We start from the raw sequence: 70,669 nt of genomic DNA, 5'->3' as shown, positions 1-70,669 counted from the left end.
AGTTTACCCCAGTGGTTTTGGCCAAAACTTCCTCTCCCCACCACTCTGATGCAATAGGCAATGATGAGCCAGTTGGCTGCCACCTTCCATCCCAAGGTGGCTGAATTTCAGCAGCAAGGTGCCTGTACATAGTTGACAAAATGCTTTGGAATGAAAGATGCTACATAGGTTTAAACTATTACTAAATTTCAAACTGGCACAGTTGCCCCATATCAGGTTATTTTTGCAGAGTTCTCATCTCCATAATGGGGCTTCAAGGAGGCAATACGATCTTCTGATTAGCACAGGGGCTAGGAGTTTGGGGTTCTCTTTCTGACTTACTCACTTTGCAGCCTTGGACAAGTTACTTGACACTCCCCCTCCTGCATCTTCCCTCCTCCCCCGCATCCTTTCTTTCCCCATCTGGAAAAAGGGAGTAACACTTATGTTTACTTAGTAAATTGCTTTGAGGTTGGAGGGAAGATGTTCGATGAATGCAAAGTATTATTAGCTCAGAACTTCAGATGGCCTGTTTCTAACTTCTCAGGAAATGAGTGCAGTCCTTGTAATGTCTGTTTGAACTACAATTGTGACAGCAATGAAATAGTCGGAGTGTATCTGCTAGACCCTGTTAGATGAAATTGAGAGGAGGCAAAAACCCAGAATAAAAAATACATGTTCTTTCATCTTTCAGTCTCATCTCAAGGAGATTCAAAGTGCATTTGTTTCAGTTCTGTCTGATAATGACGGTAAGTAGTACCATATCTATGTGCTTTGTCTTTGAACAAACAGTTTCTTAACAGAGGGGAGAGAATCTTTTTGCTATTCAGTGCAGTTACATAAAACCATCTAAACCTTTATTGTTCAGCACTGAAAGATGTTTGTAGAAATATTAATTTTCACTGGAAAATGGACACATTTGCATGCTGTTGTTGGCAGAAATGTCAAGTGAAACATTTCTCTCCCCCTTAACCAATTTGTGTCAAAATTTCCATGGGAAGGCATGCTTTCCCCATCTCCTGGGACTATAGTAGAGTGGAGACCAATGGGGCTCCCCTGTTTGGTTTGTGTACCAGGGCTCCAATCCTGCCGTTGGATCCACATGGGCAAGACCTTTGGCTGTGCTCCATTTAAATCAGCACAGGGGTCCACCTGCATAGATCCAGTTGAAGAAATGGTGCCTAGGGGTCTAATCTAAAGCCTACGGAAATCAGTTGGAGTCTTTCTATTGATTTTGCTGGGTTTTGGATTAAGCCCCAGCACCTTCGATGTCATTTAACCATGTCATAGATCCCATTCTTTAGCTCCTATTTTAATTGTCTCTCTTCATTGGTATTTTTCTTACTACTTACACACTTGGCTTTTATGGTATGAAATCTGTTGCAGAACTTAGCCAAGACGTTGCTTCAAAAGGCCTTGGGCTAGTGTATGAACTAGGTAGTGAACAAGATCAACAGGAGCTGGTCACCACGCTTGTTGATACGCTTATGACTGGCAAAAGGTACGGTGAGCACAGAACTTCCAGTGTGTGTAACCACTTCCTGTGTGTGTGTGTGTGTGTGTGTATGACAGGTCTGTGGAGAGAGGTTCCTTAGGATCAGAATGGTGGAAATCAACTTTCACCTACTCCCCACATGTCTGACAGTGTGTGATAACTAAGTACAATGAACTGTAGCCTATTGAGCTGTGCTGAATGGTTGAAAAGTTAAAAAGGTGTTTTGGGGTTTGCCTTGTGGGTCAAATGTAATCTTGTGCTGATCAAGTTTTAATGAAGAACTATTTCTTTTCTGTGCAAGAGAGTCCAATGTCCTTTCTGCTTTGGATTATTTACAGTCCCAGCAGCTCTCTGCAGGGGAGTACCGTTGCTTGCCTGTTGCTAGGAATAATGGCTGGAAATTAAATTTTGCTGTTATTTCTAATATTTTTGATATTTAAAAAATGTTTGATCATAGCTAAAATGACCACATAGCAAGTATTGATGGTTCTACGGTAGAGTGGATAGCTCTCCTGCTGAGAGGAGGAAGCAGTTAGGTTAGACAAAGGCTAGAAAAACTCCCACAGAAATCAATAGGAGTGTTGCCACTAACTTCAGAGGACCATAAACGGAGGGTGGGGCAATATAGGGAAAATTCCAGTGGTAGCTGGGACTAAGAGGCAGATGGAAATTGTATTTTGTTCTTTGGAATGGAATAGAGACCTTGTCTAAATATGGGTTTGGATCCTTTCCCCAGTGATTGGGAACAGATATAGGTAGAAGTAAAAAGCAGTTGTTTATATACGCTGCATTTTTTAATGTAGAATTGAACAGCAAGACCCTGTCCTTTCAAAGACTTAAACACATAGGTAATGCTCCGCCTCGCTGGAGTCAGCGGGACGCCTCGCAGTGTGTCAGGTTAAGCATGCACATAAGTCGACAGGATCAGGTCGCAACTAACAAGAATTTACCAGGCAAATACAGTGAAACAAATTCATGGGTATTCGAATGTACAGCGTGTGAATGACAGCCTGTTCCCGGACAGTCACTAAAAGCTAATGCCTGTTTTATCACCAGGGTCAAACATGAAGTGACTGGAGAAACAGTGGTGTTCCAGGGAGCCCTTGGCAAAACCCCAGATGGGTACGTTAAGTGATGACTTTCCATGAGACAGGTGCAATTCTGCACTGAACTGCTGTTCTAGAGCTACATGCTCTTCTTGTAAATCCTTCCTCAGTTTTTACTTGTCTAGAATTTTGATTGCGTTACTCTTGTTACCTCTCTAATAGTTACTATAGCTCTTTCTCTGTAGTACTGATTGGACACATGTTTATATCTTAGCTGAATTACTTACTGAATTCTGCTCCGGGGTATGACTTGACTCTGTGGAGTTATAGGTATGATGGCGCTGTCTGTGACTGAAAAGCGACGCTAATTTTTCCTTCTTGCCTTCCCAAGTCAGGGTCTCTCTACCTACAAGGAGCTTTGTTCACTGGCTAGTGACCTCAGCCAGCCAGACCTGGTGTACAAATTCATGAATCTGGCCAACCACCATGCCATGTGGAACTCGCGCAAGGTAACTTGATACAACAATGCAGATACCTATGTGAGCTGTAAAAAAAACAAAAAACAAAACAAAACAAAAAAAACCAACAAACAACCACCCAATAATTGCATCATTCCTCTTATAACAATTGGGGTGCAATTTCTGGCCATAGATACTGTGTTCTAGTGTGAATCTACCAGCATGTGAAATGGTGAATTACAGATTTCTTCAATTATTCCAACAAATCATGAATATTATTTGCATTGCTTGAATCCACACTCCACATTCCACTCTGTAATTAATTATAGTTAATATTATTATTGATTATTTGTACTGTCCTAACAAATAGGTGCTAAGGGCCCAGTGTGGTAGCTGCTGTACAAATATTTTTAAAAAGAGTTTAAATCCTAAATTTAAGGCAAAAAACAGGTGGCTTTGACAAAAAGGATGGTGGAGCACGAGGTAGCAGTGAGACGATTGTGATAAGCAGTGGTCACAGCACACCAGCTGTTTTAATCACGGTCCTTGAAATATTGCTCTTAATTTTATTTACCAAAAGATCAACTACTCACGTTCTTTAGCCATTATACCCTTTATCAAAGCCACAATGTGACTTGTCACATTCCTGAAGTCAAATAACCATCATTCCTATTCATTCGAACTCATTTTTAAAAAATGTTTTTGTTTATTTTAACTTTTTTTAATTAAGATTTGATTAATGTGACATCCTTTTTCATTAGCCCATTTGAAATACAAAATAAGTTGTTTTAACAACCGAGCAGGCAGTGCTGCTGCGTGCTTCAAATAACCTGTCCGCTCTGCACAAGTTCGTCACGTGCCCCCTTGCTGGGATTTGGCTTTACTGGAATCTCCACTTTAAGCAGAACGTAAGCCTCTGCCAAAGCTTTCTTCCAAAGCTTGACTATTCAGTGTTTCCTGCAGGACCTCCCTATCTCTGCCCTTTGATTCCTATAACCGGAGGTTCACACCTTTCTCTTATAGCCTGGGGGAGTTAACAAGCTGCACCTGCTGTCATGAGTCAGCAGAATGTACACAGCAACTTTATGCTGGATTCTAATGTCTGCTAGCAGAAGAGCATTCCTTCCTCAGCGGGGTCATAGATTCTGCCCCCCGTTCCAGTAGCCTTATGGTTTGTCACTGATCTTAGATCACTGCCCCAGCAGGGGAAATGAAGAGGGAGCTTCTTTGTATTTACTTGCCATGCTTTTCAAAAATTTGTGACACAATATTCTACCTGAAGCAAAATGGCAGCTGTGATGCAATACTGAGTGTAGCAGTGCAAACTGTCATCACTATGGGCTAGACTCTGAACCTCCGACTTCCACGGCTGAGAAGTTATTTTGCTCAGTTACACTGATGTTAATGGGACTACTTGGGTGAGTAGCTACATATCAGCATGAGGGTTGACAGTCCCCCTTTCTGACTACAGAAGGGCTGATGAAGGAGTGCCATTTGAGTTCCTCTAAACCGTGATAAATACAAAGCAGTAATCCCAAGCATTTTAAAGAAATGCAGAGAAGCGCTCGCGCGCGCGCTCTCTCTCTCTCTCTCTCTCTCTCCTTTTAACCTTAGATTTTTATTTGTTTTAAAAAGTCCTTTTGTAAACGCAACATAGTTTGTGTGCAGGGAAAACTCCTACGTGGCTGATTCCTTTTGGGAACACATTTTCTTTGGAAAATCTGCTGCTTACTGTAATGCTCACTGCTGCACAGATTTATACCCCCCTCACTCACCATCTCTAGATAGGAGGGCTGAGGAGATGCCTCAAAATGAAAAGGAGTGAGGGAGAGAGAATATGTGCTACATTATTAAGTTATCCTCCCTTCCCTGCAAATTCGCTGCATCACCTGTTGGGAGGCTGATTGTGTGACTCAAAGCTGTGGGATTGGTCCTTAAGGTCAATATTTGGCTTCACTTTAATACTAATCAGATGACATAGGGAATGTAACTAAGCGATGACAAATCAGGGGTGTGACAGGGATCTGATCCTACATTGCTTACTTCTGTGGAAGCTTTGCCATTGACGTCAGTGGGCCCAGAATTGGGCCCTAAACGAGTAAAATAGATGCATTTGTCTGCTGAAGCGAATCAAATACATCCATTCTTCCTCATTTTAGGGAGCAGCGTTTGGTTTCAACGTGATCGCTACAAAGGCTGGAGAGCAACTGGCTCCGTTTTTGCCCCAGCTGGTTCCCCGTCTCTATCGTTACCAGTTTGACCCCAACATGGGCATTCGACAGGCTATGACCAGCATTTGGAACGCGCTTGTCACCGACAAATCTGCAGTGAGTGAGCATGAGTTCTCATGTCCCATTTGGGTCTGTAGGGTGTTGGAGTGAAAAGCCACATGCTTGAGCATCTCAGCAGGATTCTCGGCAAGAAATAACTGAGGAGCATCTTGTGAAAGGCATTGATGATCTGTGCTGTATGAGAAGGAGGAAACCTCTTACTATGTAGAATAGGTTCTAACCTAGCCAAGTAGAACAGGGGATGTGGAATTTATTGGGAGAAATAGAAGATGCACAGATGTCTCCACACTGCCTGTTATGCATGGAAGAATCTTCCTGAGCTCATCTGCCAGGGCCACGTTCAAGTTCTGCTGCCCCATAAAGGAGGGGTTGCAGCACTTCCTGCCTTTTTTATGAGAAGCCCCTAGGGGGCCCTGCTGCTTTGTGAGGGTACGGTTCACCCGTCAGTGGCTGAAGAGGGCTCTGGGGTTGTGGCAGCCAAAGATCAGCTGATCCGCTTCCCTGAAGTGGCGAGGAGGTTGCTCATTGGAAGAAGCAGATGCTGACTCAGTGGAAGAAGCTGTCCCCAAGCTACAGGAGGTAGGAGAGTTCAGTGGTAGGCCCTCTCTTCCCTGGGCTCCTGAAACTCTGGAATGGATGAGTGAGTTTTCTTCTTAGCAGCCCCAATCCTTCCTCTTCCCATAAAAAACTGCATAAGTCGATTTCGGAGGCTCTCAAGCATGTGGAAATATCCTGCTTCTGCTCTTTCTAGAGACCTATTTGCTTCTGCTTCCAAACCTCTCCATAACAAAAGAGTTGGAGGGCTCTAGCTTTCCCTTCTCCACATGGCTAATGTGGCTCCCCGCAGCCTTGGACTCTGAACCAGCAGAGGGGAAGTCTCTTCCAAACTGGAGCAAGAGAGCCAGCCCAAGCAGAACAGGTTCATGCAAGGTCAGCTCTGACCTTTCACAGTCGATCAGGATTTGCTGTACTTTGGCTGGTATCTCTGGGGGCGTTGTGTCTCGTCCACAAAGACCTTCCTTAGCAAGGTGGAAAATCTTGGCAGGTACTAGCTAAAGACCAGGACTTTTGCTTGCTACGGTCCCAGTCATGCAGTCAGACCCGTGTATGTGGATCCAGTTGCAAGGCCAGAGCCTTGATGGGGAGCTGCAGGCTGCTCCTGATCTATGATTTTTTTTTTCTTTTCTTCCACCAGATCGATAAATACATGAAGGAGATTCTGGATGATCTGCTCAACAACCTGACCAGCAACATGTGGAGGATCAGAGAATCCAGGTATAGTTGAACAGTGATGTCTTCCTCTTTAAACAAAACTGCCAACACGTCGCTAGAAATTCTAGTGGATTTAGAAAGGAAAAGGGCCGAGGGATGGGGCGGGGTGTGTGGACAGAATGGAAACCACCACTAGAATAGAGTCGTGCTGAAGTAGGATATACCGCAACGCCTTGTGTTTCAGTGTTGGATCCCATTCAGCCCTGCTGTGATACTGGGCTAAAAGCTCTGAAGAAAAGTGTCTTCTGATTGCAACGTTCTTGGGGGGATCCCAGAGCCTGAAAAGTTTTAGGGAATGTCTATACTGCAAACTAAAACCAGTGAGGCTCAGAACCGGGCTTGTGCTGCAGGGCTTAAAACAGCCATGTAGATGCTCGGGCTGGAGCCCAGGCTCTGAAACCTGGCGAGCGGGGCAGGACTAAGAGCCCAGGCTCCAGCCCAAGCAAAAATGTCCGCACTGCTTTTTTTTAAGCTCCGTAGCATTGGCCTGCGCTCTGAGACCCGCTCTGTGTGTGGTGTGTTTGGTTGGGTTTTTGGAGGGGTTCTGAAGTGTGGACGTATCCTGTGTCATGGTCTGAGTCTATGGACAGTCCATTTATCAGCGTGTAGTATAAGGACTTGGTGATAGGAGGGTGCAGTTAGATACAGCTCTGATAATGAGCTGCTGTTAGTTAAACATTTTTTGATCTAGCTCATCAGCAAACCAGCATAAACATCTAATCTGTGCTCCAAACCTGATCCATCGAATGTCTCCGTTCCACCTCCCCACCCAGAGTTAGATGGATTCATTAGAATATCATGCACTGGAAAGCAGCGGTGAATCAGGGCTGGGAAATATAATGAAGGTATCTGTTGAAGGAGATGGGGTGTCATGAGCTATTGCTTTATTCTGGAGTTGGGGAGCCTGATTCTCATCTACACAAAGTCACTTTGCCTCTCTCTGGCAGTGTAAAGGGGCTTTTTAGTAGGTGTGTGTTACGTTTTCATTGACTCTCAGGCCCCTTTCCACTGCCAAAATGATGCAAAGTGGCTTTAATGTAAATGAGAGTCAGGCCCAGAGGTCTTTCCTGCCAAGGACGGCCTGCCCTTGCAAGTAAGTTTAGGTGACAGTAATGTGTGGTGGGGTTTTTTGGGTTGTTTTGGTTTTTAGCATTTTATTTCTGTATTGTATCCCTGTCTGAAACAAAACTGTGTTTGCAGCTGTCTAGCACTGAATGACTTATTAAGAGGCCGACCACTGGATGACATTATTGATAAACTTCCAGAAATCTGGGAAACCCTGTTCCGAGTGCAAGATGATATTAAGGTAATACAGCTTCCTGTTAAATTGTCAGCTCTTACAAAAAGTATAATTATCAAATCTGGAGGGAATATCTCATCTGCTGCAAGTTTAGAAAAGTATCTCTGTGAAGAATCAGTTGTTAGCTAGGGTCTGGTCCTGAGAACATCTCCAGCTCCCGCTGAAGCCAATGGAAGTTGCAGGTGCTCACCACTGTTCAGGTCCCAGTGAGTAAAATGCTTGGGAAATTCTTCATATGGGTTCCTCATAGTGTTGTGATTCCTTCTGAGACCTTCTCCACTCGGTTTATCCAGAGCATCTTGTGCGGTTCTGGGAGAGCAAGTAGGTTTGAGGGGGGCGTATACAGCACACACAGTTTTCTATTCTGCTCAATCTTACAAAGTGCTGAACAGTCTGGCCCTGACCCAGCACAACACTTAAGTGAATGCTTAACTTCAAGCGCATGAGTAGTCCAACTGGGCTCACTCACGTGTTAAAGTGAAGCACACGCTTAAGTGTTCTGCAGGCCAGAGTGTTCAGCATCCTACAGGATCAAGCCTTATGTTTCCTAACATCCAGCCCTGCCTGTTCAAGCAGGCCTAAAGCTTCTTTGCATCTGAAATTGTGCTGTGATCGGAGGGGCAGAGGTTAGGCCTTGTTGCTTTCACAAACTCAGCTGGAATTGCATCATTTTCGCTGTGTGTGGTGAAAGGCAAAATAAAACCAGTCCTAAATATGATGTTGGTAGAAACAGTATAACCGAATTCTTCAAAAATGCTTCTGAGTAGAGAATAAAACATACAGGAGAGATTTTGTTTCCTTTTGGAAAAGGACAGATCCTCCAACATTAGTGGCATGGAAGAACAAAGCATGGGAACTCCTTTAAATGGAAAAATGACAGCTAGTCGTAAATCAGGATCAAATTGGTTTCATAGCACACGGTTCCCATTTTTTGGAATCTGAACAAAATAAATACACACATAGTGATAAGAGGTTGACCATACACAAACAGCTCACAGATTATGAATCAGATTTGTCAATACTTGTCTGGAAAGTCCAGGTAGGTCAGTAATGATGAAACAAAGTTTAAATGAAATCTTAATGGAATTTTAACTTCTTCTGCAGGAGTCTGTGCGAAAAGCAGCAGAACTAGCCCTGAAAACGTTAAGTAAGGTAAAATTGAACTTCTTCATTGCAGACTGTGTATGTGGAGGGTGTGTTGTATGTGGTGGTGTATAATAGTTAATTTCCACCTGTCCAAGAATGACCTTTGATTACAAATTACTCTCATATAAACTACCCTGGTACTAAGGTGCAGTGCTACGTTATAGCCCAGTGGAGATAAATATAAGTGTGATCCTGCATCCCGTACACACTGATAACCCCTGTTGAAATCAATGTGACCTGTTGGAGGAAAACATCTGAAATCTGCTTCCGTGTGCCCTTCTTTTTCTAGAGGGCTAAAGAGCGATGTTATGTACAGTATACAGCGCGTGCACATGTGCATAGAAATGGAGCTGACGAGACAGGGTTTAGCTGCCCTTCCTGGGGTTTGCGACTCTCCTACTTTGGGACCTGCTGTTATGGCCATTCACCATTGGGGCCAATCTGGCTGAAATAACCTGCACAGCAGCTGTGTTTCCATTACTAGATCCAATTGTTGAGGGCCAGGGCGATGCCATGCCTGGATTTGGAAGGCAGCACGGTTCCTGTCTCCACGTCCCCATTCAGAGCGAATATCGATATAGCACTGAGCTGGAATTTGGCTGAGCGTTTAATCCCCCATACAAAAGTAATGGTGCTCTAACGGGCAAACCCAGACCTGACATGACCAGGCACAACTGCGTTGACTTCCGTGGGCTGCACCCACGTACACGAAGTCTGAATGTGACCCAGTCTCTTGGCTCTGGTTCCTCCGTAACTTTTCCCATCGCATGCGGGAAGGTGCTGGGTTTAATCTGAGGAAAGATTTAGCCGTGTGTGACGTCGCCTCTCCTATTTATCCTTAGGTGTGTGTGAAAATGTGCGACCCTGCCAAAGGCGCAGCGGGCCAGAGAACTATAGCGGTGTTGCTGCCCTGCCTGCTGGACAAAGGAATGATGAGCACAGTGACTGAAGTTCGGGCTCTGAGGTTTGTTTTACAGCCTGTACATTCCCTTGGGTTTGGGTGTGTGTTTGTTCAAGGGGATTTGGTTTATTCACCTGAACTGCAGCGTGTCCGTTAATCACTTGCCGTTTTAATCCCCTCTCCCCATCCCCAGAAAAAACAGCCCCCTCGCTTCCCCCTGATTTCGTCCAGTTAAAACAGCAGCTCAGAGAATTCTAGTGGTTTCCTAGAGTGCGATTTCTTTAACTAAACAGGGCTGGTGCAATAGTGTAAGGGCATGTCTTCACTACCCGCCGGATCGGCAGGTAGCGATCAATCTATCTGGGATTGATTTATCGCGTCTAGTGTAGACGCGATAAAATTGATCCCTGATCGCTCTGCCATCGACTCTGGAACTCCACCGCAGCGAGAGGCGGAAGCGGAGTCGACAGGGGAGCGGCAGCGGTCGACTCGCCACCATCCTCACAGCTAGGTAAGTTGACCTAAAATACGCAACTTCAGCTATGCTATTTGCGTAGCTAAAGTTGCGTATCTTAGGTCGACCCCCCCGTAGTGTAGCTAGCCTAAGTCTCCTATTCAGAATATCCAGCCTCTCTGCACCTATTGAGTTCCTGGGGGCATCCAAAGGCCCCTCCCCAGCCTAAGGACAGGTGCTACTGAGCCCAGGGCTTAAGTCAAGTAGGGGGACAACAAATGAAAGACACTGCAGTTGCACAGGTCACAGCAGGAGTCAATCCAGCCATCCATCTTTCTTCAGCAAGTAAACTGACCCCCAGGCAGTGTGTAGTATGTGAGACTCTTCTGTAGGGCCTCACAAGCTGATGGTGTGTACATGTAAAATGCTCATGAAAAGGGATTTACCCTTGTGTCTCCTTGGCCAACATTTCTTCACTGCTCCTCCCTCTGCATCGCTCTTTTTCAGCATTCTTTGGGCTGGTTGCGCACACTACAGAGGTGGCTGCATTTCCGTGGTCCTGAATGCTTGTATTTTAGTTTCTGAATCCCTTTAGGGTCCTTTGAGATGAAAGAATGGCACTTTGCCATTGATTATTATTTTGTAATCTTTCTGCGTGGAATAAATGAAGCAGTAACTAAGGTTCTGAAGTTAGCTAAAAGCTGAAGTGAAGCTGTCTTTTGCAGGAATAAACTGATCTCATTAACATTATTATCCAGCAAGATTAAAAAAAAACAACAAACCGTAACAAATCTCTCATGAATTGTTTTCTTCCTTGTGAGAGTTTGAAAGTACTTTGTTGCCTTCCTGATTTTCAAGTGACAGTCCATTAGCACACGTCTTGGGCCACTAACTGTTTGAGGGAGGGTCTAACACATGGAATGTGTTTGAGAGCAGCAGCCTGTGTGGAATGGAGTGATGCGTTGAACATATTGTTTTAAAGCGTGGGGGGTTCACTTGTGCAGAGATGACTGAAGTTTCTGAGCTGATTTGGCGTAGTGTCTCCTAACCTAATAATCCAGCTGCTTCCTGTTTCTGTGTTCAAATGTGTCTAAATAATATTCTCTTTGCAACACACTGGATACGCTAGGCAATCGGGGCAAGAGGATAAAATAGCTTGAACAATGTAAGTATCAGTAGAGTCTCTAGGCAAGATTCTGGTCTCAGTTAAGTTGAAAAGACACAGAAAAATTCCCTTCGCAGACATACTCCAGATTTGTACGGATGCAGCAGATCTGAATCTGGTGGTGTGTCAGCACAGAGTTGCCACGGATGCCAGCTACACTTGGGGAAAGGGCTTTTGTAAATAATTAGAGTTGTAAAGGCTGTGGAATGACATGAGCTTCAATTCTTTTCCAGCATTAACACTCTTGTGAAGATCAGTAAAAGTGCTGGTGTTATGCTGAAGCCTCACGCGCCAAAGCTCATCCCAGCTTTGCTGGAGTCCTTAAGCGTGTTGGAACCCCAGGTTCTCAATTATTTGAGTCTCCGCGCTACGGATCAGGAGAAAGTAAGTGTAACAACCAGGGGGTATGTTTTCACAGCCGTTTCACAAGGATTGATAGCGTCAAGGCTCCCACAGACATGAACAGAATAAATCAGCAAATCTTAGCGAGAGGCACCCCAAGGTGTTAAGTGAATTAGCTAATGTATCTACTGAACTGTTATCTGTTATTTTTATATGACACAGAGAACCCTGGAATTACTGGAGGATTTTTTTAAATGCATTGTGTGCCCCCAGTCTTTTCATAAAGGGGGAAAAAAGCAATCTTGACAATAACTGTTAGTAAATCTGACTTCAGCACTGAGTAAAATTATGGAACAACCAGAGACCTCTTGTAAATATGCAGGCTGCATCTACCCTAACAAACCTGGCACCTATTTCCTGGAAATGCAACATCTGAAGCACCATTGCTAGTTATAATGTAAGCTCCAGTAATCAGATTGGGGGTGTTTTCAGCACCGTCATTAAACCTGGGCTTTCCTAATAGAGAGGGGTACTAGACTGCGGTGATCTCCCAACGCCCCATTGCTGATATCTGCTTCTTGCCTGTAGTTATCTGAAAATGTGCACTAGTCAGAGTTTGTGGGGAAACACATTGCATTTGATGTTGAGATGTGGTGGCTTTTTCTACTGGCTTCAGATTACATCTGTTTTGTTTGTTCTGTTTCCTTTAGGCTGCAATGGATAGTGCCAGACTTAGTGCTGCTAAATCATCTCCCATGATGGAAACAATTAATATGGTAGGTGTTGGATTTAGGAAAGGTCCTAAAGTAGACATGTGGGAGGGTGGATAATGACCAAAGTGGTAACATGATGGGGAACTTCCCTTCAGGCTTTTATCAGACAACCATTCATTTGATTGTCAGAGTTCCTCAGGTATGGGCTCTTGTCCACCTCTTCGTTTAGATTATACCTTCTATCCCTCCCCCAATACTTCACACAGGTAGCTACTGGCCTTCCTTCTCCTTCATAGCAACTGCCGTGCGGCCAGATGGGGAGATCCTCATCTAGTGTCCATTGAGGTCAGTAGAGTTGTGACAATTGGCACCAGCTGAGGAGCTGCCCATGATGTGGTGAAGAGCATAGGAGTGTTTTGTTCTTAAGGGTGACAACTAATGCTCTTCCGTGGGTGACCCAACAATTTCAGGGGATGCTGAATGCTAGCATGGAGGGACTCCTCCACTTCTTTAAGAGTGCAAATACTTCTCCTCTGTAGTCTTATCTCCACTTGCTCTAGGATCTGCACTCCTAATTTGTTCCCAGCTTGGGTCCCCAGGAGGCAGTGTGAGGGAATTGCTCCTGGACACTGGCTCATAGCTCTGTTATTTTTCCCTTTCTCCTGTCCTACCAGTGGTTTTTAGTGCTTTAGACATTTAGATCTGGGCCAGGACAGTACTTCAGTGGGAAACCTTTGGGGAAAATCCAGCTGCTGTTGGAAATGGTGTAGGTTATTCAGTATTCCACACCTGTTTTTCCTGAGTTCAGCCTTCCATGGTGCCCAGGCACCCCGTCACGGGCTGGCACTCTGCTGGAGGAGCTGCCTTCTGAGTGAAAAGTACAGCTGTGGCCTCTTCTTCAGTTTGAACTCTATGGCCGTCTTCAGAAGGGATGGGGCTGTGACCGCCACTCTTTACCCAGCCTGTGACATGAAGGCAGACAGGAATATAAACACGGACGCTGTCAGCTGTCCCAGTTGTTCTTAATAAAACCTCCATTGTGTGAGGTGCTGGGGCCATTCCATGCCATTGTGGTCTCGGTGATGTGGTCTCTGAAGCACCTCACTGAGACCCCAGTGCTCCCTGAAGTAGTCAGGCACAGGCCCCATTCCGCTCACAGCGAAGCCATCCAGTGTAAAGGGAATCAAAACCATCTTGTTTTCTGTGCATCCCCTGCTCATGTGGACACAATTTCACGTGGCTTGGAGAAGCAGACACCCTTATAAAGGGCAATAGCAAATTACTCACAGGATGTATTGGCCTTGGAGGGCTCTCCTTGAGACATAAGGCCTCCAGTTTATGCACCATGCCTTGGGCTCCACCTAATGGCTCAGTTTTACCCTTGGTGACAATGTTGCCAAACGTCCTAATAATCTGAGTGAGGGCTTCTGTATTGTCAGCACAACTCCATGAGCAATATAACTTGGAATGGGAATGCTTCTTTTTTTATTACTGAGTTAAATTTATAGAAACCCTAGGAAGGAAATGGAGAAAAGTGCAATGCTTTTGATAGGATTTCTGGTGTTAGAGACATGATCATTTAAAAAATCATGGTTTTTTAGAAGAGAAATTTCCTTCCATTTGCTATCAACATCGTAGACGATTGAGATGGGAAATAATCTCAGCATTGTCTGGTTCTGATGCGTTAGCGCTGCGGTGTTGAGGTTTCACATGGTTGCTGGGGAATGTTTACATCCCTGCCAAAATTTACACCCACAAATTTATTTACTTGATAGTGGTTTTATTTTATATCTTCTTAAAAATACAAAGGGGCCAAATCAGCACTCTGATGCACCAGCTCTACAACGGGGCAAGCCTTGATTTCAGTGAGGTCGCCCCAGTGTAACGGCGTGATGCATCAGGCTGCTAATCTATATTTGGGGCCTGACCGTGTCCCTTTAAAATGAGTGCTACACAATACAATAAGCTCCCAAGTGCAGTGAAGTAAAAGCAAATAGCATCTTTTCTGTTTATGGTACAGGCCTGGCTCCAGTGTCTTCTCAAGATTTACTCTTTCATCCCTTCCCTTTCCATAGTGCTTGCAGTATCTGGATGTGTCTGTCCTTGGTGAGCTGGTTCCTAGGCTGTGTGAGCTGATCAAAAGTGGAATAGGCCTGGGCACTAAGGTACGTCTGCAGCTTTACTAAGGCTTGGGCAGCGGGGGAGGCAAAATGCTGCAATGCCAACCCTATTATGGTGTTTTTGACTCTGAAGCAGCAGCTGTAATAGCTGAAAACGGCTCATTTCCGATCAGGATTCTTGTCCACCCACATGACTTGCTTTTCGACATGTGTACGAATAACCTCACCTTTGTTGTGCAGCTGGTGGATTCGGTAGAATACGCTCATAACATCGATTTTTCTCTTGCAACCTTTCAGGGAGGCTGTGCCAGCGTCATTGTGTCACTAACCACTCAGTGTCCCCAGGACTTAACGCCGTACTCAGGTAAGGTTTCCTTTCAGAGAGGGGTTTGGTTTAAGTTGCTTTTAGAGTCTCTCCTGAATAGCCTGGTTTCCATTGTCTGCCAGCACACAGTGCTCTTCGTGTTCTCCGGCCCTCCCTTGGAGCTGCTTCACGCAGAAAAGGGTGGTAGGAATAAGCCCTAAAAGGGGTTATGGGAGTGGATCTGGAATGGGCCTAGGGCCTCTCCCTGCCACGTCCGAAGCAGACGAGCGATAGCTGTGTTTTAACCGCGGTTGCGAGCACGTTTTCCTTTGCCAGCATGACCAGGGATTAAGGGTATAACAGGGCTGTCCCCCGACACGGCTAGAGCACGTTTCCTCTCTGGAATGGGGCTTCAGCAGTGCTGCCCCACTGTGTGGAAACCTTCTTTAATGCCCTGGCCAGCTGTGTCTTTGTTCCGCTGTAGGGACTCGCTCACAGTACGAGTCTGCTGCTGCTTCAGCTCAGGCAGTCGTGGCTCACGCTGTTAGACCTGTAAGTCTTGTGTTCAGTCCCTACTGGCAACCTAATCAGGGTCACCGCTACTGTTGGAACGTCCAAGGCTTTATTGCGATTTGGGAGGCTTGGGCAGGTCTCGTCTACGTTACCAGAAGGAAATATAGTTTAATGGGTTGGGGGACAATGGGGCTGAAACCAGATGCCCTTGTAGACCAGCTATGGCTATGCGTGTCACTAGCTGCAAAACAGCAGAATTGTCCTCCTGGCTGCGCTCCAGTGACAGCTATTCTAACAGGTTTCGGTTTTGCGTGTGTACATGGGGCCAGATGAAGTTTTATCATCCTGTTAAAGGACACTTTCATGCATAATTAACAAACTAAAGAAAGCGACTGGTGCGGAAACAGAAATGATGTAATAAAATTCAGGCGCTGTAACCCATAGCGGTCCAAGTCCAAGTTTGCGTTACCAGAATCAATCCTGTCTCTTTTCAAACAGGCAAACTCATGAGTGCTTTACTCAGTGGGCTGACTGATCGCAACAGCGTGGTGCAGAAGTCTTTTGCATTTGCTATGGGGCATCTAGTTCGGGTGAGCTGGTGTCTTTTAATTGTGTTTATGATATTGTTTTTTTGGGAGGGGGATGGTTACGTGTATTTAAATGATTTGAATCTCTCTCTGACTTTTTTTAAAGACCTCCCGGGATAGTAGCACTGAGAAACTACTGCAGAAGCTCAACAGCTGGTACATGGAGAAGGAAGGTATGTGGTTTTTGGTGGATTTCAGGCTTACTGTATGAGGCAGGGAACCAGCTCCTGGGGTGGCGGGGGGAGATGCTGGGGAAGGCATGTTCTAGTATTTTCATCCCCATTCATGCAGAGCACTAATGTGTACATTAATGGAAAACACACAGTGCTACTCCTCTCCTATACACCCGTGTGACTCCCTCCCCTGCTTCCGCGGAGTGACTCTGGATTCTCACCAGCAAGGGAGACAAGTCACTGGCTCCAAATGACCAAACTGTGTAATTGTTTTCTCCCCTTGTCCTTCAGAACCGGTCTATAGGATAGGCTGTGCTTTAACTGTTCATGCCATCGGGCGCTACAGCCCGGACGTGTTGAAGAACCATGCCAAACAGGTCTTGCCTCTGGCATTTCTGGGCATGCACGAGGTCCCAGATGAAGAGAAAGGAGAGAAAGATGATTCTAATCTGTGGACCGAAGTGTGGCAGGAAAATGTACCTGGTAAGTTGATCTGGAGATCAGTAGATGCTTGCTTATTGCTGGGGCTGCTGAGAATCTAGAGGAAACATCATCCTCAAAGTTTGCGAAAAATTTAACCTTTAATTCTTCTTGGAGTGCTTGCTCACGTCCATTCCATAGTAGATGTGTGTGTTCGCCACATGCACCGGTGCTGGAAGTTTTTCCCTCAGTGGTATCCATAGTGGACCCACTCTGGCGCCCCCTGGAGTGGCACACACATGCACATAAAGGGTGCTGCCAGCTCCCCCCCATCCTCCGTTCCTTCGTGCCTCCAGTGATGGTGCTGGAACGTCTGCTGCTTTGGCTAGCTTTTCACTTCGTTCAGTGTGTCTCACAAACTTTTTTTCCTGTAAAATAGTTGTATATAGTTACCCTTAGTGTGTGTTCCAGTTAGTTGGTTCCAGACGGGACTCAGCCTAGAGACTGGGCATGCCCTGGTCCCCAGGCTTTCAGCCATGCGATCATTGTAAGTGGCCTGTGCCCATCAGCGACCCGCATGATAGTTGTTTAAGGTGTCTAGGCAAAAGACACACAAGCGACAAGTGTCACATCTCTAAATCATTTAAACCCCAAACAAAAAAAGGAGAGACACATCCATCCCAGGGCGCTCCTGAGGGAATCGGTGCTGACCCCGGCACCAGAGCAGAGGGCCGACTCGGCCCCGAGCACTGCAGCATCGGTGCGGAATGCCCTGCTGGCACCTTCTACAAGCCGGCACCAATCCCCCTCCCCGGCTCCAGCCAACAAGCCCAAGAGGACCGTGAGGGGAAGATCTCTCACTTCCCATAAAGAGAGGGCTGGAGGAGAGCCAAGACCCATGCTGGGCAGCTCAACACCTCCGTCAGGGAGTCGAGCCCCAGCTCAAGTCGAGTGGTCTAGCCCATCCTGTACCAGGGGCGGCTCCAGGCACCAGCGCAGCAAGCGTGTGCCTGGGGCGGCAAGCCGCGGGGCGCGTCCTGCCGGTCCCTGTGAGGGCGGCAGTTAGGCTGCCTTTGGTGGCATGCCTGTGGGAGGTCTGCTGGTCCTGCGGATTCAGTGGCAATTCTGCGGCAGGGACGCCGAAGGTGCGGCACCTGCGGACCTCCCGCAGGCATGCCACCGAATCGGCGTGACCAGCGGACCACCCGCAGGCGCGCCGCCGAAAGCCTCCTGACTGCTGTGCTTGGGGTGGCAAAACACATAGAGCCGCCCCTGCCCCGTACCATGCCTGCCACACCGGATGTTGACGAGGGCCTCTGTCAACTCGAAGTCCCGTCGACACCCGAGGCACTGCAGGCAGTGATACCCAAGCCCAAGGGTAAACCCGCCTTGGGACCGTTCCGCGTGTCCCCACCTCAGTGGCACCGTTCCCCATCGTGGGGGACGTCCCGCCAGCACTCACCCACATGGAGCTGTCATGCCTTGGAAGTAGGGAGACAGGTTCAAAGAACCCCTCTTCCGTCTCCGGACCCTGGGCACCGACAGGGGGATTCAAGGCGCGGCTCACTGGTGACCTGGTACAGACCTGTGTTGGCATGCGCCCTGAGACCAACCCTTCATGTCTCCAACACCTCGGCACTGATCAGTTGAGCGGGGCGGCCTGATCCCGGCAGGGCGGCCCGAACCTGCCAGGACTGGGGAGAAGTGCCTCTCTCCCCTTCCCCTTCCCCTTCCCCTTCCCCTCCCCCTCCCAGGAGGAAGTCCTCTCTCCGCACCAGAGCACCCTCCTGCACCCCACATTCCTCATCCCTGGCCCCACCCCACAGCCTGCACCCCCAGCCAGAGCTCTCATGCCCCCCATCCCCATCCTGTGTCCCAGCCCTGAGCCCCTCATCCCCAGCCCCACCCTAGAGCCCACACTCCCAGCTGGAGTGCCCCTTACCCCCCGCGAGGTGCTGGATACTATTGCAATGGGGGATATCTACTTTTCTTTTTTAATCTCGGCCCAGCATTCAAAAGCTTTATGGAATGAAGTTTGCTCTCTCTGCAGGTGCTGACGTGGGGAGGGGTATTAAGGCTGATGGCCCAGGGCCTGGGCTAGCCTGATGGAAATTGAAGATCTCGTTTGATTTGGGATCCACTAGGTGGTGCTCATAGTATTAACTCCAGAGAGTGGGTGCTCCCCAATAGGAGGGCTCTAGATACCAATTTCAACACCTTTATGTCCTGGGATGAAGGAAGATGCAGCTGTGTAATTTGCCCCTTTGCGAGTGACATGCTAGCTCTTTCTTTGCTGTTTAGTGACCTGGTTTCAAAATTCCCAGCCAGTCAGTAGGTTACTGTTGCAGACCTCTTCCCCAGGACCTGAGGAGCTGCTGCCATCAAATTAGCAAGGGATGTGGTTTTTTAAGAAAAATAAAATTTCCCTGGAAATCGACAAGAGAAATACCCTAATCCCCACGAGATCAAGGGATGGAGATTGGCTCACCTGTTCAATTGTGTATTGAAGACCCTCTTAAATCAGCTCTGAAGGATCTAGCAAACAAAACCGTTTCGATGAGGAGGAGCTGGAATGACTGTTGTTTGGCCACACGATGAGTCACCTGGAGGTTATCTGGTGACTCAGCTCACAGCCAGAAGAGAAGAATCCTTTTACTGCTTGAGGATCAGCTTTTTGTTCCTTTGATGTCATACAATTACAGCTTTTCTTTGTGTTTGATACACAGGCACTTACGGTGGCATTAGATTGTATATGCAGGAGTTGATCGCCATTACCCAGAAGGCTCTGCAGTCCCAGTCTTGGAAGATGAAAGCCCAGGGAGCGGCTGCCATGGCCTCTATTGCCAAACAAACTGGTTCCCTGGTACCACCCCATCTGGGAATGGTGGTTGGTGCATTGTTGCAAGGTCTGTCTGGAAGAACGTGGGCAGGAAAGGTAAAGAAACAATTGGGGCCAAGTGGCTTGAGAGAGGCTCAGGTGTTCAGTCCCTTAGCCCAGAAACAGAACATAGAGAGCCATAAACATTCCCGTTCCTGCAGGGAGTGGGATTCCAAATGTATCTTGCTTTGGTTGATGGACTCTTCCTGACCTGTGTGTTCCTGATACACAAAGAGGGGCACTGAGGTGGTCTGGCCCAGACATGCAGCTGTTCAGTGGCTCAGATACCCAAACTGCTTTGTTCCTATTCGATTTAGAGCGAGTTTTTAAATGACATGTTTTTGTGTGCATGTTTTTAAACGACAAGGCATGGAACCACAGTAACTAAAGGTGGTGGAAATGGGGAAACTCTGGCTATGCCCAGCCGGTAATGGAAATAAGTGCACCAAGTAGCATACTGTGGAGTTTAAAAAAACTCAAAAACCTTAATGTAAATGAGAATCTGGTTCTTCAGACTACTTTCTATCCCTCTGGCAGCGCACGTTTAGACACGTTGAGGCCCAGCTATGCAGCAGGACAGTGTGAGTGAGAACCCGTCCGGGTCGTGTTTTTGGAATGTAGGCATCTAGTGAGCTAGTTTACCACGGGAAGAATGAGTGATGGGAGAGGATGAGATTAAAACAGTGCAGTTTACCGTGGAGTGATGGAAAGAATGTGCCCCTTGTAGAGGTGAGTGGCATTTGGATGCTTCTGCAGCATCTGCCTGAGCCACAGAGTTAGGGATACCAGTGACAACTGCAGGAGGAAAGCACTGTCTCGCGGTGAAGTTGTTCTCATGAACACGTCTCACTTTTTTGTTTTAATGCTCACAGGAGGAGCTGCTGAAAGCTATCGCCAGCGTCGTTTCTGCATGCAGGTAACTGTCCCTATAGGGAAACATTGTTTAATCAAATGGGTTCCCTGTGCCTATTTATGCATGGCCACTGCCTTTTCCTGTGCTGAGGGAGAATTCATTGCCACCTGCTCTTTCCAGGGAGGAGTAGGAGGTCATAGGAACTGTTGCCTCCCTAATCTCCCCCTGGGACATAGACGCTTTTTCTCCTCTCCCTGCTGATCTGAGGCTGGGGGCTGTGGGGCAGAAGCCAGAGTTGGCAGCAGAGCTGCTCAGTGGATGTAGGGACAGGATGGGAGGAGTGGGATGGTGAAGATGGTGAATGGATGGGCGAGTGGACTATGGGAGTGGGAAAGCCAGAGGGATGGGATTGAGAGAGAGGATGAGGGACAGAGGAGGAAGTGATGGGGGGGTTGTGTTGAAAGTGTGTGAGAGGAGGTAGGGGAAGAACACAGGAAGTGGGGAAAATGTGAGGAAGAAGAAAGGAAGAGGGAATAACAGTTACTGCAAGACTGAGGAAGAGCTCAGGTTCAGAAATGTACTTACAGGGAAGGAAGGGAGAACGAATGGAGCCACAAAGAGTGAAACGTTGCCCTTAGAACGGAGGGTGCGTGTATGTACGCTGGTTAATGCTGGGAGAAGGAATTCCTTGCCTCTGGTGGAGATTCGCACACTCTGGAGCTAATGGGTTAACTTTTGTTCTTAGAGATTTGTTCTCCTGAATAGCATTTTTCCCATTTGCGAATGCCCCAGACTCCACCAAATGACAAGGAACCCCTCCTTCTTCCGAGAAAAACTTTCCAGAGGAGAGTGCCATTAGGACGCAGCTCCAAGGGCTGCATCTTCTCCTTGCAAATTACTGGATATTTTGGGGGATGGCCAGAAGATCTTGTCTAGAGCACTTTGAACCAGCCATACCAGGCCTAGAAAAGGGCCCAGTCCGGCTCTGAGCTCTTCACTGACACCTGTGTGTGTGTGTGTGTGTGTGTGTGTGTGTGTAATAACACATTTTATTTAACCTATATTAAAATAAAAAGGATGGAAAGTCTGAATTGTGGCAGTAATTGTGAGACGTCCTGGGTTCAAGGTGTCGGAGCTGCTTACTTAACTAACAGCCTCGTGGGGGTGTAACTTGTGTTTGACCTTCCATGTACTTCTGGTGTTTCAGTGCAGAGTTGCAGAAGTCTGTGCCCAATCAGCCCAGCGTCAATGATGTTGTCCAGGCTGTCCTGAAAGAGTGTCGCAAAGAGAACCTCAAGTACAAGATGGTAGCGCTCCGATGTACGGCAGACGTGCTGAAGGCGACAAAGGAAGACCGTTTCCAAGAGCTGGCGGACATCATCTTTCCGATGATAAAGAAGGTGACGCATCAGCTTTTTGATTTACTTTTTTTTGAAAACCAGCTGGTGGTGGTAGGCCTGCCTGGGTGAAGTCTTGTTCATGGGTTTTTTTCTCCTCAGAGCTGATGCTTTGAAAAGCTCTCCCCATTCAGACTGGTCCAGTACAAGTATGAACGTCTCCCACTTGTAATCTCACAAGGTTTTTCCCAATCCCCACTTTTTTGTTTGTTTGTCTAGTCTTAGCCCCTCACCTTTTCCGTGAAGCTAAACCAGAGTTCCATGTGGTTTCCGGCATGCGGTGCTTCTCCAGAAAGACATTAAAACCCAAGTCCCTGGCTGCTCTGGTGGAAATGAAAGATCCCATGACACTGTCTCAAACCACAGGGTTTTCATAGCATTTCTCCTCCAAACCCACCGTTGTGCAATGTGATGTCTACCGGGTCCAGCCCCCCATCTGAATCTTGAAGAGTGTGACTTGGGCTGAAGCCAATGGGAACTACAAGTGTGCTGCACCTCTGAAAACTCGGCCCTGTGTTGTTAAAGCGCTTTGGGGTCCTTCTGGATGAAAGACAGCATAGAAATTAATAACATTTCTGTAGCTTTTCCTGATGGCAACAGAACTTCAATGAATTGAGGTTCTCTAACTGTGTGTGTGTGTGTGTGTGTGTGTGTGTGTGTATTATATGATGACTAGATACAGAGGCTGGTTGTTAGCAAAGCGTAATGTCCTGTCTTTCCCCCCCATTCCTGGTACCTCTCCAGAATTCTCATGAGAGCATAGGAGCTGGTTCACCAAAGAATGATGATGACGAGAATGAAAAAGAAAAGGAGCTTCAAATGGAATCTCTGCTCTGTGCCTTTGAGAGTTTGGGCAAGGCCTGGCCTAGGAATCTGGAGACACAGCGTAAGTTGGATCAGACAAATAATGAGCAAAGCTGGCAGAGTGTGGATCAAAGAGCGTTTGCTTAAAAAAGGGACTCCACCAGAAAGCATGTTAAGGGATACGGAGGAATGTCCAGGGCTTTCAAGAGCCATTTGCTTGAGCAGCGGGGTCAGTTGGTGCAATCTGCTGGATATGCCATCTTGGCAGTAATTTACAGTAACTGGGGAAGATGCTGTCTTTTGCACTCCAACAAACATACACTGCATATCCTGTCTTTCCCCAGGCTCACCCCTGAAGAGTCCTTACAAGTGCACTAAATGCCATGCCCCAAGCTGTTTCGAAGGCGAAGAGTGATGTGATGGGACATGTAGGCCAATGTTTTCTAACTGGGGGTGCCTGAAGCAAGACCCCTAAATAAGTGGCCTGGTTTTCCCAGGTGCTGAGCACCCACTGTTTCCACTAATGTCAATAGGAATTTCAGGGGCTCAGCACCTCTGAATGATCAGGCCCCTTTTTATTGAGATGACAGAATGTGGATTTAGTTGCCTGTGATTTGGCCCCCATGTATGGAAGTGTTGCCCCATCAGGATTAACCAGGGTTTCAGGGCCCTGTGTGGGAGGAGGATGTTTTGATCTCCTTGCAGTGACTGAAGCCAGATCTAATTTGGAGCATGAACATAGACAGCGATATTTGTGTGAAGTAGGGAACGTTCACATCTTCCTTCCCCTTATTAATGTAACGACACCCTAATTTGTTGTTTTCAGGCTGCTATTGGCAAGAGCTGTGCAAATTAATGTGTGAGCGTCTGAAACTCAGTACGTGGAAAGTGCAGCTTGGAGTGCTACAGGCCATGAACGCCTATTTTCAAGGGTAATTTTCCTGCTTGTGCTTCACTTTTATTTCCTGCCTTCACTCAGGCATTTCAATCCTTTTCATGAAATTGTGACAAATGCGCTGTTATGTTGGCTGTAATGATTCCTCAGAGTAAGCCAAGCAGATCCGTAGAGTGGCTTGTTTCCTTCGGCACGAGTCTCACACTGCTTTTACATTTGCTAGGTTAATGCTTTTTGAAGAGGTGCACTCAGACCCTGGGGCTTTGACAGAAATCCTGTTGGAAACCTGCTCGTCTATCACACACTCTTTAGGTAAATGTATTTTCCCAGCAGGCGGCTGGTGATGAACAGCTCGTGTAAATGCTTGTCTTCTGGGAGCTGGCTGGTGGATATATTTGAATCTCTCTCTCTTTCTCGGGACATGTTCACTGAAGTGTAATCTGTAACGTTAGAGCCCGTAACTTTGAGTTCCCTTTAAGCTCCCTCCCTTGGAATGGCTGCTGACGACTATTGCCCGTGATGGCTTTGACCAGAAGTGTCTTACTGTTCTAGAGCAGGAACACCTCTTCCTCTCCAATAGTAAATACCTTGATTTTGGAGGTGGTAGATTGCTGTGTGGGCTCCTGTACTTTCTACATATCCATAACTTCACCTTTTTTAAGTGTCCTCCTTGCAGAAGATGAGTCACGTAGGATTGGAGAACTGAATGAAACATAATTTTCCCAGTCTCTTCATTCAGACTTTTTATAGCTAGGCCAAGTTCACACCTGAAACAATATCCCATCTTTATCTCTGGTGTAGTTCCCTCAAAGTCAGTGGAGTTACACCAGAGACTATTTTGGCCCTGTATATCCATGATCATTGTCTAGGATGGAAAATTTCTTACCCAAGAATTTCCTTTCTGCTGGCAGCATCTCCCATCATTCTAATATATCTGGGTTGCTCCCCTGCACTCTGCGGTTCCTGGAGGCAGTTCAGAGCTGCAATGCAGCGTGCGCTGGCCATGCCTCCTCTTGCTGCTTGCCATCAGATGAGTCATTTCAGAGCTGTATAAAAACTCATATGCAGTGTTGTTGTAGCCACCTTGGTCCCAGATATTAGAGAGACATGGTGGGTGAGGTAATATCTTTTATTGGACCAACTTCTGTTGGAGAGAGACAAACTTTTGAGCTTACACAGCGCTCTTTTTCGGGTCTGGGAAATGTCACAGCTAAATACAAGGCGCAACGGATTATTTAGCATAAGGAGTTAATACATATTTCAAGGGACCATTCGAGGAAAAGTGGCCCATTAACATAGTTCACCAGTCGTAAGGGGGCGAGGAGGAAGCTGGGGGTGGGGTAGGTTAGTGAGTTAGAGATTGTTGTAATAAGCCATAAATCCACTGTGTCTATTCAGTCTGGGATTTTTCATGTCTAGCAAAGTTACGAAGTTAAGCTTAAAAATCAAGCACTAAAAATCATGGCTTCCACTCTCCTGTCCGTTAGGTCTTAAGGAATAACCATTTCCCTAGCTAGGGAGGTTATTGTGGCCCTGGGCTTCAGCGAGAGCATTCTCTGGTTCTTGCAGTTAATAGAACCGGAAGTCTTGATTGCTGATACGTTTAACCTGTGTCAGACTTGTCCCTGATTATGTCTTTGAAGGAGGAGCGCAGGGGACTTGCTGCCTCGGGGGAGGATTTGGAGGGAAGGTATTTGCTTTGAGGCTTACCCTCAGGAGCCTTCTCAGGTTCGATCTGGACTGTGGCCACAACCTTTTTGCACATGGCCTCAAACTTCTCAGGGGAAAAAAAATTGTTGCATTTTTTTCCAAGTCTTGCATGGGGTTGGAGACCTAAAGCTTTCCTTCCTCGGCAGAGGGGGAGGAGTCTGACTCAGAGGATGTCTCTCTTCTGGAATATTTTGTTCTTTTTTCCTCCCCCTTTTTATTCGTTGTGGACTTTTTTGGCGAGCTTTGCTGGAGACAGTGACCAGACGTGACTTGCTTTGTGCAGAGCCCGGAGAAGTTTCTCCCTGGCAGTGTGCTCCTTCAGGATCCCATGCTTCTTGAGCAGGAGACGGGATCTCATTATCACGGTTCTCTGACTCAAACTGGGGGGGGGCTGGATATAACCCTGAGGGTGCTCAAGGCCCATTCCCAGATGTACCCCTGGGTCGTCTGGATGAAGTCCTCCTTAGAGCCTGTTCTGCCCGAGGTCTCCTGGTCAGGCTTTTCTGGGTGGAGTTGTGGGGAGGGGTCCCAACATGCCTGTCTGACTCAGAGCCTCACTCCCAGGCGGGCGCTAGGGTTGGCTGCCTGGGAGGAGGCTGGCCATAATTCGCCCTCTGCTGATCTTGGGAAGGCTCTGTCACGTGCAGAGCACAATTCGGGTCTAGCCTGGCGTTTGTGCCAGGCCAGTAAGGGGGCAAAGGGGCTCAGCAGGAAGGCGTTGCAGTGGAGGCTCCAGGGGCTGGAGCTGCACAGACCCTCACCCAGGAAGAAGGAAGGAGAAAAGGCTCACTACTGCCTGAAAAGGGCAATAAACAATAAAGGGACGGGAGTAAATGAACTGTCACTTTGCGGCTGCAGAGGCAGGAGATCTGGCAGCAAGTGGGAGGAGGGGGCATGACCAGCACATGCTGCATCCCAGCTGTGAGGCGCTTCCGGGACCTGTGGGGTGAAGGGAAGCAGCCCCACTCCAGACCTCTCAGGATGGTGGGAGATGATGGGCTGCAAAAAGAAACCAGAGATAAAAGGTGCACCACAGACTCTCAAGAGAGGCCATGTTTGTGCCCTCCCAGTCCTGCTATGCTCCAAACATGCCCCTCCTGCACCCTACCCCATGGCCAAGGAAGGAGCCCTAAGGCTGTCGGCAGTTCCCGTGTTGGGGGAATTGTCCCCTGGGCAGATATAGGGCTCTTAGGGCCCCTTTATGCCACTTCCATCCTTTTATGTGGCTTAAAGGGGCCAGTGGGATAAGGATATCACCCCAGGGGCTGAGGACCGTGGAAACTTTTGTGCAAGTTATGGTCACAGGAAAACAACTTGGTCTCTGGTGACTTTGGCTGCATGCTTTGGGTAAAAGCCCATATAACATAACCTAATATCCTATTTGTTTAGGAAATACCTGGATGATTATTTTAAGCATTGCCAAGCCACAAGTTGATTGAAAGGCGATTCCTCTACATAAAGCGTTTTCTCAAGGGCTCCGATGTAGGAATATGACTGTACTGCAATTTCACCAGCTTTGTTAGCCTCCAATTCCTCTTTAACCCATGGAAGGGTTGCATTGTGGATCCTGTACCAGAAGGCAATGCATGATGCTTTTCTAACATGGTGGGGGAGTCTGTGTATTTGCAGACTCCATACTGCTAATACACCTGACTGTCCGGGGGGGTTTCTGAGCTGGCCATATGATGGACAGAAGTGTTTGGAGCTACAAAAGCTTAAGTACTTTGTGGAAAGAAATGGCTAAAGCTGTATTTGTGCCACTGATGTATACTCCGCTTTGAAAGTTGGAATGCATTCTTTCTCCATAGAAAATAGGAGCTACACCTCCATCAGAACAGAAGCGCTGTCTGTGATAGAACTGCTGCTTACCAGACTTAAAGGTGAGGTTCTTTGTTTGCTTTGAGACTCCAGCTCAGCGTGTGGCCCCGAGGCCTGGAAGGGCGGAGAGACGATGCCTTCTGTTGCTCTGCATTTACTCTGCTGGGTGATTTAGGAGCAACGTTGACCAGCTGCATGTAGCCCTTCGCACCTGGCAGGACAGCGCAGCACTGACATGGGGTGGAGGCGGGAAAAGTGGGAGGGAGAAATTCTGAGTTAGGCGTGGAGAAGCTGTGGATGAATCTAAGGTCGGGAATACAAGGTCTGCCCCCTTTGGCGTGAGAACCCTTCAGGAGAGTTAGGTGGAGACAGCACATTGCTGGGAGGCAGGATATCGAGGTTCATTCTCCAGCTCTGTCTCAGACTCACGGTGCCAGATTCTGCATTGTGCTCTGGCCCTTCTATGCTGCTCCATGGCTGGCATTGGTGGAAATGCTGCCTGCCCCCTGGAGGGCTGGAGGAGGTTTTGCTGATGCAGGAAGTGCTTCTCTTCTTGTAACACCTGTGCTGAATTTAGCCCCTCAGTTTGGGGTTCCATCCCCTTTAAGGCCTAAACAGGTGTGTTCCTTCAAGTGTCCTACGTGGCTGCAGTTGCTCTTTATTTAGTGAACTTTCTCCTGTGAGCCTTTAGGTTCCTGCTCTAGCTCCGTGCGTCTCCTTTAGTGGAAGAGGGCTGTGTAAAGTCCTTTTTCCTGCTGCTTTTCTGGTTGCTCCATGATTCACTTGGCGCAATCATGAAGTGAGAAAGAAATGCCCCCAAACCCCTCTTTCCCTCATGCTGAGCACTGTGAAGCACATTTAGCCAGGCCTTGGTGGGCACATCTCCTGTGCCAGTCCGTGGGACTTGCATCTGTGTAAGGCCGGCTGAATTTCTCCACATGGTTGATAATCCTGCAGGATCTCCTCCCTGAATAGCGATTTGGATCAAGCGTAGAACTCGAAGCAGTGCCTGTTTCATGATGTCCGGGGGCCTAGTTACTTTGCATCATTCTGGTATTCATTTGAAAATGCAGCTGTTTATCTCTTTTTATCCACGCAGAGTCTAAACAATGGGACAGCCTGCCACTGGAAAGCAGAGCGCTCCTCATTGGCTCACTTACTACCATGGTATTGGACAGCAGACCTGAGCTGCAAGAGAAAGCATCTTTATTGAAGAAAACACTTGAAAACCTTGACTAAATTGTAAAACACCAACAGCAAAGTGCCATGTAAAACAAAAACAAGTGCAGTGTGATCCGAAAACCAAGTGGGGAAATGAAGATTTAATCTGTAGCATGCATCATTCCTTGGCCAAAATAAAAAATGCCTTAAATTCTGTTCCCCATTAACTGTATTTTTACTGTTTTAAGCAGCTGGTTAGTAAACAACTTTGAAGTTGTGGAAAAAATAGTTGTATCAGTAAATACCTCTAAAGATCGCCCTAAAAGACTTATAGGTGTGTGATCTAAAAGAAGTATTAAGGGCAAGAAGCATCTGATTCTTAAAATAGGCAAAGGATGTAACTTAATTTACCCTAGATCCCAAATGCCCCGTAAAGAATTGTTGAAGGTGGCTGAAGAACCAACAGCTCTGGAAAGTTTAAATGCTTGTTTTCATTTCACTGAACCTTGCCTGTGGCGGTTTAATACTTGGTGCCCAACTAGTGATTCTTTAAGTCTCTCCAGGAGATCGGGGGCAACTAATATTTATATTAACGAGGGTTGAAATCCTGCCTCCGTTTAAATCAATGGCAGAATTCCCATTGACTTCACTGGGGGCAAGATTTCATCCCAGAACTCCCAGCTCACTGCTAGCCCAGTCTGGTCCTCCCTGGCACACACTCCCAGTGTTTGTGAAATATGAAAGGCAGAATATTGTTGACTTATTTCCTCCGTCTCTGACTTGAGTGGATTTAGCAAATCCATGCCCCCTTCACAGCTAATGGATCCGTGCCTCCCACATTTTAAACAACAATGATTTTCTCCAAAAGTATGCACCTGAAAGAGCACTTTAATGAGCTGCCTGGGGCTGAGGTGGTTTGGATCTGTAAGAAATGACAGGTGGGGAACACTGCTCTTCTCCAAGTTGTTTTGCATGACACTCCTTAACTGCAGCAAAAAATGACACCCCCCCCCCCCCAACTTTTTCTAGAAAATGTTTTTCCAGAGTGTTCAGTTTGCCATGATGGAAATTTTTATAGTAGTAGTCTTTTTTTCATGTTTGTAACTCTGTTCTTGCTTTGGAAAGCGGTAACAATTTAGACTTCTCAATGTTTGTAACAAACTGAATAATGGATATCATCTATCAGTCGCCAGCTCACACTGGTTTCTAGAAAATACTTTTAATTTGCACTTAATAAGAAAGACCATATCTGCATTAACATGGAGTAAAAATTCTATTTGATTAAATGGCCACGCTCCCCTATCCCCCCTCTTTTTTAGACAAAAGGCGTAAACCTGGATGCTGTGACGACAGGCTTTAGAAATGTAAAATGACTACTGTAACCTTAGCGTGGGTAGTTCATCGCTTTGCTGAGTATGAATAAAATCATGAGCGTTGGCAACCTCACAGCCATGGATTTCAGCAGAGAAAGACTTGTTGTTTTCTTAAAGACTCCCTCCAGTCCCTTTCTGACTTTCTCTCCCCCAGTAGATTATCAAATAACCTTGCCAACCATCATTGCTCTGTGTTGCTGGCATATTCAGGATTGAGTATTCAGTACCTACCTTTCCCTCAGGTGTGTGCTATTTCACGTACATTGGAAAAGCATTAAACTAGCTTACTAGTCTGATGTTGTACCTAGGGGGAGGGGCAGTGCAGTCCATACCCATCTCATCAGAAAATTTCAGCCAATGTTGGGGTAAGACTCTTCATTTTATGGCACTTCTGTATCAAGCTCTAATGCATCTTGTATTAGCACACATTAGGCAATCCCTTGGTGCTGAGAGCTGGTGCTAAAACATTTGATCTATGACTTAGTGGCTGGGAGCTGCTGTTTGTTTACATTGTTTGGATTACCAAGCACATTTGTAAATTTTAAAAGCTTATTGGGCAAACACTTGCATAAGAGGGTACCATTTGAACAAATTGCCTTCCCTGAAACCTTTCCACAGGAGCTCATTTTTGTATGAATGAGAATTCCCCGTGTTGCTTTGCTGTCGCTGTTGTTCGTCTGACTTATTCTTTTTCATATAGTTCAAAGCAACAGACAGTTACAGGAAACCAAGCGCTCCCAGTCGCTGAGCCCTTGATTTCAGCAGGGATGTGCGTATTGGGAGGCAGTACCTAAGATTATGTAGCCCTAGCTAGAGCAACTGGGCTAGCTGCCGTAACAAATGTTTTTCTGCTAGGGGTTTATAGTACATAGAAGAAGAGGTTCTAGAAATTCTACTGGTATCTGGATTGACAACTGTGGCCAGGATTACTGGGAAGCTGGAGATGGTGTATTAAAATCTGACTCATAAAGCAATATGTTTTTAATGATTAAAAGTATGGATTCAGAATTCTTCTACAGCATGTGCCTATACACCGAACCTACCTGCACAGAAGTTGATATGAATTTAAACCAAGGTCTGATTTCTACCCCCCTTTTCATTTGTAAACTTGACAGGAAAAAAAAAATAGATGTGGCCTTCCTAGAGTTTTTCCTCTGAAAGTGATTGCACTATGTAAAACACACTGTACTTTGCCCAAGATGGGCATTTCTTGTGCTGCTGCTTTGTAGACCAAGAGTGAGGCGTGCAAGTCTGACACTAGCACTCATTCTAACCTGCAAGCTGTTGCTTAAATGGATGTATATTAAGAAAAGTTTTCTAATGTTGCAAGGTCTCCATCAAATTCATTGTGATCTGTACTTGGATGTTGAAGTATGTAAATGGACTGATTGAAAGAAAACCCTCCCGTTTACCAAAAAGGTAACATTAAATAAAGGTGCATGACCTGTTCTTGGAAGCAACTGGTAATTTTTTCCCTATTAATGTGTCAAAATTTAACCTACCCAGCACTTTCTAACATTCAAAGCTGGCATTAATATTATGAACTAGTCATACATGACTGGTAACTTCCCCCCTCCCACCTTAGGAGCAGTTCAAGCTGCTGTCTCATCTCTCAGCTACTCCCAAAGTCTAAAAAATATAAAATGGTTTTATTTCAAATAGTGGCTTTGCGCCAAGCCATGGCCCCTCGAGCTGGGTTACTGCCAGTTAGAATAGACTGCATTTCTGGCCTGTGGAGGTCAGTAGGGTTGCATAGATGTCAGCAAAGGCAGGACTGGGCTGTGATGTTGAATGTTGCATAATAAGCAATGTTTAAAAAAAAAAAAAACCCTCCCCTTTTGAACTATTTATCAAAGCTACCAAAATACACAGGAACCCCTCACTGAAAAATACAGTGTAGAATGTTGGATGTTTTTCTACATTTTCATATACAACATCGGTGTTGTAATTAAAATCAGTGTAGATTTTTGCTTACAAATATTTGCACTGTAAAAAATGATAAAAGAAATACTATTTCTTTTATTTACCTGCTACAAGTACTGTGGTGCCATCTTTTTATCATGAAAGTGTAACTTACAAGTGTAGATTTTTTTGTTACATGACTGCACTCAAAAACAATATAAAACTTCAGAGCCTACAAGTCCACTCAGTCCTACTTCTTGTTCAGTGAATTGCTTACATTTATGAGAGATAATGCTGCCTACTTCTTATTTACAATGTCACCTGAAAGTGAGAAGAGGCGTTCATATGACACTTGTGTAGCCAGCATTGCAAGGTATTTACATGCCAGCCATGCTAAACATTTGTATGCCCCTTCATGCTTCAGCCACCATTCTAGAGGGCATGGTTCCATGCTCATGACACTCATTAAAAAAATAAGCATTAATTGACTTTCTCACTGAACTCCTTGGGGGAGAATTGTACATCCCCTGCTCTGTTTTACCCACATTCTGCCATACATTTCTTGTTTTAGCATTTTAAGAACACTTTCACTGCAGATTTGACAAAACACAAAGCAGGTACCAATGTGAGATTTCTAAAGATAGCTACAACACTCAACTCAAGGTTTAAGAACCTGAAGTGCATTCCAAAATCTGAGAGGGATGAGGTGTGGAGCATGCTTTCAGAAGGCTTAAAAGAGCAACACTGCAATGCAGAACCCAAACCACCAAAAAATAAAATCTGCCTTCTGCTGGTGGCATCTGACTCCGATCATGAAAACGAACATGCGTCAGTCCATATTGCTTTGGATCATTATCAAGCAGAACCCGTCATCAGCATGGACGCATGTCTTCTGGAATGGTGGTTGAAGCATGAAGGGACATATGAATCTTTAGCGAATCTGGAACATAAATATCTTGTGATGCCAACTACAACAGTGCCATGAGAACGCCTGTTCTCACTTTCAGGTGACATTGTAAACAAGAAGCAGGTAGCATGATCTCCTGCAAATGTAAACAAACTTGTTTTCCTACTCTAAACGATTAGCTGAACAAGCAGTAGGACTGAGTAGACTTGCAGGCTCTAAAATTTTACATTGTATTTTTAAATGCACGTTTTTTGGTACATAATTCTACATTTGTAAGTTCAACTTTCACAATAAAGAGCTGGCACTACAGTATGTGAATGAGATGAATTGGAAAATACTTGTTTTTTTTACAGTACAAATACTTGTAATCAAAATATAAAGTGAGCACTGAACACTTTGTATTCTGTCTTGTAATTGAAATCAATATTTGAAAATGTAGAAAACATATTTGAATAAATTGTATTCTATTACTGTTTAACAGGGCAATGAATTGCAATTATTTTTTTAATTGCTTGACAGCCTTAGTAATTATATCACTCATTACTGTAAGATACAATTTGTGTATGACAAGTTCTAAAGAGCTATCCTGCTTGAGAAACCAACATGACAAACTGAAGTGGTATTTAGTTCAGTCGGTCTTAAAAAGGGACCGAGAATGGGTTAGCCAGAATGAAACTGCTTCCACAGGAGAGGGTGAGGGAGCCCTACATCAGATCATCCCATAGCTCAGTGGTTGGCCCACACTGCTGTAAGGTGAGAGTCACCTCTTCAAATACTTTCTCCCCGTCTGGCAGAGAAGGGGGAATTGAACCCTGGTCTCCCATATCTCCAGCAAGTGCCAACAGCAGCATCACCTCATCTACCTGATTTTAGGTGGTGGGTTCCCAGTTGTGGCTCACTAAACAGAGCTAGACAGCTTCCTACAAGCTGGATTGATTTAAGGGCAGGATTTAGGACACACCACTGTCATCAGCATCTCACATGAGCTAGCTTTGGCAGCTCCCTGGTTAGTCTGCTGGCTTTTGTGGATTGCATTCTAAGGCACCTATCTGTCCTAGTTCACTGGATAGGGAACCTTGTCCGTTAACTCAGCTTTGTGGATCACAGCATTGTTCCTGTGTTTTCCTAGGTACCTAAAACGTTAGGTGTTGCAATGTGAAGTATCACAGCACCTAAATCACTGCTTGGTAGCTGGTTCTCAGATTTCTAACTTTCAAAGAAACAAGAGGACAGGTCTTTTTACTGTGCCAGCTAGTGCAGAATTACTCCTTACTCGCTCCAGGGGCTGCTTCTTGTCTTCAATGATCCAAGCAATGAGACATCTCCTGCTTCCTTTGCCATGCTAGTAGACGGTGACTTTGTTCAATGTCAATCAACTTCTAGTTCTAGGTTTTTAAGCATTACAAACAATTCCTTTCCTATTCCTTTCAGTGAGAACTCTGTATGCCTTACGTGTTACCCTCCACACTGCACTGAACACCAAAAACGAGTGGGGGAAATCTGTATTGTGGCAAATGAAGGATTAGTTTAAGGGAGATGAGGTAGCTGAGGCTAGTAATGGTTTGTACCATGCAAAAAAAAAAAAAAAAAAAAAAATTAAGCAGCCCCTGCTGTAGATCTGAGCTGGTGCACATCGCCCTGGCCGGAAACAGGCCTAGTAGATGCAGGTGAGGGTCCTTTTCTACATGCATGTAACTGGGAGCTACTCATTTTATTTCTGAGGAGCAGCTCATGGTCAGATCATAATACCAGATGACTAAGCTCCATCAGTAACTTGGTAGAAGCAGAGCCAAATTACCATTGGAAGTACCCTTTGGCCACAGGTGCTCCAGACAGTCAACTAGGACACATTGTTATGAGCCTAGAAAGCTGCTATGACAAGGAAGCAACTCATAGGCAGACTTCGATTGTAGCTCGTGTGGGGAAAAACAATGCATTTCTAAAACTCCACTGACTAAATAAAACAGTGATCAGTAAAATGGAACTATTGGAAAACCAGATTAGTGGCCAACAAGAGGTGGACTGGGATTTCAGGAAGAGCAAATGAAAAAAAAACAAAAAACAAACAAAAAAAAAAACAGTTCAAAACTTGGTCCTGCCCTGCTGAAGATGCACTGCATATTGACAGCATATCCAGTTAAAAGGAATCACCGCTGGGATTGATACAATGGAGCATCTGGTTTTTCGCTGTTTTGTTTTTGATATAACAAGAGAATGTGTCCACTGCAGGGGAACAAATCTACTGATCTCCTTTCCAGATCTAGCATCTACACACACAGCTGAAAGCTCCAGAAACAACTTTAAGGGACTTAAAAGAAAACCAGTAGGTCTTATGCCTCCCTGGCAAAGCTCCAGGTAAGTTTTGACGGAGGGAACCTCTCTTTTGAGCAGTAGTTTGCCATCTGAAGAATTCTGAGGAAAGCCAGCAAGATACCTTAAATGTTTGATCCAGAATCAAACGATTCCTGCAGAGTGTCTTTCCCTTTGTTCTTGTTTAATTCAACTAGTTAAACACTGACGTTATGAACTACATAACTAACCCCAAGACTAGTCGGAGTAACGTACTTCAATCTTATTTAAAACTTGCCCAAGCATAGTCACATGCCACTCTGTTAAGTGGTTACCTACAAGGTGAGAAAAGAAACCAAAAGTGAAGTTAGGCTTCATGTTTGAGCTAAAATCATTTATTGACAAGACAAGCAAATTAAAATATTAACATGGCAATTTTAGCAACTGTACCAAAGTTATAGTTTAGAAGGATAAGGAGTTACCTTTCCTGTTTTGCTTTTTGAAAAAGTCAGCAGTATAAACATGAGCATTTCATTTTTATGTTGTATTCTTTAGCAATCAAGCTTCTCTCACAAGTATTTTCAGTTGCTTTTGATACAAGATTTAAGAACTCAATTAAGTAGTCCCTATTCCCCTACCTTACTGAAATTTCACACACATTTACATGTCAGAATACAAGAACCCGTTTCTCGTTTTTAAGGAATCATGATAGAAAAAAGCAGATTTTAAAAATGGAGGAAAACATTGAATTGTGAGTGGGACATAATAGAAGTAGCAATTGTTCATGGTTGGCCTGGCTTCAGCCAATACAATGGCAATGCTTTGCCTGAGTGGAGAGGACAGAGTTAGAAATTCAGGTATGAAAACAAAAAAGGAAGGTATGTAGGATAAAACAGAGGACGTGTCTAGAAATGAACAAATGGAAAGACAAAAGTGAGTGGCTATTTAGTCCAGATTTCTCTTTAGAAAACCAAGTATAATGAGAATTTTAAACATGAATTACAATTAGAGAATATATAGAATAAAACTGGCCAGAGTATTCACTGACTCCCTCATGCTCACTTCAGGGTTTTGTTGTTTTTTTAAGTTGGCCATTTAGTAATGTGTTTTTATAATGGCATTTCCAGTCTCTTCAACGTAAAGACAAGAAACACAGGACATTCTAACAGAAAGTGCTGCAGGTGGAAGTTTGCTCTTCAAGCATCCACATAGGGTCTGGGTCTATTCTTCTGTTTTGCCTTGTCAGCTTTTTGCTGTGCAGATACATTACTTCCATTCTGTGCCTGAGTATATCTTGCCACAGTGGATACACCATCTACAAACTTGGTCTTATAGAGGACATTTGCATTGTTGAACATCCCATCCTTCAAGGATACCACAATGAACTAAAGAAAGAAAAATGTTTCCACAGCATGAAAACCATAATCTGAACATAAAAGGACAATAGAGATTTTAAAATTAAGATTGATAAAGCTTTCATAAAGTCATATAGGTATGGAAATAGTCTAAAAGCAACAGTTTAGATACACTGCTCCATTTATCCTAATTGGCTATTGTCCTGGGCACTAGTTCTCCAGGAACGTTCTGAATAGGTCACCTGAAACCATAGCAAAATAGAAACCTCCCCTGCCCAAACCACAGAGACAAGATATAAGCCCAGTTCTAGGGTTGGGATCTTTTGGTTGGGCAAAAAAAATAAGGTAAGCCCCATGTATTCGGCCGTCCCAAATTAAGTCCCTGATGCTGAACAAGGCCCCTTCATTTCAGATCAAACCATGAACAAACAACCTGTCACTGACAGATATGAGGTGAGCCTCCTCCCTCATAGTTGGGAAGGGCACTTTACTCTCCCTTGTGACAGCCAGAAGATAGTTCTCTCTTCTTCAGTCCTTCCCACTTTGCATGGGTGGGTCTAGTCCATTTGTTTCACAGAAGCACTTTGCTTAGCCCTAGGCAAAGAACACTTCACGGATACAGATAGTACACGTAGCATGTTCAGAGCTCTCAAATTTGTGCAGGTGAGAATCTAGTCTCAATAACAGTAGGAAGACAGAGACCAGACTGGGAAGTTGGGGTGAGGTATGTCAAACCCATACTGATTCTGTTTCGGATGGTGTGTGATTTGCCTATAAAAGACCCTTCAGTTCTACCACATGAAGACACAGGATCACCTGAAGAACAAACTCCTCCAGCTCTATACATTTTCCTGCCCAAGTTGGAGTGATATGAAGTGTGCCAGGAATCAGTGGAGAGAATGTTCATAAGGGCCCAAAATAGAAGAATAGAAGTTATACTTTTAAGGCAGGAGTCCTCAAACCTCTTAAAAAAAAGTGTGGCCCTTATCTTAATAGATTGATTAATTCACGGACAGAGCCCTTCCCATTTGCTACTATGTACCAGTTCTGTTGGTTACAGCAGTTGGTTACCAAGAAAAACAACATGAGGAAAGTAATGAGTTTTACACTAGAAGGTGAGAGGACGACTAGAACAGGACTCCATAAAAATGTTTCACAGTTTGCAGAATAATCACTGCGACCTCCGTGTTTTAGGCCTCATGAATACAGAATTTCTAAGCACTTACGCTTCCCCAGTTGTATATGCTCACACTCTTGGAGAGTAATGAACTACACAAACAGACCACCACATATAGATATTTGCAAGATCATACCTGGGAATGTCTGAAGTGAGTGCGAAGCATCTGTCCAATGTTCTGCGTGTGAGAAAGATCAAGGGCTGCATCCACTTCATCTAAGATGTAAATTGGAGCAGGTTTGAAGAGAAGCATGGCTAAGATCAGGGACAAAGCCACCAAAGATCTAAAACAGACCAAAGACAGTTAATTCTTTATAAGCTACAGGGGAAAAAAATATTCTCTCCCCCATTTGGCTGCTCCACCAAAGCACAGTTGTGCTGCAGCAAGGACATTCTGTGAGTGTAGACAGACACTAGAAGCTCTGGAGCAGTAGGACAGATAGCTAATACCATGGTTTGGTATTTAACCGAAACTCAGATTTCTGCCCAAATCTTAATGAAAGATATAAAATAACCTTTCAAAGTCTGACTGGTTGGATTGTTACTTTGAAGTTCATGCTGCTGTTTTACTCATTTCCAATTGTGAGTTTTGCTACATTCTCATTGGTCTACATTGTTGCTATGTTAGCCGGTAGCTATTCTGGATGATTCTCTCCCTTCCCCTCAAGAGAGTCGTCTGCTTCCTTCACCACGCTCCCAACAACTGTCTTCTAGGTCTCCACTTTCCAGAGCCACCTTTAAAAGGCACTGCATAGCTTCTGGCAGAGAGAATGGTATTCTCTTCACAGTAACTTACTCCCCCTCTTTAATATGCTAGAAGGGTAGAGAGCTTTCAGTGCCATGGTGGCACTTCTTTTGAACCAGAGGAGGAACACGTTGTATCTAGGAGCCAGAGACTACAAATTAAACATGGGAATAGTACGACACATTCCTCAATACGATCCATTATTTTTAGTTATTGCAACTCTCCTGTAATTTCACTTATGCCACTTCTCTGCAGAAGCACAGTTTATCTTAATAGCTGTGAAAAGCAGTGTACTCATCTATGATTTAAATTTCTCTTTATTCTTGAATGTTTCCATTATGTAGATACATAAAAGTTAGCTCAGTACTTTATGTTATATGTTCTGGATGTTAAAATGTGAATTGGTAAATACATGTGTATTTTATTTAAGGAAAGCAAAACAATCTACCTCTGGGGAAAAAAAGAGGACAACAAAGGAAAAGGAAAACAAAAGCACCACACCAACCTTTGACCTCCACTAAGTTCTGTTAAATTTTCCTTCCAGGTATTTCCTAAGGCAACCTTGAATTCCAAACCATCTAAGGCAGTTTGCCCCTCAGGGGCTGCCAGCATAGCATTGGCCCCAGGTAGAAGAGTAGAGAAAATTGAACCGAAGTCTTTGTTCACCTACAAATCAGACCACCACAAATATTTTCTAAAGGCCTTTGAATCATGAACAATTGCTGTATACTTCAACTAACAAATAGCATTATTAACAAACACTTCATTTCTGCCTCCTGGAGTCAGTTTCTTTTAACCTGATGGAATTGGATGTCCAGCGGAAGATTAGCATGTGCTAGATGGTGAGAAGACAGACTGTACAGAATCCTTTCTTTGTTCCATAATTCAAGACAAAAACATGGTCTAGATCAGAGGTCCCCAAACTGTGGGGCACACCCCAGGGGGCGCAAAGCACTGTTTTGGGGGGTTGCAGCTGGGACCCGGGCCAGCCCCCACGGGGGGGCATGGAGGGAGCGCCACCCAGCTCTGTTCCTGATCCTGGCCCAACTTTGGCCCCTGCCCCCAGCTGAGCCCAGCCTCAGCCCCCTTACTCCTGTCTGCGTCCAGTCCCCCCGAAGCCATGGTCCCGCTCCCGGCCCGGGGAGTGGGAGGGGGCAAGAATTGAGGGAAAGGCAGATAGGAATAAGGGGGACGTAACCCTGAAAAGTTTGGGTACCGTTTTCTTTAATGATTCCAATGAGGAAGTTAAACACATTTGGTTGCATTTCAGTAGTTCGTATGTCAGGTGATAAAATGCTTTGGGATTTCATCTGGATGAAAGGTGCTATTAAAAATAGCAAACTCCTCTTTGGACACACACATATGCAGCCCCCCTACTTAACTCCCTTTGTTAAACAGTAATGGGAAAATATTTGACGTAGTCTTCAAAATCATAGCCTATATTGAAATGCTCAGGGTTGGGACTGTGCCTTTATTTCCCAAGCAAAGTTACTGTGTACTTCTGCACACCTATGGCACTATATTAAAAAAAAAATAATTATGTAATTTCTAATAGATGTCAAGAAGTACCACTGTTTTGTCTTTTGTTGGTGATACCTTAAATATATGCAGCAATAGTTTACATTTGTAAATTAGTGTCTGAAATTTAGATATATTTTAGATACTCTTAAGTACATCCAATCATAAAATTAGACATGTCAAAACCCAATAAGTTATTTAACAAGTATCATAAAATTTCTTTTTTACCCACAAAAGCTTATGCCCAAATAAATCTGTTAGTCTTTAAGGTGCCAGCGGACTCCTCATTGTTTTTGTGGATACAGACGAACATGGCTACTCCTCTGATACTTGTATTAGGTGAATTGAAAAATTCTATTTCTTTTGTTTTTTACAGTGCAAATACTTGCATTCAAAAATAAACAAAGTGAGCACTGTACACTTTGTATTCTGTGTTGTAACTGAAATCAATACATTTGAAAATGTAGAGAACATCCAAAAATATTTAAATAAATGGTATTATTGTTTAACAGTGCGATTAATCACAATTAATTTTTTTAATCGCTTGACAGTCCTTAAAAAAGGAATAAAGTTGATCCTCCATGTTTAGAAAAACACTCTAAAATGTGAAAGCTAAATCTGAAATAACATACCTTTTGCCAGGCAATGTTCAAAGCTTCATTTTTCTTTTGGTCAAGCTCTTCAATAGTTGCAAGTATTTTAGACTTGTCATTCTCTACAATTCTTTTTCTCTTCATTAAGTCATTATACTGGTTTAATTAGAAGAGAAAATTGGTCTCAATTAACTTTGTACTTGACATGTTTGGCTCTAATCCTGTAAATACTCAGATGCTTAACTTTAAGCATGTGAATAGGCCTACTTACAAGAGTAAACTTAAGAATGTGTGTATAACTGCTTGCAGAATCAAGGCTTTCAGTACTTTATTCTAAAATATATTCTAGAAATTTGCTACAACAATTAACAAAGGGTAAAACTAAATCCTGAGGGACACTTCTCTCCCTCATGTTAATAGTGGTTCATTGTAATTTTTACCTATTAATTGGTACAAAAGGATAATTTTTCCTAACCGCGAAAAATGCACCAATCCTAGCCAACTACAGTGATACTAAAATGTCAATTGGCCAATTCGTCCTGAAACACCATGGGCTACAACCCACATTTTTGGCGAGGTTTTCATTTTGATTTAATACTCAATCAAGCATTGCAGTAGACATAGTAATGCTGGACTGATATACTCAGAATGGAACTTTTTAGAAGGAAACTAATCTTTCGTCACGGGAAGTCAGGATTTTCCCCAATATCAATTGCTGATGCCCAGTCGGTTAAAAATGTATTAGCATCCAAGAATAAATAAAATGGGTCATGCTATTGACTTCTAAATTAGACAATGTGTAAAGCTTAAGCAGATCACTTTACTTCTTTGGGACACTGAGTAGTACTGTGCAAGTGATAGAAATTACACTGCCCCTAAACAAAGAGATATGCCACAAATTGTCCAGACTCTTGAGGTTAAAGCAAGAAATTTGTACCCTTTCTTCTGCCTCTGAAAGCATGTTCATAGCTCTCATATTGACATTCCTTCCCAACTTTTCTTTTTTTTCCTGTAGTTTCTGCAGCCTCTGACCTGCTTCTTTAGGATTGTTAGTTTTAAAATCATACGCTGTGTTAGGCTGGCCAAAAAGTTGTTTCTCTGAAGCTATCCACTCATAGTCTTTCAGCAGTTTAGCCACCTGGAAACATGCACAAAAGCACATATGTTGAGAGCATTTACATGAAATGTATCAGCACCCTAAGTTGTTATACAACATTAAATCTCAGTACACAAAATGCAGCTTTGCTGAGCATCAAAAGAACACTGCCTTATATCAAGTACTGAAGAAAAGTCAGGAAGGTCAAAACATGGGGAAAGTTTTTGAATGAGTTTGACCTTGTGACTTGAACTTAGATTTCCCAAATGGCAACACAATGCTCTGCCACGGTGTCTCCAAGTCAACCTTCTTTAATGGGTACTTGGTTTGTCCAATAGATATGACTGCATCTGCTTCATTGGTTGTCTCCCATACTGACATGCTCTGTTTGCCTATGGGACAATGTATGGATAAACACTTGTGATTTTTCTGAGATGTTTCTCAGAGTTCAGGATGTACCATTATACCAATGCTTATTAGATAAAGGAGAATATTTCCATTGTCCGTGGTGACTGAAATAACCACCTCTGGTTACGGAGGCAAAGAAGGGTAGAGTTCTGGGATACCTTGGCAGCAGCATCAGTAGTTTCTCGCTTGTGTTTGTTGATGTTATGTTCTAGCTCTTTAACCTTAAGCTGTGATTCATTATTTTGTTCTCTATATTTTACAGCCTCTGCAGATTTGGCTTTAATTTCTTTATCTTGGGCCGTGATTATTTCCTTTTGCGTAGCCAGCTCCTCCTGAGCTTTCTTTACCGATGCCTGAAAAACAACGGAGACAATCATTTCTCTTTTTTAACCAATTTATATTATACCTTTATTACGAATAAAGGAAAATGACTAGCAGGAAAAAAGGGGAAAATATAGAAATTCTTTGAGGGTGAAATTCAGTCAAAGAATAAAAAAGTCTGCAGAAAGGTCCTGTAGGTTATGTACCTCCTGTGTGGTGGGAGAAAAATCCATATCAAATTTAATAAATAATCTATAGTATAAGGTTTAATAGTTTCCATTCACAGCTACACACAGATGGAAAAATATCAGAACAAATTTGTCTTTGGTATTGAAAGTACCTCCAGTTTTGCCAGGCCTACCTTTGTCTTGGACACCTCAGATGCCATAGCATCAATCTGATCCTGGTAGGATCTGATAGCTTCATTCACAGCCTCAATCTGTTGTTTATAGGAGGCCTGTTCGCGCTTTAGCTCTTCTAATTCCAGAACTAATGCTTCAACTTCCTAAACAGATGACATGTTGAACATGTATTAAGGACTATACTTGAATAGAAAGATTTAATATTCAGCTTGCTTCTGAGTAAAGACTGCAGAAGAAAGGTCGAACATCAATGGCTCCACAACCACAACTATAATATCATTATAATCAGACAGCCTCACAAAGGGAGAATGGAGCATATTTATGATTCTAGAACAAATCATGCATCACCAATTTCTATGTATGTCAATGACTACAAAATAATATCCCTGCACTGAAACTGATAAGGTTTAAGAGAATCATAAATCTCTGCAGACACTTCTGCTCCATTGTGGCCATTTTTCAGGATTGTTAAACTTGCTACCAACAGTGAAAGATTTACCTGCTGCTTTTCTTTCATTTTTTTGCTGGAAGCATCTGCCTTTTTTTTGGCACCATCTAGCTTCTGCTGGGCATCTTTCAATTCTCTCTCACGCTCCACTTCGGCATTTTTCATTTTGTTCTCCAGCACTTTATATTTTTCTTCTGCCTTTTTTTGGATTTCCTTGGTTTTCTTTAGTGTCTCTTCACTTTCCTCTGAATCCAAAAATATAGTATTGATCCTGGGAGTTCTTCCAGCCCCTGACTAAACTTCTACACATATACTTATAACTCAGATGTCAAATCAATTTTAACAAAGGCTTAGTACAAAAAAAAGGGTAATAAGAATTTTTACTAACTTATGAGATCAGCAATTTCAGTGTTCCCTTGTCCATGGGTCAGTATAAATGCTGCCCAAATACTAACATCACAAATAAAATATATGGGAGGGTACAGCGAGATTGAAATTTGTTCATTAAGTTAAATAAATAAGCTCTCCCTTTATATGCCAGATAAATATACACTTTACATACCACAGGATGAACAAATTAATTCACTGAATGGTAGTCTACCAATCTCTGGTATCCTATCAGTTCCTTCACTCATGACACTGTTTGAGACACTCCCACTACACATCTACCTATTTCTTCCTCCTGAACCTGTAGGCTTTTGCTATTCCTTCTTTCCAGATCTCCTTTATCTGTGTGAAAACTAATATTTTTCAAATAATTTCTCAGGATTCAAAGTATGCATAGTGCAAATCCTAAATACAAGAAAATCAGCAACCTTAACTGTATCCTCATTTTAGTCGCTCTATTGTTATTTTAATTTGTAACATCTTTTGTATTTGTTAAACAAAAATCCCTACAAAACAAGTTTCAGGTTTTTAATGGAATCTAAAAGCTATTAGCTTTATACAAATCTCAAAAGCAAACAACAGGATTCCACTCTGAATAGCCAAATAACGTCCTTCACATTTTCAGCAACTTGCTATCTCACCAATGGTTTTCTTAAGGGTATCCAGCTCCTCTTGTTGTTTGTGATAGGCACTTTGCTGAAGTTTGGTTTGCAACAGCTCTGCTTCTTCTGATTTCATCTCCCACTGCTGCTTCAGTTGGCGATATCTTAGCAGATGATAGGAGACATAATCAGATGTATTCGCATGATAAATTACAGGCATATCACTTATGTAGGGTACACAGAGCTTTAAATTTTCAAGCTATACATGAGATAAATAGACAAGTATTTATATTTCCATTTTACAATGAAGAAAATTGAGGCTATCAGCCGTGAATTGGGAGTTCCTGCCTTCAAACCTCATGCCATATCCTTTAGGATAATATGACAAACATTTACACATCTGCAATGATAAATCCTGTATAGTCTCATCAATAATGAAGTTTACAGTAGAATTCCATTTATCTGAATGGCCTGGGACATCCAAAACATTTGGATACCTGGACACTTGGATAAATGCAAGTGCTATTTTAAACTGGAGTTTCATATTTTCATACTGCAGTGATGCCAGTTCCTGAGGATGGAGGAAACGGGGAAGGAAAGGAGGAAAAGGAGTAGCTGCAGAGGACAGGAGTCTCCTTGGTGCTGCTGAGTGCTTCCTGGCACTGAGAGCCCGAGGGGAGGGAGCCAGTCTTAGCCCTTTGCTATTTGTACTGGTGGTTTCAGAGCTGGGGGCTGAGAGTGCCTGGTGCTGCTTGAGCACTTCCCAGAAGGCTCCTGTCTTCTGCAGCAACTTCCCCGCTCCTTCTTTTCTCTCCTCTAGCTTTGGGGACTGGCATGAAACTGAAATTGCACCTTAAAATTGCATGTTCATTTATATGAATGTCTGATTATCCAAAAGCTACATTGGGGACACACTATGGCTGTAGATAACTAGGATTTTCAGATACATGGAAAATGTCTGTTCAAACAATTTAATAAGTACATAAACCTTACTAGGGCTGATCATCAGTGGCTTAATTAAACTGACTCCTCTTAGTGGACGTGCAGCAACTGCACTATTTATCAAAAAGCAAATAAATGAAGATGTCTAACTCACAACTAAATCTTTTTAACTGTACAATATCAGATTCTAGATGAAAGTGACATAGAAATGTTAAAAACTAAGTTTGAATCTGGTTTGCTCCGTTTATTTATGTTTTTGGAAAAATCATTAAAATGGTTGAAACAGGGTTTGAAAAATAAGTACCACATGTACATAGTGTACTTTATTTTTAAGGACTCTTATTTGCTTAAGTATATTTCATAGAAGACCTTTAAATAAAAAGGAAGATTCCACAATTATTTTTAATTGAAATTCACACAGAAATATTTTCTAAGTAAGAAGATCGAATTTAAATTCCCAAATAGCAAATATTTTGGGGGATACTGTTGCAATTTCAGTGTTTTTATAACTCTCACCTACTCTGATTTTATTCTCTAGAAGCTGAAATTCTGGATAGGAGTTACAGAATAGGACCCAAGGAAAATCATTTGACACTTCAGTGAATAGGAAAAGCAGAAAACTGAATACAGTTTTCAGGAAAGCACCAGTGTGTACTAAAATGCTATTTTCCCCAAGCATAGCAACAATATAAGCTTTTCTTGCTACTATTTTCCTGCAGATGTTGTCCAGAAATCTCCTTGCCTCCCCATGAAATTGTGTAGTGAAGTGGTCACACTATTCTGGCTTTCATACAAAACCTGATCTGACCCTCTGTGCTCCTACAGTATTATATAAATATAAATAAAAGAGAAAAAGAATTTATAGAAGCTTGTATATTTTAACCCTTACTTTTCAGCAGTGTTCTTTAAGCTTGCCAGCTCCTTTTCTACTGTGTCTAGCTCAGACTCCTTTGTTTTTAATTTTTCTTGAATATCTTTCATTTCCAGAAGCTTGGACAAAACAGGTGTAGACTGTGAGCGTGCGCCTGATTAGTGAAAAAACAGAAAGCTGAGATGATTGATTGCCTACCATTACTTACTTAAACTAAAGGATGTGTTTAAAAATTGGGCTACTCACACGGTGTGAGAGAACAAAACTAGAGTCACTTATAAAGCAAAGATTGAACATATAATAGTTCTCAAACACAGTCAGAGACTATTTTCTCACTCTGGAATTAAGGCATGTTTATCTACAACTATTTTTCCTAGATTTTCTGGAATAGAAGTATTACTAGAATCTAGTATTACTGGACTGGAAGCTCTCAATGGAGCTCAATCCAAGTTTTTATGCTATTGCTTAACGAGTTGGGCAAAGTAGGGTACGTTTGGCTGAACTTGCAGGGTTTTGAAGCCCAGTAACTCTTCACTTAACATTGTAGTTATGTTCCTAAAAAATGCTACTATATATAAAACTACACACACTCACGGTCTAACAATTTAATACTGTTCACAGCAATGATGATTGTGAAGCTTTGTTGAGGTAGTGGAGTCAGAGGGTGGGATATTTCCCAGGGAATGCCTTGCTGCTAAATGATGAACTAGCAATCGGCTGAGCCCTCAAGGGTTAACACATTGTTGTAAATGTAGCCTCACACTCTACAAGGCAGCACTAATGGAGGAAGGAGACACAATAGACACATGGCAGTGGCTGCAAACATTCCCTGCGGAAACTGAACCCATGCTGATGAACCCAGGCTATCCCATTGGAGCACGCCACTCCCTCCACTTTCCAAAGTGCTGGGGGAAAGGAGGGGGAGGGAAGTGTGTGTGTGTGTGTGTGTGTGTGTGTGTGTGTGTGTGTGTGTGTGTGTGTGTGTGAGAGAGAGAGAGAGACGCATTGCCCCTTTAAGTACGCTGACCCCACTCTAAGTACACTGCCTTTTTAAGTAGATCGACAAGTTGAGATAGCAGCTGCTGCTGGCAAGTTCCCTCGGTCCTGAGCCCTGACATCTACCTTTCTGCTCTCTGGAGATGGGGTACAGGAGCAGGGGGAGGGGGACACCCTGACATCAGCACTCCTCTTCCCCCCTTCTGCACAGGAAGCAGGAGGCTCCCGGGAGCAGCTCCAAGGCAGAAGGCAGGAGCAGCACATGGCACTGGGAGGAGGGACACCTGAACTGCCCAGCAATTGATAGCCTGCTGAGCGGCTGCTGCACAGGGAACTTAGGGGGGCTGCTGGCCCACCCTGGTTCCAAGCCCCCAATGGGGCTACAATGGGCTGCTCTTCCTGCAAGCAGTGGACAAAGCAGCCGGCTGCCAAACAACGTTGTAAGAGAGCATTACACAACTTTAAATGAGCATGTTCTCTAATTGATCAGCGACGTAGCAACGAAACAGTGTTAACCGGGATGACATTAAGTGAGGAGTTACTGTACCTGTCTTACTGGATTATTTAATTATGTAATAAATACGTTTTTGGGTTTAACTGAAATACTCAATTGAAGATTTTTTCCCTGTTAGATGGGCTCCTCTTCCTGGTTAAAGCTTATGACATATGTTATTTGGTACCAAACAAAAGCTGGTTTATTTTTCCTGGATTGGAGATATTTGTCTATTACATTTGTAAATGGATTATCCAATACATTTCACGTGCACAGGGAACACTATACAGTCATAACTTTTAATTAAAACAATTTAAATAAGGCAAATATTTTTGTTCCAGTATTTTCATTTATGTCTTGCAGAATTCTTTGAATGGCCATTCTTCTTAAATCAAGGGACTAACTGGGATTTGACTTTAAGTAGAATACATCTTCAGTCAAATAGATTTCAAAGTTATCCAGTGTAAGGTTCTAAATACAATTTTACTGTTGGCATTTGTTAAAACATTTAAAGCAGTACACTAGTCAGCAGAGATGATATGGTAGGAAACCAAAATAATGATTACCTCCACTCAGAGTACCCTGAGGATCAAAGGTATCTCCTCCAAGAGTGACAGTTCTTTTCATTATGTTTTTGTCAAAAGTCACTTTCTTGGCATTATTCATGTTATCACAAACCAGTGATGTTCCAAAGACATATTCCATTGCCTTCTGCAGTTCAGATTCATACCCAACCAGAGAGAGGGCCAAATGCACATTATCAGCACCAACCTAACAGTAAAAGGAAATAGTATTAGTGTTCCACAAGAATTAGATAAAGAGTTTTTAAATCCAGTTTCTTGCTCCCCTTATAAGGTTTTGTAACATATTAGAATTCCTCAATACCATGTCCTAATACATCAGCAGCAAGTGCCTTTGAACTATTTGACTATAGGTAAAAAAACTCTCACTCAATCTCTCCCCTTCTCCAGTCAGAGTACTAATAGGCACCACAATCAAATAAGTTCAGCAATGCATCTCCCCCAGACATTATTTGGCTCACTCCCTTCTTTGTGACTGGCAACACAAAACTTTATTGTTGTGCTCAGCTCCTCCTTCCTCTATCTAAGAGTGAGTTCAGTTCTTTGCCCCACTCCCACTCAGCCCATGTATTGTCTATTGTGCTTTTACAGAATGGTAGCAGCTAACAAAGCATTTCAATTTTAAGTAACAAAACAAAATAAAATAAAGAAAAACATACACAGCAAAAGAATACATCTAAAGACATACCAAGCGTTTTGCCGCCATCACAGTTTCTTGCCTAATACACTGTGCTGAAATTTTATTTAGTGGAATTATGGTGTATCGACGCTTCAGTTCACCTTTTTCTAGCAGTTTTTTACCAATAACCTGAAATTTAGGGGGAAAAAATGTACATAAGGGTATCAAAACACATGTCAAATTGTGAAAACTAAGACAACTGAAAAAAAACTTCTTACAGGAATGATGCACATACTGTAAAGTTTAACATTTGGCCTAAGGAGGCATGACTCCATTGACCTATATTAATTCATACCCACTAAAAGTAAATTCACTACTTGCTAAGGTATCTGCTTAAGGATACCCTATTGGTATGCACCAAGATTTTTAGCGGTGACTAGGGATTTGAGGGGGCCTCAAATTTGGGAGTGGGGACCAACTGGATATACCTTAAAGGGGCCTGATTTTCAGAATGCAGGTGCTCAGCACTTCCTGAAAACCTGCATTCTTTTAAAGTGTCTGAAGTTGAGGCCCCAAGTCACTAATCGCTTTTGAAAATCTTGGCCTTAATGCACAAAGTTTTAACTACATGTCTCCCAGGAGTGTCCACAGAAGTTGCATGACTAAATCACAGGGTTGAATACAGCCAAAGGGATGTACTCAAAAGTTATATGTTAAGAAACATACCTCTGTGTCAACCACAATGTTATAGAGTTTTCCCCCAGCTACCACTTCTAGAGCTGTTGCTGTGGAGATCTCTTTCACGGTGATTAGAGAGGCAACAAGCCCTTTTATATGGTTTGGGTTCCAATTTTTTTCTGGATCCCTTAAAATAAATTAAAACGATATGATAGCATACAAATTATGTTTCTTTAGGATGAAAACAGCTTATGACAAACTCTAAACCCACATATATTAATATAAAAATTCCATAATATGCAGAGCTATAATATTCTGAAGCCACGGACAGCTAAATTATTTTAAAACTTCATAACAAACAAATAAGGTTTTCCAAGTAAACTGTCAGCTGTGGAATAAATAGAACAATCCTGCCTTCAACATTGCCTCAAGTTGTTCATAAAACTTGGCACTACAAATAGTTATGCAGAACTGACTTTATTAATAAGCTAACAAAATTTGGGAGCATTGCTAATATTTCTAATTGACATATAAACAGACATATTTTGACGTTAAATTAAAGTTACATGAAGCAAGCCTATTCATTAGGTACGAGGTATAAATCTTTCATTAAAGTAGTTTTTTTACATAGTTACATGAAGGAGGTTTGGGGAGATTATGAAGACTTTCATGAAATTTTTCTTGAATGTAAGAAGTTATTGATTTTTTATCATTTACATGTTATCACTAGCCTTTTAGATTTGAATGAACTTGTCAAAGGCACTATTTAAAGAGGCACATGTACAAAATTTAACAATATAACAATGGATCATAGCAAATTTTAGACAAAAAGATATAGCATGTTTCTCTAACTGAAAATACTAATGCCTATGGACATTTAACGAAAACTGCATTTCCCAGTAGTGACAGTATAAAACTGATCAGTAATTAGCTGCCATAATATTTCTATGGGAAAAGGATAACAGTTTTGATGCTATATCATCAGAAATTAGCAGCTAACATTTGCAAGCATATAATAAATGCATCTGATGTTTTCACTTTTACTTGTCCCAGTGGATAGTGCACCGGATTGTGGCTCAGGAGACCTAGCCCTGCCACTGGCAGGATGGACCTTGGGCAAGTCATGTTACTTCTTCATACCCCAATTTCCCCATCTGTAAAAAGGAGATGATGATATTTACCGCCTTTGTAAAGTGCTTGGACATCCGTGGGTAAAAAGAGCTGTGTGAATGCCAGGTAATATATTATTGTCCTAGATACCCAGGCAGATTAATCATGCCATAACAGAAAGTCAGTAATGGAAAGGGAAGCAAACTATTGATATACCAATAGCAAAATAATGACTTCCTGAATTGTCGTCCTCCCGAGTTCCCACAATCTTATAAAAGTTTCTAGAGGACATTTTTTTAAAATGGATGTTTAGTGAACATTAGAGTACAATTCTAAGGCCTTACTTATATTCAAACTGTAGACTGGGAAACTTGGCCATTAAGGCTTCATATGACTCTCTCAACTGATTGACATCATGAGACAGCTCTCTCCGTTTTGCTAAAAGAGTTTCTTCTTTTTTGTCTAAAAGAGCCAAACAAACATATCACTGAACTTTTTAGTCACAATCTTTGCAGATTTAGAAGCAGGTACACAGCATGTAGCCCAAGCCATAATGAGAAGTCCTTCCTTCTTCCAAGATTCTTACAGCTATAATTTAAGCAAAATATTGGCACCCAAATATTCCAAACTGACATAAATCAGAAACTTGGAATCTTGCAAGCTTCAGTGAGATTTATAGAAAAACAATAATTGGTACTTTTAGCTAGATAAATGCCCTTTTTGCAGTGAGGGGACACACAAAAAATTCCAAGACACTTTACCTTGTTTAGGACAACATTGTCCAACTTAGGTGCCGAAAGTAAGGCACTTAAACTGGTTAGATTCTCAGAAATGGCGAACACTGGCATTTGCTATTGACTTTGGGCTGGATTTTCATTTACGCTAGAGCCTCTTTACACTCTGGCTCTGCATTTGCACTGTAAAGGGGCCTCAAATTGGACGTGAGTTACACTTCTGTCGACAGAGTGGTGTGAAGGTGCCTTAATGAGAATGAAAGTCATTGCCCTTTACTGGGAAAAGTCTGGGGAAAACTTTTCATCTGGTGTCTCAATTTAAATACCCAGAGTTTGTAAATCTTGGCCTATAAATTTAAACTAGTATCCTTTTACCTTCAACAGGCAATCCTACAGCCCCAACCTGCAGCTCTGGGATCTATGAACTCTTACCTGCTGCAAGTAAGAAAACTGCATATTTTTCCATCTAATTCTATTGTGCTACCTCCACTATACTAGTAACCATTCATTAAAATGGCAGAAATATTAATTTCTTCAGAGTTCTCTTCCTATATTTCCAGGCTCTTTCTTCACACCAGGTTCTTCTAGATCGTCCTATACTTCCCACCCACCAATCCCCAAATTGCTATTCTACCAGTAAGTCAGTACAACAAACCTTCATAGTTTAGCTTTTTCATTTCATTTTCTAGTTTTTCTTTCAGCTTTTTGACAGCTTCAAATGCTTCTTGATCTTTCTTGTAGCCACCATCCATCTTTTTTACTTCCGCTTGTTTTGTCTTTAATTCTTGTTGAGCATGTTTCAACTTCATTTGAGCCTATTGTGAAATACAGGACAAACACAGAGCCTGGAGGTTTTCAAACAGGACATTGTATAGATTTAGAATTTCTACATTATCAGGGTGCTTGGGTTATTATTCAGGATCCTTATCACTTACAGTAGTGTCAAATAGCATCCTTGGCATTTAAAAACATAGTGCAATGGTAGATGGAGGAGAGAGTTTGGAAATAAAAATAGGATATTGTGCATCTCTCTGTTATTTTAGGTCATATATTAAAAGGCAGGATGGGGGAAGGTTTCAGAGAGGGTAATGAATAGGGTTAGTAAATGAATGAAAAGGAGCCAGGCCCCCTTTAGGGTTTTTCAAAACCACATTTCTTCAGATGAGTCATGGAACACATTCCTCAATAAGGACTATGCATAGGGGGGAGGGATAGCTCAGTGGTTTGAGCATTGGCCTGTTAAACCCAGGGTTGTGAGTTCAATCCTTGAGGGGGCCACTTGGGGATCTAGGGCAAAAATTGGGGATTGGTCCTGCTTTGAGCAGGGGGTTGGACTAGATGACCTCCTGAAGTCCCTTCCAACCCTGATATTCTATGATTCTATGATATGTTAAGTTTGAAGTTTTAATTTAAAACAGTGCATTAGAGCACAATAACGCATATGAAAGTTTGACAGAGGAGAGAGACATTCTTACTTCATCAACAAGAGTAAATAATTTAATCAATTAAAACAAACAAACAAAAAACACACAACCAAAACTAAAGACACCATTGAGAACAACTAATTCTGGGTTTACCATACAGGAGAACCTTCAGTTTCAAAAGATAAACTTTTGGAACACATTATTAATGAGTCTGGGACAAAGCGTTTAGTATGAATGTACCAAATGACTATTACTAAGGCTACGTCTTCATTAGAAATGCTGCAGCAGTGCCACTGTAGCACTTCGGTGTAGACACTCATTACAGCGACACGAAGGGTTCTCCCATCGGTGTAGTTAATCCATCTCCCTGAGAGGTAGCACATAAATCAACAGAAGAATTCTTCCTTCCCCCTTGCGCTGTCTACACCGAGGGGTGGAGTGGGGTGGGGTGGGGTGGTTAGGACAGCTTAACTACATCACTTAGGGATGTGAATTTTTCACACCCCCGAGAGACATAACTGGGTTAACCTAACTTTTTAGCCTAGATCTGGCATAAATTAGAACAAAAATACCAATATACCTTGACACAGATCTGCATGATTTAAAATTAAGATTAATCTTTTCATGACTACCAGGGCCAAAATCAGGACTTTCAGAGTTTTCCCCCATCATTAAAAACACTGAGTGACAAAGAGAACAAGTATCCATCTACTGAGCAAGACCAATCAATGAATTTTTATAAGTCTGGTTTTCATATATACAGTGGAATTTAGGGCTTTAATATAGCTTGAACTGGTTACATTTAATTTCAAACAATTAATGTAAACATAAAAAATAAGTTATTACAGGAAATTGAAGTTAAAATTAAAAACACTGAGTACCATGACTTTTTCTTTTTTAAAATCTATCACAATTTTTGTATTTTTTCTCATGTCAATGTCATAGCTTTTCCCAATTTATGTTATCACAAACAGCTAGCCTTAATAATACAATATGCTATCATGCATTGCCCGTTACAGAACATCCCTGTGAAGCATTTTTTGATAACCAAATGGAATATTGCTGAGCAAGCTTTTCAAGACAAAGTTAATAAAACCATCAATGCTTGTTTGGGACATGGTTAGCTTCTATTCTTACCTGCTTAGCCTCTGTTTCTGCTTTACTAATGTCATTCTTGCACGTCATCATCTGTCCAGCAAGAGTTGCTTCTTCACCATCTTCATTGCTGGACAGACCAGCAGACACAGCATTAAAATGTTGTTGTGCAGCAGCCAGAACATTTGTATCTTTATCACTTGCCTCCTGCAGAGCATTTAGCCCATCTTTTATCTTCTTTACTTCCTTCTCCTTCGCCACTACAGCCTTTGAATCCTTTAGCAAAACAAATCAGATCAATCAGATCCGTTTGAGAGAGTAACAGCAACTTGAAATCTAAACAGCATTGAAAAATCAGTTGCAAATAGTTTAAGGTACTATGTTCCCAAGCCCCCTTGCCATTATTTGTGATTGTACAAATCACATTTATATTTTTTTGAATGGTTTCTTGCCTGTATTGTTGCATGAAAGAGCCACACAAACAGGGCAAACACAAAGTGTTGCACGAAATACACTGGAAAAATAAATTACTGTAACTGATACAGATTAGAGGGGAAAAGTTTTTTTTAAAGTATTATTGGTAATAGTAACAGGTAAAAAGATATGACAGAAATGTGAACCTTGACAGTCTCATTTAATCGTCAGAGCATTGATATTCTTATAGAGCAATGTATTTTAAAGTTATTGTGATCCTCCCTGAACTTCATAAAAAATAAAATATTAGCTGAGGGGGCCTATTCTGTTCATGCACACACCTAATTCCTAATGGGAATATATTCTTTATATCAGGCTACACACGAACATCAAGCTTAAAACAAAGTCTGTCTCTCAGGTGACACTGAAGGGGGAAATCAAAGCTTTATTAAAGGGAAAATTTAGACTACTTTACATAATACATGATATTGTAAAAAGGTAATGCCACTTATTCTTTATCTCTACAGAATACAGACCCTGGACTTCAGAAAAGCAGACTGACTCCCTCGGGGAACTGACGGGCAGAATCCCCTGGGAGGCTAATAGGGGGGGGGGGGGCAGAAAGGAGCCCAGGAGAGCTGACTGTATTTTAAAGAAGCCTTATTGAGAGCACAGAAACAAGCCACCCCGATGTGCAGAAAGAATAGCAAATATGGGAGGCAACCAGCTTGGCTTAACTAAGAAATATTCAGTGAGCTTAAACACAAAAAGGAAGCTTACAAGAAGTGGAAACTTGGACAGATGACTAGGGAGGAGTATAAAAATATTGCTCGAGCATGCAGGGATGTAATCAGGAAGGCCAAAGCACAATTGGAGTTGCAGCTAGCAAGGGATGTGAAGGGTAACAAGAAGGGTTTCTACGGGTCTGTTAGCAACAAGAAGGTGGTCAGGGAAAGCGTGGGACCCTTACTGAATGGGGGAGGTAACCTAGTGACGGATGATGTGGAAAAAGCTGAAGTACTCAATGTTTTTTTGCCTCAGTCTTCACAGACAAGGTCAGCTTCCAGCCTGCTGCACTGGGTAGCACAATATAGGGAGGAGGTTAGCAGCCCTCAGTGGTGAAAGAACAGGTTAAGGACTATTTAGAAAAGCTGGACATACACAAATCCATGGGGCTGGATGCAATGCATCTGAGGGTGCTGAGAGAGTTGGCTGATGTGATTGCAAAGCCATTGGCCATTATCTTTGAAAACTCATGGCAATCAGGGGAGGTCCCGGACAATTGGAAAAAGGGAAATATAGTCCCCATCTTTAAAAAAGGGAACAAGGAGAATCCGGGGAACTACAGACCAGTCAGCCTCACCTCAGTCCCCAGAAAAATCATGGAGCAGGTGCTCAAGGAATCCATTTTGAAGCACTTGGAGGAGAGGAAGGTTATCAGGAACAGTCAACACGGATTCACCAAGGGCAAGTCATGCCTGACCAACCTGATTGCCTTCTATGATGAGATAACTGGCTCTGTAGATATGGGGAAAGCAGTGGATGTGATATACCTTGACTTTAGCAAAGCTTTTGATACTGTCTCCCACAGTATTCTTGCCAACAAATTCAAGAAGTATGGATTGGATGAATGGACTATAAGGGGTATAGAAAGCTGGCTAAATCATCGGGCTCAACGGGTAGTGATCAACGGCTCGATGTCTAGGTGGCAGCCGGTATCTAGCAGAGTGCCCCAGGGGTTGGTACTGCAGCCGGTTTTGTTCAACATCTTCATTAGTAATCTGGATGATGGGATGGATTTCACCCTCAGCAAATTCGCAGACGATACTAAGATGGAGGGAGAGGTAGATATGCTGGAGAGTAGGGATAGGGTCCAGAGTGACCTAGACTAATTGGAGGACTGGACAAAAAGAAATCTGATGAGGTTCAACAAGGACAAGTGCAGAGTCCTGCACTTAGGACGGAAGAATCCCATGCACTGCTACAGGCTGGGGACCGACTGGCTAAGCGGCAGTTCTGCAGAAAAGGACCTGGGGATTACAGTGGATGAGAAGCTGGATATGAGTCAGCAGTGTGCCCTTGTTGCCAAGAAGGCTAACGGCATATTGGGCTGCATTAGTAGGCGCATTGCCAGCAGATCGAGGGAAGTAATTATTCCCCTCTACGCGGCACTGGTGAGGCCACATCTGGAGTATGGCGTCGTTTTGGGCCCCCCACTACAGAAGGGATGTGGACAAATTGGAGAGAATCCAGCGGAGGGCAACGAAAATGATCAGGGGGCTGGGGCACATGACTTACAAGGAGAGGCTGAGGGAACTGGGCTTGTTTAGTCTGCAGAGAAGTGAGGTGGGATTTGATAGCAGCCTTCAGCTACCTGAAGGGGGGTTCCAAAAAGGATGGAGCTTGGCTGTTCTCGGGGTGGCAAATGACAGAACAAGGAGCAATAGTCTCAAGTTGCAGTGGGGGAGGTTTAGGTTGGATATTAGGAAAAACTATTTCACTAGGAGGGTGGTGAAGCATTGGAATGGGTTACCTGGGAAGGTGGTGGAATCTCCATCCTTAGAGGTTTTTAAGGCCCAGCTTGACAAAGCCCTGGCTGGGATGATTTAGTTGGGGTTGGTCCTGCTTTGAGCAGGGGGTTGGACTAGATGACTTCCTGAAGCCTCTTCCAACACTAATCTTTTATGATTCTAAACTTGTGGTGCCCTTGCATGTTTATGCCATAAATTTGTCCCAACGCTCTTATCCCTCTTGTACATACATTACAGAAAAGTAATAAATAAATCACAACATACAGCTATTATATATTACTGAAGATGTTTGTAGTGCACCAGATTAAATATTTTCCTGAAATTTTAAAAACAAGGGCCTTACTGTTTACCTCCTCCATGCTTTTTACTAATTCTTTACATTTCTTCTCTTCACTTTTTAAGTTTTGCTTCTTGAGATCAAGAGCACTTTGTGCTTTTGTATCAACTCTCTGAGTTTCTGCAAGAACATCTTCCAGGGAACGTAGTACGCCACCAACTTCCTATAACCAAGACAAAAAAAAAAAAAAAAAAAAAAAAGGTAACTCGTACTAAAAGAAACCTGTTTAATAATCATAAGATATTGTACATTCTATCCAGCTGCATTGAAAAAAAAAAAAAAGTTAAAAGCAAATATCCTTACCACTGTCATTTAAAAATTCTTTTAGTTTTAATCATCATAATTACAAATAGGGGCCTACCACATTCACAGCCCATTTTGGTTAATTTCACCGTCACAGGATTTTAAAAATTGTACATTTAATAATTTCAGATATTTAAATCTGAAATTTCATGATGATGGAACTGCAGGGGTCCTGACCCAAAAGGGAGTTGTGTGTGTGTTTTGCAGTATTGCCACTCTTACTTCTGCACTGCTGCTGGCAGTGGTGCTGCCTCCAGAGCTGGTTTCCCAGCCAACAGACCCCACTTTCCACCCGCCCAGCTCTGAAGGCGGCAGCGCAGAAGTAAGGGTGGCAATATTGCAACCCCCTCCCTCCCCACACACAATAAACCTTGTGACCTCCCCCACAACCTTCTTTTGGACTGGAACCCCCAGTTTGAGAAACGCTGGTCTCCCCTGTGAAATCTATATAGTATAGGGTAAAAGTACACAAAAGACCAGATTTCATGGTCCATGACATGTTTTTCCACGGCTGTGAATTTGGTAGGGCCCTAATTATAAATCAAGTTTATTTTTCACTATTTATGCTGTTCACTTGATGCAAATCTCCATGCAACGAACACACAGAGCAAATAGCTTCATTTAAAAAAAAAAAAAAAAAAAAAAAAAAGTCAGTTTCAAGTAAGTTTGACTTCCAGGTTCCGATTTGATAGCAGAGTGCTACTATATTTGGGTTTAAATAATACAGGGCAACGTTTGAAAAGGCTACGTTTAAGAATCATTTCATTGGCACTGGAAAATAGGGTAGAAACATTTCTATTATCTTGCGTGAATGCTTATTTTTATAAAACCTGAATTTTGAACCCAATTTGACGTGCTGAAGTGTCTTAACCACAATATAAAGTACACAAATATAACATTTTTGTCATTTTACATTAAAGAAAGTGGATGGGAGGCATCAGAGAATGAATTGTTTTCCAATGGATCTAGAAGGATTTTCGTTCATTTATTCTGAACTGTGGCATTTATTTCTCTTCTAGTAAATATGTTGCCTTTCAGGCATCTTCTCTCTGGCTGGACATCTCCCCCTCTTTCAAAGATACAGGAATGTTCATTCTCAAAATGACAGGGTTTTCTGAGTTTTAGAACATCTGAATGTGAATCCTCCACACCAAGCAAAGATCCACTTCCACAAATATTATTTATGCTCATGAGTCGACCTACTTGCATGCGTAAATATTCAAAGAATCAGGGCCTAAGTATGCTAAACTATGTTCCTCTTTCCACTGGCATGGAAGATAGAAATTGTGAGAATATGACTGCACTTGGCTTAGTTCTTCTACAGTTATAATACCATTGAGATAACTGCATAATCTGGTGTTATGTGAACTATAAAATATCAGTTAGTGTTTATATCATAATAAAGTATCATGCTTATTTGTTATTAAATGGATGCCACCAAATAGAAATCTACTCAGTCTCAAAAAGATGCTCAAGAACTACAAAATCCCTCTGCCAACGTTTGTGGTGTATAGTCTTATTTTCTTTTTCTTAATGCTATTTTGTCCCTAAACTGTGTGAAAGACTCACACAAACAAGTGGGGACACAAGCCAACTAAACACAAATAACTATCAAATGAAAAAAGTAAAAATAAAAAGCCTGAAAAGACAGTATTAATAATCTTTTGTTTATCTTAGGTATTACTTGTAATGATAGGAGGTAAAATATTACAGATGGAAGTATAATTATTAAATCAACAGGGTGTCTTTCACATAATGGCTAAGAATTACAGTATGTAGGGTATAAACATAAGCATATAAAATCCAAAGGAAATCGTTCTATCCTAAGTTCCCTCTAAGCTAGCAGCTGCCTATTTAGCCAGCACAGGGGCTCAAGGCTGCAGCGGGGAAAGGCGCCCCTCCCTGCTGGCCCCAGCACGGTCCTGCTGTAGCAGGGAGAGGCACCCCTCATACGGCCCCAAGCTGCTGCAGTGAGAGAGGGCTGGGGGGAAGTCCTCCTCTCCCCACCGCAGCCTGCACCCCAGAGCCCATACACTCCCTGCAGCCCAACCCTCTGCCCCAGCCCTGAGCCCCCTCCCGCACCCCGAACCGCTCATCTTTGGCCCCAACCCAGAGCCTGCACCCCCCCACACCCCAACCCTCTGCCCCAGCTCTGAGCCCCCTCCCACACCCCGAACCCTTCGGCCCCACCCCCACATTAATTTTGTTATGTGCACCAATATGGAGGTGATGTGTGACACATCACCTCCATATTGGTGCACATAAAATTCATTCTGCACATGAATGTAAAAAATTAGGAGGGAACACTGGTTAACTTCTCTCTATATTTTAATTCAGAGAAATGAAGTTATTTCTTTCCGATTTAACCCCTTGTGTTAATATATACATGGACATAAACATATTTGTGTTCTCACTTACCTGATCTCTCTTCTTTTCCATCTCTGCTATTTCTTTGTTAAGTTCCTTCACCTTTTTCTCATTCTCAGCCATTGTTTCCTGAAGTTTCGCTATGTTAGCCTGCATTTCCTTTAACTCATCGGCAGAACGTACCTTCGTCTCTTCAGCCAAAACAAATTGATACGCAACATAGAGACGGCTTAAGTGTTCTATCTCTCGCATTACCTTCTGGTACTCTAAATAGGATGATCGTTCCTGAAAGAAAGGGCCACCAATAAAAATAAGCCAGCATTAAAAAATTTTTGTAATATGCCCATAGTATTTCTAAAAAGGTCTGTATAATTTTATGATCAATATTTGTAGCTATACAAGCCAAGATGAGTAATTAAATCTCATGTTTCAAAAGATATATGCCAATTCCCCTAGAGGGATGAGAAAGCAAGGAAGGATTCTCCTTTCCTACATACAATAGTACCCAACTGGCTATATGCATTACACTTTTGCCTTCCTCTGAAGCATCAAATGCATTATACATACACATGCCTGCTTAGCAAAACGTTAGCAAATGATGCTAATACAACAGCCTGTACTGTGCAAACAACACTTGGATATCCTTTCATGAACCAAGCTAAAACTTCATCTTGCTATTGTCTTCTAGGGTTTTTTTCCCCCTATAATATCTTGCAGGTCCTGAATGTCCAACATTACCATAATAATTAGACATCTGAAAATAAAATCTCTCTATAAACCATGATTTCCACATTAAAAAAATATTCAGACTAGAAATGCGTGTAGATATTTTAGAGTCTAGAAGAGCATTTTGTTTCAAAAAATGAATCGTTGAAGAGATTATCCGAGTCAGTCAGGCTATTTTCCGATATTTTAAAAATTGCCCCCCCGGGGTAATTTCACCCAGTATAACATTAAGTCTGTTTAAAAGCCAAAGATGTTTTTCCGGTCTAAAGTTCAGTACCTCTTTCAGTTTCTGTAAGGTTGGAGTGATTTCTTCCTCTAAAATCTGAAACACAAAAACAGAATATATTTTCAGATTCTTAAATCTGAAAACTCTCCCAAATCCTACTACTCTGACCACATTCACATAGCCTTAGGCAAAGAAAGCAAGCTTTCCGCAAACCATAAATATACAACAAATGGGGCCGGGGGAAAGAGAAGGGACCATGGCAGTGCAAATGGGTCAAGTACATCCTCTTCTATTGTGGCAGATAAGATTTTGTTTTTTCTAAGGCTACAAAACAGGCAATTGAGTCATTCAAGTCAGCTTACAACTGCTATCATTGATGTTATTCAATTTATGTAAAGCATTAAAAAGCCACACAATTGCAAACAATAGTACCGTTTGAATTTCTTTCAGTTTTGCCTCTTTTTTCTCTATAGTTTTCTGGGCAGCTATTTTCTTGCACTCATACATCCTTGTACCAGCCGCTTCTTCAATCATAGCTAAAATCTGGAAAAAAAAAATAAATAAATCCCCCAAGCTTATGAAATAGCTTCAAAATCACCAGTGTTAAACAAAAAAATTTCTCTACACACCTTTCTTCAAAATACTGTTCCAACAGTCCTGAGCAAACAGTCAACTCAAAATTTTACACGTATAAAGGATATCAAGAAAAAAGAGAAGGAAAGGAAACGTCAACCGTATTCTCACCTCTGGAGGTTTCATGTTTAGAACCTTGGTAATTCGTCCCTGGAAATAAAGGCAAAAATGATTATGGCCTTTAAACTCAAAGTGTACTACACTGTCATATACAGTGCAAGATTTTTATATATTAAATTCTCAATCAAAAGTTTATCAGGTAGTATAATAATTTTTTAAAAATAAATTTATTTTCGGTCTAAAAGAATAAACCTGGTTTGACTTCAGTTATCTAATTCTTGAAAGTTCAAATCAGATTCAAATCTGAAACTGCTTGTGTCACATTACACTGGTAAGTACGATGTGCTATACTTTATAACTTTGCTTATGCTGCGTCCCGCTATACGTAGTTACACTGATCAGGGACATTGCTTTCACTCCCTGTTTGGAATCTCTTACTGACTGACTGATTTTGATTAAATTCTTAGTCACAGTGTGGCTTTTGAGAGATTTAACTGATGTCAGTCAACATGTGGAAGCCTCTGTGGTAATAGAAACAACGTGTAGAGCTAATGCAAAACAAAATTCCCAAATCCAGTCACAAAGGAAGTAAGTTTTTAGGAACATGTATATAATACCTGCATAATAAGAAAGTGAGGGTTGTTGACATTGAGTCCAACGGAACAGAAGAGATCCTGCACTCTTGTGTTGTTTGCATTCACACCATTGATTAGATACTTATTTCTACCACCAATGACGACCTTGAGAAAAAGAAAAATGGGATACTCAAAATGAACTAAAAATGGCTTTACTGTTTGAGAATACAAACTAACGGAATTCTTAGATGTAGGAATCTGAGCAAACAACAAATGGAAAATAGTTTCAATGTGTCCTGAGGAAATTAACAAAATTACAAAATACACATATCAAACAAACCCTCTCATCAGTTTGAAGTACCATTTTTAAAATCCTCTACCCCAACTGCAAAAATGTGAGCTAAACCACCACGGCAAGTACCTTTGGCAATTTCTTGGCAGTCAGGAACAAGGGAAAGTCTCTCAGTTCAGTGTCAGACCAGAAAAAAAATACTACCACCACAACTAGCAAACTTCTTGTCAGTTTCATCAGAAAGGTTATGGTTAAGGCTATGTTTTACTCACAGGTATTTTTTAGTAAAAGTCATGGACAGGTCACAGGCAGTAAACAAAATTCACGGCCAGTGACCTGTTCATGACTTGCACTATGCCCTTAATTAAATCTTGGGAATGCCGTGGCTTGGGGGGCCGGTCCAGGGAGTGACACTGGTGCTCGGTGAGGGGGGAGGGAGGAGGAGGAGGAAGAGAGGAGGTTGGTGGGGCTGGCATGCTCCCTACCTGGCTTCTTGGAAGCGATGACATATCCCTTCCTAAGTTCCTAGCTCCGCACACTGCCAGCTCCACAGATCCCACTGGCCGGGAACCACAGCCAATGGGAGCTGCGAGAGCAGTGCGCGAAGGTAGGAGCCGAGGGACATGTTGTCGCTTCCGGGGAGCCCCCCCAAGGTAAGCACTGACCAGAGTCTCTTTGTGTCAAATCAAAGCACACTCTGAGGCAGTGTAGGAAAGCTTGCAGTGCTCCTGTCTGTACCATATCTGTTCTGTGAATAAATGAATTCAGTATCCCAAGTGGACAACCTAGCATTTTTCAATATTAAGGTCACTAAAAAATTAGAAAGGGAAAGGAGAAAGGCAGAAAAGGGAAGCACATCATTTTCTGTAGGGGACAATATAGCTTGCTCCAGGAACGTTGTCTCATGACTAGGTGCGTTTCCATTTAAGGGAGTAGAGTCATTGTTTATGGTATATGGAATACTACAAAATTTGTAGTGTGAAAAGGCAACTACTTGTTATATCCTTATTTAGTTGCTTAGCTCAAATCTTACATAGTTTGTTATTGAGTTCACTCTGGAAACATTGCTTTAATAGCACAAGTTCATTGAGAGAATATTTAAAAAAAGAAGAATTAGTGCACAATCAAGTAAAAGAAACCAAGTGTTCTTTAAAACCTTACCTGAAGGAATCTTGATTATGCAAAATAACTTGAGGCGTAAGGGTAGAGAGCATTAAAAAAAAAAAAACCTACAACATTGAATTCTATATCATCTAGTTGAAAAATAACAATCTGCCTTTTATCTTAGTATAGTCATTTTCCACTGAGAACGGTGGAAATTCGTAAATCTTTGTGGGCAAACACAGATGTTAAACACTCACCTGCCTGGTGACTGTGATCTCATCATGAGCTTCAAATCCCAACGGACTCTGTTTCTTGTCAGAATTATCAAAGGTGATTGAGACAGTCGCTTTAATAATTCCAGCCTGACCATTTTTGTAAACCAAATCTTGCAAATTGGATGCTCGCACCTGAAAATGTGGAAGAAGAATACATTTGTTAACAGAAAGCCATTGCATTGCTTCACACTGTGCACTATTAATTGCTAGAATTTGAGGAAAAATGTATGAAATATTTGAAAAATAGGAATACTGTACATTTAGATATTCTAGCAGCTCACAGGTATAAAAGAGCATGGAGAAAACGTGCAAGATGGTTGCACGGTAAACTAACACACAGTAAGTCAGCTAAGCATTTTTTTTTTAAACCAGATACATGAGAAAAATTAAATGTTTAGATTTAGAAACCAGATGACAAGATCAATTAATACATAAGTGCCTTTAGGTAAAGTGTTTGATTTCATGATACAGTATATGTGTGATTGTAAAGATAGAATAATAGGATTTACTTGCAATTTTGCTGGATTTCCCTAGAATTCCAGAGCAGCATTGTTTAAAGACTGGAATCCAAATTTGCTTCAAAATGCACACTTTTCATATAAGTAGCAGTATAGGCCAGTGTCTTTTAAATAAAAATCATTTCAACAAAACCTGCTTTCTGTTTTTCTGATGAGTCAGCTAATAGTGTTCTCAGACCAGCTCCAGGTATGCCAAAGTTTATTACAGAGAAATAAGTTTGTGTTATATTCTGTGATTGTACTTTTACCTACCAAAAGTCTGCAGTTCCAACTTATTACTTCTTAACTTGGCATTTTTCCCGTGGTTCTGGGCTGCATAGTTTGTATCAATGTATGATTATTACTGCTATACAAAGCTTACATAATAATAATATAAAATATAATATAATAATATAGAGAGATATACCTATCTCATAGAACTGGAAAGGACCCTGAAAGGTCATCGAGTCCAGCCCCCTGCCTTCACTAGCAGAACCAAAAACTGATTTTGCCCCAGATCCCTAAGTGGCCCCCTCAAAGATTGAACTCACAATCCTGGGTTTAGCAGGCCAATGCTCAAACCACTTAGCTATTCCCCCCCTATCTATTTATAGTCTTCTACAAAGTGTTTGAAAAGAATTCCCTAGTAATTGTAATAGGCCTCTGTAAAAGAGTATTGACACTGTAACTATGATTGTAAGTCAATTTTGAGAAGAAGAGTCAGTGGGGATTACAAATTCATATTTAATTATCAATAAAAATTATTTTTTATTGGACAATTTGAACCTAGCCAGAAAGTGGCATAGAAAATGCCAGTCTGTCTCATTTTGGTTACAAAGTAACACCAGTCTCCACAACATTTTGTGAAGATTAACCTCAGGTTTGTTGCACAAGGATGCTATTCAGCACAAAGAGGAGTTTCTCATTGATTCTTCCTAACTGCAGTATTTCTCCTTCCTTTTTACCTGAGATAGGTTGGAGATGCCCAACAGAAAACAAATAGAGTCCAGGATGTTGGACTTGCCACTGCCATTTAATCCGGTGATAGCATTGAACAGTGGGTCGAAGCCGTTGACCTCTGTCCTCTGGGCATAGGACTTGAATCCTTCAAGAATGATTGACTTGATATGCATCTTTTCTGTCTCTCTGGAGGACCTGGCCAAGCCCCTCTCCAAGGGCTTTGAAGAAAGATCTCAGATTTATAATCCTGTGTGTTTTAAAACAACAAAAGCAGACTTACTAAAATGAGAGGGCACCCCTAATATAAACCAAAGTATGAAACAAATGGAAAAGAATACAACTACTCTAGCATGGACAATGGTATTTGGACCCACATGCAGGAATGTGATAAGATTTTTTTTGCCACAACAGTACAACCTCAGTTATCTGAATCTCAGTTATCCAAAGGAGGGATAATTGAGTCCCCCAGCAAATATTACTCAAATTTAAGATTTCCTTGATTACATGAATTTATTCAATATGACTCAGGATATTCAAATAGAAGTTGTACTGTGGTACAAAACAGGTTTCTCATCAAGAAAAAAAATTACAAGACTAGTAGGAGGCAAAAAGACAAGACTAAAGTCTTTTAAGAGAAAAGAGAGAGGAAGAAATTTAAAAGGGCAGTGTTGATGGAGTACCTTGTGGACTGTTATCTGTATCCAGAGTTGAATGTGACTTTATGTTAGTCTTAAAATTATGTTAAAATAGTTGAGAACTTCATAGCGAAAATATATGTAGCTAAAAAACCCAGACTGTTCTGTATTTCAAATTGTTAAACTATAAAAAAAAAAAAAAAAAAAAAAAAAAAAACACAACCAATACTGTCTGCTATTTTTACAAATGTTACTTTCAGATTATCCCAAACTGAGATTAGAGAGAAATGTCTCCTTATTCTGTACACCTGGCAGCACTTTGTTTATAGCCAGTTTCACTGTGTGATTTTGTAAATCTGACAGCTCCTGGGCACAGTCGCTGTCCTCTGTGGTTCAGGTCACCCAGAAAAAGGAAAAGACAAACATTAGAAGAACAGGGGCTGCAAAGGCAGTGACTGGGGGCAGGCACAGGCCTGGGGCTGTTGTAACTCAGTGACTAGGTTTAAACTGACCAATTTTGCACCCTCCCCCTCCTCCATGGGGTGAGTGTGTGTGTGTTGAGAGGGCTTGTGCCCACAGGGCAGGCATGCGGGGCCCTTCGCTCCCTCACTGGTATCAACCCAGACCCTCCCAGCCACCCGCACTACTGAACAAGGCCCTTCTGGGTACACCGGGGGAAGGAGCCAAGTATCAGGGGGTAGCTGTGTTAGTCTGTATCCACAAAAACAACAAGGAGTCCGGTGGCACCTTAAAAACGAACAGATTTATTTGGGCATAGGCTTTCGTGGGTAAAATCCTCACTTCTTCAGAAGCATGGAGTGAAAGTTACAGATGCAGGCATTATATAATGAGACATGAAGACCATTTCAGATTTGGGGACAATGTATACCTTCAAGTCAGTGGCACTGCTATGGGTACCTGCCTGGACCCACAGTATGCCAACATACTTTTATGGCTGCCTTAGAACAACACTTCCTCACCTCTCGTCCCCTAGCGCCCCTCCTCTACTTGCGCTACATTGATGACATCTTCATCATATGGACCCACAGAAAGGAGGCTCTTGAAGATTTCCACCTGGATTTCAACAATTTCCACCCCATCATCAACCAGTCCACACAAGAGATCCACTTCCTGGACACTACAGTGCAAATAAGCGATGGCCACATAACCACCACCCTATACCGGAAAACTACTGACCACTATACTTACCTACATGCCTCCAGCTTCCATCCAGGACACATCACACAATCCATTGTCTACAGCCAAGCCCTAAGATACAACCGAATTTGCTCCAATCCCTCAGACAGAGACAAACAACTACAAGATCTTTATCAAGCATTCGTAAAACTACAATACCCACCTGGGGAAGTGAGGAAACAGATTGACAGAGCGAGACGGGTACCCAGAAATCACCTGCTACAGAACAGGCCCAACAAGGACAATAACAGAACACCACTGGCCATCACGTACAGCCTCCAGCTAAAACCTCTCCAGCGCATTATCAATGATCTACAACCTATCCTGGAAAATGATCCCTCACTCTCACAGACCTTGGGAGGCAGGCCAGTCCTCGCTTACAGACAGCCCCCCAAACTGAACCAAATACTCACCAGCAACTACACATCACACCACAGAAACACCAACCCAGGAACCAATTCCTGTAGCAAACCTCGTTGCCTACTCTGTCCCCATATCTACTCTAGCAACACCATCATAGGACCCAACCATATCAGCCGCACCATCAGGGGCTTATTCACCTGCACATCCACTAATGTTATATATGCCATCATATGCCAGCAATGCCCCTCTGCCATGTACATTGGCCAAACCGGACAGTCCCTCCGCAAAAGGATAAATGGACACAAATCAGACATTAGGAATGGTAACATACAAAAGCCAGTAGATGAACACATCAACCTCCCTGGACACTCGATAACAGATTTAAAAATAACTATATTTGAACAAAAAAACTACAGAAACAGACTTCAAAGAGAAACAGCAGAACTAAAATTCATTTGCAAATTCAACACCATTAATCTGGGCTTGAATATGGACTGGGAGTGGCTGGCTCATTACAGAAGCAGCTTTGCCTCTCCTGGCATTGACACCTCCTCATCTATTATTGGGAGTGGACTACATCCACCCTGATTGAATTGGCCTTGTCAACACTGGTTCTCCACTTGCGAAGTAACTCCCTGCTCTCCATGTGTCAGTATCTAATGCCTGCATCTGTAGCTTTCACCCCATGCAGCTGAAGAAGTGGGGTTTTTACCCACGAAAGCTTATGCCCAAATAAATCTGTTCGTCTTTAAGGTGCCACCGGACTCCTTGTTGTTTTTGAGGGAAGGAGCCTCCCCCCACCAGCCCAAAGGAGAAGCCCCTCACTGGGGGAGGGGCGGGGGGGAGTCTGCAGGCATCAGACCCCCACCACACACACACACACACGGCCCCTACAAATGTAGCAGCGAGGGATGCCTAGTCCTTAAGGATCCCCCCCCCCTTCTCTCCGTGGTGCACCCGCCGAGCCTCCCCCGGAGAGAGACCGGGACCGGCCACGACCCGCCCCCCTGGCCAAGGGTGGTGGTGGTGGGGCTGGGCTGCGTCCCTGCCCGGCCGCCCCCGCCGCCTCTCACCTGCCGAGCCCGGGGAGGGCGGGGAGGGGGGGTCTAGCGCGGGGACAGACGGTTAGCCGCGGGTTCTAGAATCCCACCGCCCGGCCGCTCCCGGCGGCGCCCTTCCGCTTACTTGAATTTTGGCGCGCAAGGACTGACGGGAGCGCTGCGGCTGCCTGATTGAGCTTTGCTCGGGTGAGCTCATCTAACCCACACGCGGCGCGGTGCGGCGCTCCCGGAGGGGACTAGCGGGGCGCGAAGGAGACTGCACCACAGAACCCCACGGCGCTGTTTTAAGCGGAGAACGTATTGATTCCGGCGTCTGCCGTGGACAGACCCGGTCAAGAGAGGACCCCCCCCGCAACCTGATAGGTGGAGATGGAGAGTGGGGGCTTCTACAGCGCGCGTCGCCTGGCTGCTGCTGCGAGTGCGCATTGGCGGGGGGGGCGGTGTATAACAGCGCGAGCCTTTACTCCCTATTTCGTGGGGGGCGGGGTCATAGAGGGGAGGGCGGGTATGCAGCAGGGCGAGCCCCTGCTCCGGGGGAAGGGGGGCAATAGAATAAAGGGGCTTGTGCGCGCGCCTGCAGGGCAGCTGTGCACGAGCCCCTGTTCCTAGGGGAGCAGTCGGGGGGCTGTGCACGCGGTGTGCGAGCCCTGTTCCGAGGGGAGCAGTAGGATGGGGGGGGGCTGTGCACGCGGTGTGCGAGCCCCTGATCCTAGGGGAGCAGTAGGATGGGGGTGGGGAGGCTGTGCAGACGTGCGGTGTGCAAGTCCCTGTTTCTGGGAGGAGTGGAGGGCCAGTACATTGGGGGAGAATGTCTCCAACAGTTGGATCAGTCCGGGATTATTCTCCTCCACCCTCTAGTTCCCAGGCATGTAGGTGACCATAGTGTCCCAGGGGAATAGCAGGATCCTAGAATCAAAAATGTAGGGCTGGAAGGGGCCTTGAGATCGTCAGGTCCAGCCCCCTGCGCTGAAGCAGAACTAAGGGCTTGTCTAAACTTACATTTTATAGCACTTTAACTTGCTGGCTCGGGGGTGTGAAAAATCACTTGTTAGTGTAGATAGGCTCCCAGCGCTGGGAGCTAATCCCCTCGTGAAGGTGGATTATCAGGAGCGCTGGGAGAGCTCCCTCCCAGCACTCACATGTGACCACACTCGCACTTCAAAATGCTGCTGTGGGAGTGTTCTTGCAGCAGCGCTTTGACATTTCCAGTGTAGACATACCCTTAGAGCATGGCTACACTTGCAGATGTAGAGCGCTGTGAGTTAAACCTGCCTTCGGAGAGCGCAGTAGGGAAAGCACTGCAGTCCACACTGACAGCTGCTTTCGCACTGGCGTGGCCACATTTGCAGCGGCATTCGGAGCAGTGCATTATGGGCAGCTATCCCAGCATGCAAGTGACTGCAACATGCTTTTCAAATGGGGGTGGGGTGGGGTGGAGTGTGACAAGGAGTGTGTTGTGGGGGGGGAGAAAGTGTCAGCATGCTGTCTTGTAAGTTCAGACAGCAGCAGCCCCTCCGTCCTCTCTCACACACAGCTTTCTACACTAATGGTTGCTTTGTCTCAGAGCAGATAAGCAGAAGGCTGTCAGAAACAGAGCTTTCAAAGGGCATATCCGCATTCCTACAGTGATTCAAAACAATGACAACAGTCGCCACCTGACTTAAGGGGATTATGGGACGTTTCCGGAGGCTGATCAGAGCGCAGTAATGCAACGCCTCGTCTGCCCGGGCGTGGTAGCCAAGGCGCAGCAAATGTTATTCCTCTCGCTGAGGTGGAGTATCAGGAGCGCTCTAGCTGTGCAGTCAGAACACTCTGCGTGCCTGGCCAGTGTGGACGGGGAGTGAGCTAGTGCGCCCGGGGCTGCTTTAATGTGTTGTAACTCGCAAGTGTAGCCAAGCCATAAGTAAACCTAGATTGTCCCCGACAAGGGTTTTTCCAAACTGTTTTTTAACACTTCCAGGGATGGGGATTCCACAATCTCTCTTGGAAGTGTGTTCTGAAACTCAACTTTTTCTTAATATCTAATCTAAATCTCCCTTGTAGAGTAAGTAATAGTGGTCACTATTACCAAGTGGTCCAGCTATATTCACCTCTTGGACCAGATCCTCTGCTCCACTTAGGACTAAATCAAGAATTGCCTCTTCTCTTGTGGGTTCCAGGACTAGCTGCTCCAAGAAGGAGTCATTTAAGGTGTCAAGAAACTTTATCTCTGCATCCCAGCCTGAGGTGACATGTACCCAGTCAATGTGGGGATAATTGAAATCCCCTATTATTGAGTTTATTTTAATAGTCTCTCTAATCTCCCTTAGCATTTCACAGTCACTATCACCATCCTGGTCAGGCAGTTGGTAATATATTTGTACTGCTATATTATTATTAGAGCATGGAATTACTATCCATAGAGATTCTATTGTACAGCTTGGTTCTTTTAAGATTTTTACTTCATTTGATGCTATGCTTTCTTCCACAGGATATAGTTCCACTCTCCCACCAGCACGACCTCTTCTAATACTTCTGAAAACAGATTATGGAATGGGTTTGCAAAGTTGTCTGAAAGTGGTTATTTACAAGACTTTGAATGATCAGCTAAAAACAAGCAGTGATAGGGAAAGTGGGTATGTGATTAGTATTCTATTAGAAGACATTATCTATAGTCATGGTATTCAACTTAGTATCTTAAAGTATTTTTATTTAATTTTTGTCTCTGAAGAGAAATACATTTACATAGGTTTGTGAAAATTGTATTTACAATATAACAATACAAGCACAAACTACAGTTAGATGTGACCCAGAGTACTTAGTTTCCAAAAGTTGCAATAAGGAAAACTATCACATAGAAGAATAAAAGTTCAGAAGAATTTAGTTCAGTTCTGTTCCTCCAAAAAAGGTAAA

General features: G+C 43.2%; 2 protein-coding genes across 7 annotated transcripts in view; one reads left to right on the top strand and one right to left on the bottom strand.

Moving 5' to 3' along the window:
- ECPAS (Ecm29 proteasome adaptor and scaffold) overlaps window positions 1-31,017 on the top strand; it is an 86,407-nt gene extending 55,390 nt beyond the window's left edge. For 3 of the 4 annotated variants that reach the window (XM_034773186.1, XM_034773185.1, XM_034773187.1), the window contains 24 exons: window positions 674-728; window positions 1,366-1,480; window positions 2,531-2,596; window positions 2,912-3,029; window positions 5,138-5,305; window positions 6,465-6,544; window positions 7,742-7,847; window positions 8,946-8,993; window positions 9,830-9,951; window positions 11,741-11,891; window positions 12,560-12,625; window positions 14,638-14,727; window positions 14,980-15,046; window positions 15,998-16,089; window positions 16,193-16,259; window positions 16,551-16,742; window positions 19,406-19,614; window positions 20,430-20,473; window positions 21,618-21,810; window positions 22,552-22,693; window positions 23,438-23,543; window positions 23,730-23,818; window positions 27,025-27,096; window positions 28,134-28,273. In XM_034773186.1, coding sequence (XP_034629077.1) covers window positions 674-728; window positions 1,366-1,480; window positions 2,531-2,596; window positions 2,912-3,029; window positions 5,138-5,305; window positions 6,465-6,544; window positions 7,742-7,847; window positions 8,946-8,993; window positions 9,830-9,951; window positions 11,741-11,891; window positions 12,560-12,625; window positions 14,638-14,727; window positions 14,980-15,046; window positions 15,998-16,089; window positions 16,193-16,259; window positions 16,551-16,742; window positions 19,406-19,614; window positions 20,430-20,473; window positions 21,618-21,810; window positions 22,552-22,693; window positions 23,438-23,543; window positions 23,730-23,818; window positions 27,025-27,096; window positions 28,134-28,273 — 2,598 coding nt within the window. Of the gene's footprint in view, window positions 1-673; window positions 729-1,365; window positions 1,481-2,530; window positions 2,597-2,911; window positions 3,030-5,137; window positions 5,306-6,464; window positions 6,545-7,741; window positions 7,848-8,945; window positions 8,994-9,829; window positions 9,952-11,740; window positions 11,892-12,559; window positions 12,626-14,637; window positions 14,728-14,979; window positions 15,047-15,997; window positions 16,090-16,192; window positions 16,260-16,550; window positions 16,743-19,405; window positions 19,615-20,429; window positions 20,474-21,617; window positions 21,811-22,551; window positions 22,694-23,437; window positions 23,544-23,729; window positions 23,819-27,024; window positions 27,097-28,133 lie in introns of all 4 variants that reach the window. The other variant, XM_034773184.1, reaches the window with a different exon arrangement.
- Window positions 31,018-35,039: 4,022 nt separating this feature from the next.
- Window positions 35,040-67,916, bottom strand: SMC2 (structural maintenance of chromosomes 2). 3 transcript variants are annotated; one of them, XM_034774568.1, is made up of 25 exons: window positions 67,790-67,916; window positions 64,527-64,768; window positions 63,047-63,196; window positions 61,436-61,558; window positions 60,870-60,908; window positions 60,558-60,668; window positions 60,177-60,221; window positions 59,225-59,458; window positions 56,517-56,666; window positions 53,264-53,497; window positions 51,358-51,517; window positions 50,313-50,430; window positions 48,907-49,045; window positions 48,250-48,369; window positions 47,547-47,751; window positions 45,510-45,645; window positions 43,718-43,842; window positions 42,741-42,934; window positions 42,241-42,384; window positions 41,717-41,911; window positions 40,992-41,192; window positions 40,094-40,210; window positions 38,449-38,609; window positions 37,335-37,482; window positions 35,863-36,051 (listed from the first exon to the last, which is right to left on the bottom strand). In XM_034774568.1, the coding sequence occupies exons 2-25, from the start codon at window positions 64,692-64,694 to the stop codon at window positions 35,863-35,865; spliced, it is 3,606 nt and encodes a 1,201-aa protein (XP_034630459.1). In that variant the 5' UTR covers window positions 64,695-64,768; window positions 67,790-67,916. The 3 variants fall into 3 exon arrangements, with proteins under 3 accessions (XP_034630461.1, XP_034630459.1, XP_034630460.1); XM_034774569.1 differs by lacking the exon at window positions 67,790-67,916 and adding an exon at window positions 65,202-65,317; XM_034774570.1 differs by lacking the exon at window positions 67,790-67,916 and having other exon boundaries at window positions 35,040-36,051; window positions 64,527-64,694.
- Window positions 67,917-70,669: the final 2,753 nt, after the last annotated feature.

The sequence above is a fragment of the Trachemys scripta genome, chromosome 6, assembly GCF_013100865.1.
Source record: "Trachemys scripta elegans isolate TJP31775 chromosome 6, CAS_Tse_1.0, whole genome shotgun sequence".
In the NCBI taxonomy this organism is placed as follows: Eukaryota; Metazoa; Chordata; order Testudines; family Emydidae; genus Trachemys; species Trachemys scripta.
Note: the sequence above shows the minus strand (reverse complement) of the source record. Positions and strands in the feature narration are given on the sequence as shown.

Bases quoted from the DNA above. Each gene is read 5' to 3' on its own strand.
- SMC2 (XM_034774568.1), bottom strand. From the start codon at position 64,694: ATGCATATCAAGTCAATCATTCTTGAAGGATTCAAGTCCTATGCCCAG. The intron at 63,197-64,526 runs GTAAAAAGGAAG...CCACATTTTCAG, and splicing joins GCATCTCCAACCTATCTCAG to GTGCGAGCATCCAATTTGCA. The intron at 60,222-60,557 runs GTACTATTGTTT...TTTGTGTTTCAG, and splicing joins AACTGAAAGAAATTCAAACG to ATTTTAGAGGAAGAAATCAC.